General features: G+C 45.1%; 1 protein-coding gene across 1 annotated transcript; it reads right to left on the bottom strand.

The window, feature by feature from the left end:
* Positions 1–40,441: 40,441 nt before the first annotated feature.
* SPCS3 (signal peptidase complex subunit 3) lies at positions 40,442–71,620 on the bottom strand. Its single transcript, XM_069744263.1, has 5 exons — positions 71,378–71,620; positions 67,678–67,751; positions 64,485–64,561; positions 49,245–49,360; positions 40,442–41,047 (listed from the first exon to the last, which is right to left on the bottom strand). The coding sequence occupies exons 1-5, from the start codon at positions 71,518–71,520 to the stop codon at positions 40,915–40,917; spliced, it is 543 nt and encodes a 180-aa protein (XP_069600364.1). The 5' UTR covers positions 71,521–71,620; the 3' UTR covers positions 40,442–40,914.
* Between the last annotated feature and the right edge of the window lie 469 nt (positions 71,621–72,089).

Below are 72,089 nucleotides of genomic sequence, written 5' to 3'. Positions count from 1 at the left end.
TAGTTAAAAGAAGTTGCAAAAGACGGAACGTATGCACAGCAAGTCCATTTGACGTTGTGTATATGTCCATGCTTTCGGCCATTTTTTAAATAACTTTTTCAGGCGGAATCCACCCGAAAAAGATGTTGTTTGCACCTTCCCATAATGTAAACCTTTTTAAGGCATCATTTGGATTTTTGTGCTTTTCACAGGCCGAACGCCTACCCATCATAGTCTATAGTGCAGTTTAGGCCTCTTTCACACATCCGTTTTTTAGAATCAGTCACAATCCGTTGTTTTTTGAAAAAAAAAAAACAGATCCAGCAAACGTTGCTGCTGGATCCGTGTTTTCCCATAGACTTATATTAGCAACGGATTGTGATGGATGGCCTTCCGTTTCATCCGTCGTTTGACGGATCCATCGTAAAGTCGGAGACAATGCACATACTAATGTTTTCTGTGTACGTCGAAAAGACACAGCGACGGATCCTGTGTCGTTTGTCGTTGGCTAAAATGGAAGCCTATCGGCGCAGGATCCGTCGCTGTCCGTCAGAAGACGGAATCCCGTGATGGATTACGTTTTTTGCAACTGAGCAAGCCCGGAACCCATTTTTCCATTCAGGAAAAAAAATCTTTTTTTTTTCTTTGCAATTTTGGCTCTTCTTCCATCCATTCGAATGGTAGTATTCCATTTTCTTCCATGTCTCTCTGGTTTGGCTTTCCACGTTAAAGCACGGGAGATTATTTTAGCTGAACAGCGTATCATTGCACTTCTTTATAGGTTTTACCCTCTCCAATCAACGTTTTAATCTAAGTACGCTGTTGTTCTGAACAATGTCTCCAATGACCCATATTTGCTCAGGCTTTCAAGGAGGAATGCATGTATAACTCGCACACCAGAAGACTTCATACACTTCAAATTTATGTTAAAAACCTATAACTCTGCCCTTCACATCGCCAAACAGACCTACTTTACCACTCTGATTTCCTCACTATCCAACAACCCCAAGAAACTTTTTGACATCTTTCACTCCCTCCTCAGGCCAAAAGCTCAAGCCCCTATCACAGACATTTGTGCTGATGACCTGGCCTCACACTTTATAGAGAAAATAGACAATATCCGTCAGGAAATCCGCTCCCAGACACCAAGTTCAGTGACTCCCATCCCTCCATGCATCTCCCCTGGCTCACTCTCCGCATTTGATCCCATCACAGAAGAAGTCTCCAGGCTCCTCTCTTCTTCTCATCTGACTACATGCTCTACCGACCCCATTCCCTCTCATCTCCTCCAGTCTCTCTCTCTCTCCAGTCATCACTACTCACCTAACTATAATCTTTAATCTCTCACTCTCCTCAGGCATTTTCCCGTCCTTCAAACACTATCATTACTCCGTTACTGGAAATCGCTTGTCTGTCCGTTGAATCTTGGTTTCTTCCGCACAGTCTGCCATATCCAGTCTTCACATGCAAGGGTAGGCAAACCCTTGAAAATCATTGTAGGTCTCAAAGAAAGCCAACAGCTACCCTCACCTGGTTTGGCCCGCCTGCCGAGGCGGTGTTCCGGGGTGTACCCGCTGCCACATGCTAGCAGCTACTTGGAGGTACAGGTGAGAGTTGAGCATCAGATGAGGACCAAAGATGGAAGAGCTGTCCAAAAAAGACACGGCAAGCACTCCACCAGAGGTGCTACCTCTATCTAGATACCCCATATACCCCAGTGTTGTGGAGCACTGAGAAGGCGCAGCGAGGCACATATGGGACACTGGTGGCCATCCACTGCACCTTGACCTATCTCCAGTTGTCTCGTCTAGTTCTTGCCACTGGGGCTTGATAGGTACGGGCGAGAGAGTGAGGTTGACGACTGCGCAACTCCTCCTCAATTTAATCCAAGTCAAGCGCAAGTCATGACTTCAACCACTGCGTATCAAAAGTCCTGTGGCGATGGGAGAGTGGCAAAGCAGCAGGTGTGGAGTCACTGCAAGCTGTAGTCACGAACCTGCACGCAGGAGGCTCAGGCCATATAGTCGCTCTCTACTGGACAGCAGCAGTGGAGTTCGGCAGCCTCCTGGGTGTCTGAGCAGTCCTGTTCAGGATCACTCTGCTCACCTCAATCGAGGAAGGGGCTAGAAAAGGTGCCTCAAACATAGTTTGCTTCATTTCACCTGGCCAGCCTACCGCAGCTGGCGGGTTTCCCATGCAGCGGTCGACACACAATAAAGAAAAAGAAAATGATGGTACTCAACCTTGGCACATGGAATGTGAGAACTCTGCTGGATAATACCAAGGCAGACAGACCAGAGTGAAGAACGGCATTGGTTGCTCGGGAGCTAGCTCGTTACAAGGTTGATATAGCAGCTCTCAGCTAAATACGCCTGGCAGACAAGGGTCAATTGACAGAGCATAGTGGTGGATATACATTCTTCTGGAGTGGTCGAGGCAGCACTGAAAAACAAGAAGCAGGCGTGGGATTTGCTATCAAAACTCATCCTGCTCGTAAACTTACCAGGCTTCCGGAGGGCATCAACGACCGTCTGATGACATTTCAGCTCCCACGTACAAACAAGAAACACGCAACTCTGATCAGTGCCTATGCTCCCACGATGACTAATCCGGATGACATTAAAGATATGTTCTACGATGAACTTGACACACTTATTTCAGCAATCCCACAGGCAGAAAAGCTCATTATACTTGGAGACTTTAATGCCAGAGTGGGAACAGACCATCAAAACTGGGAAGGGGTCATTGGGAGACACGGCACTGGCAAGTGTAACAGTAATGGCCTGCTGCTCCTCAAGATGTGTGCCACACATGACCTTGTCATCACCAACACTTTATTCCGCTTACCCACATGCAAGAAGACATCATGGATGCACCCACGCTCAAAGCATTGGCATCTCATTGATTACATCATTGCCAGGAAAAGGGATGAGATGGACTTTAGAGTGACGAAGGCCATGTGCGGTGCAGACTGTTGGACTGACCATTGCCTCATTGTTTCTAAGTGCAGGCTCCGCATCCTGCCTGCGAGGAGACCCCAAGGGCAGAAAACGACAAAGAGGCTGAATATCTATAAGCTGCAAAATAAAAGAATTGCAAGGGAATTTGCCAATGACCTTGATGGCAGACTGTGAAATATACTACAGGCAGAGAAGATTGGGGTTGAGGAACAGTGGACAATTCTGAGAGATGCTGTTTATAATACTGCTCTGGAGCATCTCGGATCAGCAACCAGAAATAATCAAGACTGGTTCGATGAAAACGACGAGGAAATAAAGACACTCCTAGAAGAGAAACATCAGCGGTATAAGGTGTACCAAAATGACCCCACATCGTTAGCTAAGAAAGGTGCCTTTACCAACATAAAAAGAAAGGTACAAATCAAGCTACGCGAGATGCAGGATATCTGGTTTAGCAAGAAGGCCGACGAAATTCAGGGCTATGCAGATACCTATGACCAGAAACGCTTCTACGATGCGCTCAAAGCTGTATATGGACCCCAGTCATCAAGCTCTTCATCTCTGCTTAACGCAGATGGAACTAAGCTGCTGACAGAAAGGAAACAAATTCTGGAATGGTGGGCTGAGCACTTTAATAATATTATTAATCGCCCTGCCAATATCAATGATGAGGCTATTGCTCGCCTGCCCCAGGTAGAAATCAACAAGGAGCTTGATGTTCTTCCAAGTGGAGATGAAGTCAGGAAAGCAGTAAAACAACTTTCTTGTGGAAAAGCACCCGGAAATGATGCTATACCTGCTGAGGTATATAAAGCTGGCGGCCCTGTTCTGATGCAAATGGTGACCAAACTATTCCAATATATGTGGACAAAGGAACAGGTTCCACAACAGATGAAAGATGCCAGCATAATCCACATATACAAGAGGAAAGGTAATCGCCAATCTTGTGACAACCATCGAGACATCTCCCTTCTGTCCACTGCAGGCAAGATATTGGCTCGTGTCTTGCTCAACCGCCTTTTACATCACCTTGAGCAAGGACTATTACCCGAAAGCCAGTGTGGTTTCCGTGCTAAACGTGGAACAGTAGATATGGTCTTTTCAGCACGTCAACTTCAGGAAAAGTGCCAGGAGCAACACCGTGACCTTTATGTAACTTTTGTTGATTTGACCAAGGCTTTTGACACAGTCAGTAGGGACGGCCTGTGGAAGATCATGGCAAAATTTGGCTGCCCGAGCAAGTTCATCTCAGTCATCCGGCAGTTCCTTGATGGCATGATGGTGAAGGTTCTGAACGATGGAGACGTATCTGAGGCTTTCCCAGTAACAAACGGTGTAAAACAAGGCTGCGTGCTTGCTCCAACCCTGTTCAGTATGCTGTTCTCTGCAATGTTAAGTGATGCCTTTAACAACTGTGAAGATGGAATCCAGGTTAGGTACAGGACTGATGGCAAGCTATTCAACCCAAAACGCCTGAAGGCGGTTACAAAAGTGCATGAGACTGTTATCCGTGAATTAGTATTTGCTGATGACTGTGCATATAACGCTAGCACGGAACAGCAGATGCAGCATGAAATGGACTGTTTTTCGCAAGCCTGCGACAGTTTTGGTCTCGAGATCAACATTAGAAAAACCGAAGTCATGTACCAACCGGTTCCAGGGAAAACTGTACAAGGAGCCAAACCTCAAAGCAGTCGATAACTTCACCTACTTAGGCAGCACACTTTCCCGTGAAGTAACCATAGACGCTGAGGTTAATAACAGAATCGCCAAAGCCAGTGCTGCCTTCGGGAGACTGCGTAAGAACGTCTGGGAACGAAGGGGACTCAGCCTTACCACCAAGCTGAAGGTCTACCGCGCGGTGGTCCTCACCACACTTCTCTATGCTAGCAAGACCTGGACAGTGTACAGCCGGCATGCTAAACAGCTTAATCATTTCCACATGAGTTGTCTCTGCAGACTCCTCCACATCAGGTGGCAAGACAAGGTCCCGGACACAGCAATTCTGGAACAAACTGGGCTCTGCAGCATTTACACTCTCCTGCTGAAAGTCCAAGCCAGGTGGGCTGGACATGTGGTCCGAATGCCTGACAGCCGACTACCAAAACAACTGCTGTACGGAGAGCTGTGCCAAGGCAAGCGAGCAGATGGGGGGCAGAAGAAGCGCTATAAAGACTGCCTTAAGGTGTCTCTCAAAAACCTGGAAGTCAACACCAATGAATGGGAAGAGCTTGCCCTGGATCGTCCAGGTTGGCGGGGCAGGATCACCTCAGGAGCACGTGCAGCTGAAGATAGGAAAATGTGTGACGCAAAAAGAAAGCGTGCTGCACGCAAGGCACAAGTAGAATCTGGTGTACTGACCACATCTGCTTTCGTATGTCAAGTATGTGGGCGAACCTTCAGGGCCCGGATTGGACTCATCAGCCACCTCCGGACCCATAACTATTAATTCTCTTCTAACCCTGAAGTCATGGTCATCTTCGCAAACGAAGGACGAACATCACTCCGTTACTAAAGAAACCCACCCTCGACCCATCCTGCACAAACTACAAACCGGTCTCCAATCTCCCCTTCATCTCTAAAATCTTGGAGCGCCTAGTCTACTCCCGCCTTACCCGTTACCTCTCCATTCACCCCCTTCTAGACCCTTCACAGTCCGGCATCCGCCCCCTACACTCGACAGAAACTGCACTCATCAAAGTGACCAACTACCTTCTGACAGCAAAACGTAACGGTGACCACTCTCTGCTCGTTCTTCTCGATCTTTCTGCAGCTTTCAACACTGTTGACCACCCTCTCTTACTTTCTAGGCTCCAGTCACTTGGCATTAAGGACACTGCTCTCTCCTGGTTCTCCTCCTATCTTTCTGACCGCTCCTTCAGTGTTTTGTTTTCTGGCTCCACTTCAACTCCTCTTCCTCTCACTGTCGGGGTACCCCAGGGCTCAGTCCTTGGCCCCCTTCTCTTCTCTCTCTACACGGCCCCAATTGGACAGACCATCAGCAGATTTGGCTTTCAGTACCATCTTTATGCCGACGACACACAACTATATACGTCATCCCCTGGCCTTACTCCTGCTGTACTACAGAACACCACTGACTGTCTGTCCGCAGTCTCTGACATCATGTCCGCTCTCTATCTGAAACTCAGCCTCTCCAAAACTGAACTTCTTCTGCTCCCACCATCTACTAATCTCCCTAAACATGACGTTTCCCTCTCCAAGGCACCATAATAACACCCCGGAAGCAGGCGCACTGTCTGGGTGTTATGTTTGACTCCGATCTCTCCTTCACCTCACATATACAATCTCTTGCCTGCTCGTGCCGCTTACACCTAAAGAACATCTCTAGAATCCGCCCTTTTCTCACTATAGAAACAACAAAAACCCTCACTGTCGCCCTGATCCACTCCTGCCTGGACTACTGCAATGCTCTATTAATTGGCCTCCCCCTCACTCGACTTTCCCCTCTCCAATCTATCCTTAATGCAGCAGCCAGGGTCGTCTATCTAGCTAATCATTACTCACACGCGTCCGCTCTTCGTCAGTCATTACACTGGCTGCCCATTCATTACAGGATACAATTCAAAGTACTTGTTCTTACCCACAAAGCTCTTCACAGTGCAGCACCCCTTTACATCTCCTCCCTCATTTCTGTTTATCAGCCTAACCGACCTCTGTGCTCTGCAAATGACTTTCGACTAACCTCTGCACTAATCCGTACATCCCACTCCCGACTAAAAGACTTCTCCCGTGCTGCACCAATCCTCTGGAATGCTCTACCCCAAAAAATTAGGACCATCCACAATTTGCATAGTTTTAGGCGCTCCCTCAAAACACATTTGTTCAGAGCGGCCTATCATGTTCCCTAATCAGTTATTTTGTTTGTGTGTAGCCCATTCACTACTTCCATCTATCCCCCACTCCCTGAAGATGGCTGGACCATCATTGTAAATACATCATTGTAAATACACACCTGTACTTTGTATTTCCCCACCTCATTGTAGATTGTAAGCTCTCACGAGCAGGGTCGTCTTGTGTTGCTTTAATTATTGTATTGTTAACATTGTTACTTATGACTGTTGTGTTTGAAGCTGTTAAACTGTAAAGCGCTGCGGAATATGTTGGCGCTATATAAAGATTATTATTATTATTTATAACATGTCCTGGCTTCACCCTTAACCCCTTCCCGACCCATGATGCCACGTAGGCGTCATGAAAGTCGGTGCCAATCCGACCCATGACGCCTATGTGGCGTCATGGAAAGATCGCATCCCTGCAGATCGGGTGAAAGGGTTAACTCCAATTTCACCCGATCTGCAGGGACGGGGGGGTGGTACTTTAGCCCAGGGGCGGTGGCTCCACCCCCCCCCCCCTCCCTGTGGCTACGATCGCTCTGATTGGCTGTTGAAAGTGAAACTGACAATAAGAGCGATTTGTAATATTTCACCTAAAAAACTGGTGAAATAATACAATCCAGCCATGGCCGATGCTGTAATATCATCGGCCATGGCTGCAAACACTGATGTGCCCCCCCCCACCCCACCGATCTCCCCCCAGTCCTCCGATCTGTGGTCCGGTCCCCTCCGTCCTCCTGCCTGCTCCCCTGTGCTCCGATGCCACCACCCCCTGTGCTCCGACGCCCCCCCGTGCCCCGATCTCCCCCCTTTATACTTACCGAGGCTCCCGGTGTCCGTCCGTCTTCTCCATGGGCGCCGCCATCTTCCAAAATGGCGGGAGCATGCGCAGTGCGCTTGCCGAATCTGCCAGCTGGTAGATTCGTTCCATGTACATTTTGATCACTGTGATAAAACCTATCACAGTGATCAAAATAAAAAAAAAAAGTAAATGAACCCCCCCTTTATCACCCCCATAGGTAGGAACAATAATAAAATAAAGAGATTTTTTTTTTCCCACTACAGTTAGAACTAGGGTTAGGGTTAGGGTATGTGCACACATATTCTGGTCCTCTGCGGATTTTTCCGCAGCGGTTTTTATAAATCCGCAGTGCAAAACCTCTGCAGATTTATCGCGGATTTACCGTGGTTTTTCTGGTGATTTCACTGCGGTTTTCTATTGGAGCAGTTGTAAAACCGCTGCGGAATCCGCAGAAAGTGAAATGTGCGGAATGTAAACCGCTGCGTTTCCGCGCAGTTTTTTCCGCAGCATGTGCGCAGCGTTTTTTGTAAACTCATGGGAAACTGCTGCGGACCCGCAGCGGTGGAAACGCTGTGGATCCGCAGCGTTTTCCGCATCATGTGCACATACCCTTTGAATTATGCTGTGTGCACACGGTGCGGATTTGGCTGCGGATCCGCAGCGGATTTGGCTGCGGATCCGCAGCGGATTGGCCGCTGCAGATTTGTAGCAGTTTTCCATCAGCTTTACAGTTTCATGTAAACCTATGGAAAACCAAATCCGCTGTGCCCATGGTGCGGAAAATACCGCGCGGGAATGCTGTGTTGTATTTTCCGCAGCATGTCAATTCTTTGTGCGGATTCCACAGCGTTTTACACCTGTTCCTCAATAGGAATCCGCAGGTGAAATCTGCACAAAAAACACTGGAAATCCACGGTAAATCTGCAGGTAATACGCAGTGCCTTTTACCCGCGGATTTTTCAAAAATGGTGCGGAAAAATCTCACACGAATCCGCAATGTGGGCACATAGCCTTAGGGTTAGGATTGGAATTAGAGTTAGGGTTGGAATTAGGGCTAGGGTTGGAAATAGGGTTAAGATTAGGCTTGTGGTTAGGGTTATGGTTAGGGTTAGGGGTGTGTTGGGGTTAGGGTTGTGGTTAGGGGTGTGTTGGGGATAGGGTTTGGATTAGGGTTAGGATTATGGTTAGGGTTGGGATTAGAGTTAGGGGTGTGTTGGGGTTAGGGCTGTGGTTAGGGGTGTGTTGGGGTTAGGGTTGTGATTAGGGTTATGGCTAGAGTTGGGATTAGGGTTAGGGGTGTGTTGGGGTTAGTGTTGGAGTTAGAATTGAGGGGTTTCCACTGTTTAGGCACATCAGGGGTCTCCAAACGCAACATGGCGCCACCATTGATTCCAGCCAATCTTGCGTTCAAAAAGTCAAATGTTGCTCCCTTCCTTCCGAGCCCCGACGTGCGCCAAAACAGTGGTTTACCCCCACATATGGGGTACCAGCATACTCGGGAAAAACTGGGCAACAACTATTGGGATCCAATTTCTCCTGCTACCCTTGTGAAAATAAAAAAAACTGCTTGCTAAAACATCATTTTTGAGGAAAGAAAAATTATTTTTTTATTTTCACGGCTCTGCGTTATAAACTTCTGTGAAGCACTTGGGGATTCAAAGTGCTCACCACATATCTAGATACAGTTAGGGCCAGAAATATTTGGACAGTGACACAAGTTTTGTTATTTTAGCTGTTTACAAAAACATGTTCAGAAATACAATTATATATATAACTAGATGGCAGCCCGATTCTAAAGAATCGGGAGTCTAGAATCCATATATACTTTATTTATTCAAATGTAAGAATAATACAATTAATAAATAATAGTAAGAAAGAACAAAAATAATAGGCAGTATATGGAGAAAACACCAAACAAAAGTTCAAAATTGGTGTGAAAATGTCACTGAACCACTTCACAACTAAATATATATAGTTTTGGTAAATGGTATTATCACTTTTTTGACGAAATTCGGCAGGAGCTTGAAGAGCAACGTCACTGGGCCCGCCTCCACGCAGTAGAAACTTGCTGTGAGGTAAAAATTCAAAAATCACACCAAAATGGCGGGCGGAGTGTGTCACAGTACGGCACGTTTCTGATTGGTCGCTCGCAGCAGGCGGCAACCAATCAGACACTGGACACTGTTGACGTCACTTATCTCCGGACATTAGCTCCGGACATTAGCTCCGGACATTAGCTCCGGACATTATCTCCGCACATTAGCTCCGGACATTAGCTCCGGACATTAGCTCCGGACAAAGCCACGGAAGTTGGCACAAATTGCAGGAAGTAGTATTCTAGGCAATTAATCTCCGGACATTAGCTCCGGACATTAGCTCCGGACATTAGCTCCGGACATTAGCTCCGGACAAAGCCACGGAAGTTGGCACAAATTGCAGGAAGTAGTATTCTAGGCAATTATATATTAGACTAGATGGCAGCCCGATTCTAAAGAATCGGGAGTCTAGAATCCATATATACTTTATTTATTCAAATGTAAGAATAATACAATTAATAAATAATAGTAAGAAAGAACAAAAATAATAGGCAGTATATGGAGAAAACACCAAACAAAAGTTCAAAATTGGTGTGAAAATGTCACTGAACCACTTCACAACTAAATATATATAGTTTTGGTAAATGGTATTATCATTTTTTTTACGAAATTCGGCTGGAGCTTGAAGAGCAACGTCACTGGGCCCGCCTCCACGCAGTAGAAACTTGCTGTGAGGTAAAAATTCAAAAATCACACCAAAATGGCGGGCGGAGTGTGTCACAGTACGGCACGTTTCTGATTGGTCGCTCGCAGCAGGCGGCAACCAATCAGACACTGGACACTGTTGACGTCACTTATCTCCGGACATTAGCTCCGGACATTAGCTCCGGACATTATCTCCGCACATTAGCTCCGGACATTAGCTCCGGACAAAGCCACGGAAGTTGGCACAAATTGCAGGAAGTAGTATTCTAGGCAATTAATCTCCGGACATTAGCTCCGGACATTAGCTCCGGACATTAGCTCCGGACATTAGCTCCGGACATTAGCTCCGGACAAAGCCACGGAAGTTGGCACAAATTGCAGGAAGTAGTATTCTAGGCAATTATATATTAGATATGGGCTGAAAGTGCACACTCGCAGCTGCAATATGATAGTTTCCACATCCAAATCGGAGAAAGGGTTTAGGAATCATAGCTCTGTAATGCATAGCGTCCTCTTTTTCAAGGGACCAAAAGTAATTGGACAATGGACTCTAAGGGCTGCAATTAACTCTGAAGGCGTCTCCCTCGTTAACCTGTAATCAATGAAGTAGTTAAAAGGTCAGGGGTGGATTCCAGGTGTTTGGTTTTGCATTTGGAAGCTGTTGCTGTGAGCAGACAACATGCGGTCAAAGGAACTCTCAATTGAGGTGAAGCAGAACATCCTGAGGCTGAAAAAAAAGAAAAAATCCATCAGAGAGATAGCAGACATGCTTGGAGTAGCAAAATCAACAGTTGGGTACATTCTGAGAAAAAAGGAATTGACTGGTGAGCTTGGGAACTCAAAAAGGCCTGGGCGTCCACGGATGACAACAGTGGTGGATGATCGCCGCATACTTAATTTGGTGAAGAAGAACCCGTTCACAACATCAACTGAAGTCCAGAACACTCTCAGTGAAGTAGGTGTATCTGTCTCTAAGTCAACAGTAAAGAGAAAACTCCATGACAGTAAATACAAAGGGTTCACATCTAGATGCAAACCATTCATCAATAACAAAAATAGACAGGCCAGAGTTAAATTTGCAGAAAAACACCTCAAGAAGCCAGCTCAGTTCTGGAAAAGTATTCTATGGACAGATGAGACAAAGATCAACCTGTACCAGAATGATGGGAAGAAAAAAGTTTGGAGAAGAAAGGGAACGGCACATGATCCAAGGCACACCACATCCTCTGTAAAACATGGTGGAGGCAACGTGATGGCATGGGCATGCATGGCTTTCAATGGCACTGGGTCACTTGTGTTTATTGATGACATAAGAGCAGACAAGAGTAGCCGGATGAATTCTGAAGTGTACCGGGATATACTTTCAGCCCAGATTCAGCCAAATGCTGCAAAGTTGATTGGACGGCGCTTCATAGTACAGATGGACAATGACCCCAAGCATACAGCCAAAGCTACCCAGGAGTTCATGAGTGCCAAAAAGTGGAACATTCTGCAATGGCCAAGTCAATCTACAGATCTAAACCCAATTGAGCATGCATTTCACGTGCTCAAATCCAGACTTAAGACGGAAAGACCCACAAACAAGCAAGATCTGAAGGCTGTGGCTGTAAAAGCCTGTCAAAGCATTAAGAAGGAGGAAACCCAGCGTTTGGTTATGTCCATGGGTTACAGACTTAAGGCAGTGATTGCCTCCAAAGGATTTGCAACAAAATATTGAAAATAAAAATATTTTGTTTGGGTTATGTTTATTTGTCCAATTACTTTTGACCTCCTAAAATGTGGAGTGTTTGTAAAGAAATGTGTACAATTCCTACATTTTCTATCAGATATTTTTGTTCAACCCTTCAAATTAAACGTTACAATCTGCACTTGAATTCTGTTGTAGAGGTTTCATTTCAAATCCAATGTGGTGGCATGCAGAGCCCAACTCGCGAAAATTGTGTCACTGTCCAAATATTTCTGGCCCTAACTGTAAGTTCCTTTGGGGGTCTAGTTTCCAAAATAGGGTTACTTGTGGGAGGTTTTTACTGTTTAGGCACATCAGTGGCTCTGCAAACGTAACATGATGCCCGCAGACCATTCCATCAAAGTCTGCATTCCAAAACGTCACTACTTCCCTTCTGAGCCCCGACGTGTGCCCAAACAGTGGTTCCACCCCACATATGGGGTATCACTGTACTCAGGAGAAATTGCCCAATAAATTTTAGGATCCATTTTATCCTGTTGCCCATGTGAAAATGAACAAATTGAGGCCAAAATAAATTTTTGTGAAAAAAAAGTACTTTTTCATTGTTACGGATCAATTTGTGAAGCACCTGGGGGTTCAATGTGCTCACTATGCATCTAGATAAGTTCCTTGGGGGGTCTAGTTTCCAAAATGGGGTCACATGTGGGGGAGCTCCAATGTTTAGGCACACAGGGGCTCTCCAAACGCGACATGGTGTCAGCTAACGATTGGAGCTAATTTTTCATTGAAAAAGTCAAATGGCGCTCCTTCCCTTCCGAGCCCTGTCGTGCGCCCAAACAGTAGTTGGGGTATCGGCGTACTCAAGACAAATTGTACAATAACTTTTGGTGTCCAGTTTCTCTTTTTACCCTTGAGAAAATAAAAAAATTGTTGCTAAAAGATCATTTTTGTGACTAAAAAGTTAAATGTTCATTTTTTCCTTCCATGTTGCTTCTGCTGCTGTGAAGCACCTGAAGGGTTAATAAACTTCTTGAATGTGGCTTTGAGCACCTTGAGGGGTGCAGTTTTTAGAATGGTGTCACTTTTGGGTATTTTCAGCCATATAGACCCCTCAAACTGACTTCAAATGTGAGGTGGTCCTTAAAAAAAATGGTTCTGTAAATTTTGCTGTAAAAATGAGAAATCGCTGGTCAACTTTTAACCCTTATATCTTCCTAGCAAAAAAAAATTTTGTTTCCAAAATTGCGCTGATGTAAAGTAGACATGTGGGTAATGTTATTTATTAACTATTTTGTGTCACATAACTCTCTCGTTTAGCAGAATAAAAATTCAAAATTTGAAAATTGCAAAATTTTAGCCAAATTTCCATTTTTTTAACAAATAAACACAAAAATTATCGACTTAAATTTACCACTAACATGAAGCCCAATATGTCACGTAAAAACAATCTCAGAACCGCTAGGATTCGTTGAAGCGTTCCTGAGTTATTACCTCATAAAGGGACACTGGTCAGAATTGCAAAAAACGGCAAGGTCATTAAGGTCAAAATACAATATAAAGTGACTAGCACACTCCAGGGTGTTGTGATGCAAAAGAGTGGGGATTTATTACATACAGTAAATCACAAACGTTTCGGTCGAAACTGGACCTTCATCAGTGTGCTATAATTGTATACTTGTATGGCCCCAAAAACAATAGAATACTCGGATTTGCATCAATCAGACATGCTGGAAAAAAGGCAACAAGCCGGGAAGAAACAGAACCAAGCTGGTCAACTGACGGTGAGTCAGAATAATAGGTGGCGCTGAGGCTTAAAAGAGCTGTCAGTACGCCGGGACACTAGGGATAAATGCAGTATCCACCGCTAATAGAGTGTGACACACACACTGACAGCTCTTTTAAGCCTCAGCGCCACCTATTATTGATGCAAATCCGAGTATTCTATTGTTTTTGGGGCCATACAAGTATACAATTATACCTAGCACACTGATGAAGGTCCAGTTTCGACCGAAACGTTTGTGATTTACTGTATGTAATAAATCCCCACTTCTTTGCATCACAACACCCTGGAGTGTGCTAGTCACTTTATATTGTATACGTTCAGGTTTGGGCACCTATGACTGTGCACCTCCCCTATTTAGGCTGTGCTTAGCATCTTCCATATTAAGGTCAAAATAGGCTGGGTCATGAAGGGGTTAAATAAGGGCCACCTGATTCACCCTTCTTTCTTCACAGAATGATTGACCTCACTAATTGAACTCCACACTGAAATTCTTTTGAACACCCTCCATTTAATTAATTATTCTAATACACAGATTCAAAAACCTGCAGCTCATGAATGCAGAGTCTGTTGGTTTTCTTAGAATCTACTGCACCAGCTGGTAAATTGTTTGACATGTGGTAATATAATTTATACCAAAAACAGTGAACAATCTGGTTAGTCATATTGGTCTATTATTTTGAACACTACTGTATATTCCATGTGCTGGAATGCGCACATTGTGAGTTCCAAAATAACTGACCCGTTTAGTGGAATCAGCCACGGCCTCCTTCATCATTCAACTGCGCAATTGCCCTGATTATTGGGGGCAAAGATACCCCAATATCTGCAATCCAATGTTTTATTCCAGAGAAATTCATGCTTTTCTTTTAGGTAAATGAGCGGTTAAGATCTATGGGACGATCACTGATCTGTATGAGAATCAGCCTCCAGAGATTAGTTTAAATGAAAGGATGTTACCAGTATGAGACATGTAATGGCTTCTCTCTACTCTCCTGATCTACATGTCTTACATTGATAATGCCCTCTTTCTTTAAAATAAGTTCTGGAAGCAGATTCTCGTGCAGAACAGCATCTGGCCCATAGTTTTGAACAGCTTATTTACATATTGAGAAGAACATGGATTACTCTTTAATAAGACATCGGATCACATATCAATGTATCATTTTATTCAGCTTTCTATGACCTACTTGCCCATATAGATTGGTTAGGAAGGTTGACCCTACCGACAGATGTCCGTTAATCCTTTCATCCCCTAAGCCTGTTTTCACCTTCATGATTAGGCCACATTTTACAATTCTGACCAGTGTCACTTTATTGGTAATAACTCTGGAACGCTTCAATGGATCCTACTGATTCTTAGACTGTTTTCTCGTTACATATTGTACTTCATGATTGTAGTAAAATTTGTTCAGTATGACTTGTGTTGATTTGTGAAAATATTGGAAATTTGGAGAAAATGTTAATATTTTTATGCTCTTAAACCAGAGAGTTGTCACACAAAATAGTTAGTAAACATTTACTATATGTCTACTTTACACTTGCATCATTTTTTAAACAATTTTTTATTAGGAAATTAGAAGGGTTAAAAGTTGATCAGCAAGTTCTCATATTTCCAACTAAATTTACAAAACCATTTTTTTAGAGACCATAGCACACCTGAAGTGACATCATCCTAAAAATTGCACCCCTCAAAGTCCTCAAAACCACATTCAAGTAGTTTATTAACCCGTCAGGTGCTTCACAGGAATTTTTGGAATGTGGAAGGAAAAAACAACAACTTTTTTTTCACAAAAAATTACTTTAGCCCCAAACTTTGTATAGGAAAAAATGCACAGTACAATTTGTGGATGAAAAGTACAGTTTAGGAGCATGGCAAGGCTCAGAAGGGAAGGTGCAACTTTTTACTGGAATCATTACTGAACGCCATGTCGTGTTTGGAGAGCCCCCAATGTCCCTAAAGAGTGGAAACCACTGACGAGTGACCCCATTTTGGAAACTAGACCCCTAAAGGAATTTAGACATGTGGTGAGCACCTTGAACCCACAGGTGCTTCACAGAATTTTGCAATTTCAATCTGTGAAAAAGGAAAAAAATAATTTATTTCCCCCAAAAATATTTTTAGCCCCCAATTTTTTCATTTCAGCAAGGACAGAAGGAGAAAATGGACCCCAAACGTGTTATGCAATTTCATATGTTGTCAAAAACTACTTGTGAGGCACAGTGCCAAGCTCAGGATGGAAGGAGTGCCATATTGGAGTTCAGATTTTTCTGGAATGGTATGAGGGTGCCATATTGCACTGGCAGAACCCACCATTAATGAACTCATTTTACAAACTACAACCTACTGCAATTAATTCATCTAGTGGTGCAGTGGTCATATTGACACCACAGGTGTGTCACAGAATTTTATTCCACTGGGCACTGAAGAAAAAATAATTAAATTTTTACCACCAAAATTTTTAGCCACAGATTTTACATTTTCACTAGGGGAAACGGGTAAAGAGACACCATACAGTTAAGTCCATATATATTTGGACAGAGACAAGATTTTTCTAATTTTGGTTATAGACATTACCACAATGAATTTTAAACAAAACACTTCAGATGCAGTTGAAGTTCAGACTTTCAGCTTTCATTTGAGGGTATCCACATTAAAATTGGATGAAGGGTTTAGGAGTTTCAGCTCCTTAACATGTGCCACCCTGTTTTTAAAGGGACCAAAAGTAATTGGACAGATTAAATAATTTTAAATAAAATGTTCATTTCTAGAACTTGGTTGAAAATCCTTTGTTGGTAATGACTGCCTGAAGTCTTGAACTCATGGACATCACCAAACGCTGTGTTTCCTCCTTTTTGATGCTCTGCCAGGCCTTCACTGCGGTGGTTTTCAGTTGCTGTTTGTTTGTGGGCCTTTCTGTCTAAAGTTTAGTCTTTAACAAGTGACATGCATGCTCAATTGGGTTGAGATCAGGTGACTGACTTGGCCATTCAAGAATATTCCACTTCTTTGCTTTAATAAACTCCTGGGTTGCTTTGGCTTTATGTTTTGGGTCATTGTCCATCTGTAGTATGAAACAAGACCAATCAGTTTGGCTGCATTTGGCTGGATCTGAGCACACAGTATGTCTCTGAATACCTCAGAACTCATTTGGCTGCTTCTGTCCTGTGTCACATCATCAATAAATACTAGTGACCTAGTGCCACTGGCAGCCATTCATGCCCAAGCTATCACACTGCCTCCGCTGTGTTTTACAGATGATATGTTATGCTTTGGATCATTCATGAGCTGTACCACGCCTTCGCCATACTTTTCTCTTTCCATCATTCTGCTAGAGGTTGATCTTGGTTTCAACTGTCCAAAGAATGTTCTTCCAGAACTGTGCTGGCTTTTTTAGATGTTTTTTTTAAGCAAAGTCCAGTCTAGCCTTTTTATTCTTGATGCTTATGAGTGGTTTGCACCGTGCAGTGAACCCTCTGTATTTACTTTCATGCAGTCTTCTCTTTATGGTAGATTTGGATATTGATACGTCTACCTCCTGGAGAGTGTTGTTCACTTGGTTGGCTGTTGTGAAGGGGATTCTCTTCACCATGGAGATTATTCTGCGATCATCCACCACTGTTGTCTTCCGTGGGCACCCAGGTCTTTTTGCATTGATGAGTTCACCAGTGCTTTCTTTCTATCTCAGGATGTACCAAACTGTAGATGTTGCCATTAGGGTTGAGCGACCTTGACCTTTTTAGAGTCGAGTCGGGTTTCACGAAACCCGACTATCTCAAAAGTCGAGTCGAGTGGAATCGGCCGATTATCGCGAAAAGTCGGGGATCGACCGAAACACGAAACCCAATGCAAGTCAATGGGGGAGCATAGTCGGCAGTGAGTAGAGGCCAGGAAAACATGTACAGAGCCCATTTTAATGGCAAAAACATCCATTCTTGTTACTGAAGCTTGTCAATCTTAATTTAGCTTATAATAATTGTAAGGCATTTGAAATTGGGGGTCATTTGGCTAAAGTTGTGGGGGGTAGGGCTGGTTCAAGTAATTAGTGGGCCCAGTAAATCTGGACCACGTCACGGCAGTGGAGCAGGGAGAGGTAAGTATTTCAACTTTGCAAGTGCTGTGATCCTGAGCAAGCAGGGGGGGCCCACTCGTTGGCATTGGCACTGGCACAGGGCCCCTCAAATACAGCGGTGTGTTTGCACGGCGGGGGCGCCTCCCACCGGCAGCAACACTTTTGCGTACTATGAGGGGCCCTGTGCCAGTGACGTCGCCAACGAGTATTCCTCCCCCATACCTGATGAAGGAACCTGCACCTTCATCTGCACCTTCCTCTTTGTCCCCGTGTAAGGTGGTATGGTATGCGGGAAGGGGGACCTGACTTTCAGCAGGGTCACAATCTTGCAGTGTAGCGTGCACGGGGAATGTTGCATTATGGGTCAATGTACCAGCAGACTCATCTATCACTGGCTGGGCAATGGGCAGGATGAGGGGGAAACAGATATGGTCCCAAAGAATAAAGTGGGCTAAATGCAGTTCAAAATTGGTAACAGGACTAACCAGGGGGCATTGTTTTGTTCAGTGGAGGACAACTGGAATGAGAGGCTGACACAGAGAGTAGGCCCAAATCAGTAAGTATTCTAAATGCAGTTCAAAATTGGCAACAGTAGTAAACCGGCGGCACAGCTTTGTTCACTGTAGGAGAACAGCAAGGAGCGGCAGACACAGATAGAAGGCCCCAACCCAACTAGTAGGCCTAATGCAGTGTTGTTTTCAACAACTACTAAACGAGAGCCAGAAGATCGAAGCAATGGAGAGGAAACCTGGGGAACACCTTGGAGTGGAAGACACCGTCTCTACACCCCAGACCCAACTTGTAGGCCGAATGCAGTGTTGTTTTCAACAACTACTAAACAAGAGCTTTAAGATTGAAGCAATGGAGAGGCAACCTGGGGAACACCTTGGAGCGGAAGACACCGTCTCTACACCCCAGACCCAACTTGTAGGCCGAATGCAGTGTTGTTTTCAACAACTACTTAAGAAGAGCCAGAAGATCGAAGCAATGGAGAGGCAACCTGGGGAACACCTTGGAGTGGAACACACCGTCTCTAGACCCCAGACCCAACTTGTAGGCCGAATGCAGTGTTGTTTTCAACAACTACTAAACGAGAGCCAGAAGATCGAAGCAATGGAGAGGCAACCTGGGGAACACCTTGGAGTGGAAGACACCGTCTCTACACCCCAGACCCAACTTGTAGGCCAAATGCAGTGTTGTTTTCAACAACTACTAAACGAGAGCTTTAAGATTGAAGCAATGGAGAGGCAACCTGGGGAACACCTTGGAGCGGAAGACACCGTCTCTACACCCCAGACCCAACTTGTAGGCCGAATGCAGTGTTGTTTTCAACAACTACTAAACAAGAGCTTTAAGATTGAAGCAATTGAGAGGCAACCTGGGGAACACCTTGGAGCGGAAAACACCGTTTCTACACCCCAGACCCAACTTGCAGGCTGAATGCAGTGTTGTTTTCAACAACTTCTAAACGAGAGCCAGAAGATCGAAGCAATGGAGAGGCAACCTGGAGAACACCTTGGAGCGGAAGACACCGTCTCTACACCCCAGACCCAACTTGTAGGCCGAATGCAGTGTTGTTTTCAACAACTACTAAACGAGAGCCAGAAGATCGAAGCAATAGAGAGGCAACCTGGGGAACACCTTGGAGTGGAAGACACCGTCTCTACACCCCAGACCCAACTTGTAGGCCGAATGCAGTGTTGTTTTCAACAACTACTAAACAAGAGCTTTAAGATTGAAGCAATGGAGAGGCAACCTGGGGAACTCCTTGGAGCGGAAGACACCGTCTCTACACCCCAGACCCAACTTGTAGGCCGAATGCAGTGTTGTTTTCAACAACTACTAAACGAGAGCTAGAAGCTCAAAGCTATGGAGAGGAAACCTGGGGAACACCTTGGAGCGGCAGACACCGTTAGTAGGCCCTACCGAAGTAGTAGTAGTAGCCCCAATGCAGTTTTCAAATTCCTATAGGCTGAGAACCAGACTATTGACGCTCAGCTTTTTTAAAAGGAGGACAGCTGTATTGAGTGGCGCAGACAGACACAGATAGTAGGTCTTAAACACAACATTTGGCTCAATGCAGTTTAAAAAAGGTTACAGGGGTACACAGGCAGCATTGCTCTGCTCAGTGGAGGACAATTTCAATTATGGACCACAGACAGAGTTTGTATGCCTACTATTAAAAAAAAGGATGCTCTATGCAATTTAAAATAGGTTCCAGGGGTACACGGGCAGCAGTGGACAGGTCAGTGGAGGACTAGTGGAAGGAGGGACCACAGACAGGCGTAGTAGGCCTAACATAACAAAATTTGGCTGTAGGCACTTTAAAATTGGTTCCAGGGGTACACGGGCAGCAGTGGTCTGGTCAGTGGAGGACTAGTGGAAGGAGGGACCGCAGACAGGCGTAGTAGGCCTAACATAACAAAATTTGGCTGTAGGCACTTTTAAATTGGTTCCAGGGGTACACGGGCAGCAGTAGACAGGACACTGGAGGACTAGTGGAAGGAGGGACCGCAGACAGGCGTAGTAGGCCTAACATAACAAAATTTGGCTGTAGGCACTTTTAAATTGGTTCCAGGGGTCACGGGCAGCAGTAGACAGGTCACTGGAGGACTAGTGGAAGGAGGGACCGCAGACAGGCGTAGTAGGCCTAACATAACAAAATTTGGCTGTAGGCACTTTTAAATTGGTTCCAGGGGTACACGGGCAGCAGTAGACAGGACACTGGAGGACTAGTGGAAGGAGGGACCGCAGACAGGCGTAGTAGGCCTAACATAACAAAATTTGGCTGTATTATTATTATTATTATTATTTATTTATATAGCACCATTGATTCCATGGTGCTGTACATGAGAAGGGGTTACATACAAGTTACAAATATCACATACAGTAAACAAACTAACAATGACGGACTGATACAGAGGGGCGAGGACCCTGCCCTTGCGGGCTTACATTTTACAGGCTGTAGGCACTTTTACATTGGTTCCAGGGGTACACGGGCAGCAGTAGACAGGACACTGGAGGACTAGTGGAAGGAGGGACCGCAGACAGGTGTAGTAGGCCTAACATAACAAAATTTGGCTGTAGGCACTTTTACATTGGTTCCAGGGGTACACGGGCAGCAGTGGACAGGTCAGTGGAGGACTAGTGGAAGGAGGGACCGCAGACAGGCGTAGTAGGACTAACATAACAAAATTTGGCTGTAGGCACTTTTACATTGGTTCCAGGGGTACATGGGCAGCAGTGGACAGGTCAGTGGAGGACTAGTGGAAGGAGGGACCACAGACAGGCGTAGTAGGCCTAACATAACAAAATTTGGCTGTAGGCACTTTTACATTGGTTCCAGGGGTACACGGGCAGCAGTGGACAGGTCAGTGGAGGACTAGTGGAAGGAGGGACCGCAGACAGGCGTAGTGGGCCTAACATAACAAAATTTGGCTGTAGGCACTTTAAAATTGGTTCCATGGGTACACGGGCAGCAGTGGTCTGGTCAGTGGAGGACTAGTGGAAGGAGGGACCGCAGACAGACGTAGTAGGCCTAACATAACAAAATTTGGCTGTAGGCACTTGCAATTCTCTTGCAGGGGTACGCAGGCAGCATTGGTGTTGTCAGCGGAGGCCGATTGTAATGATTGTCTGCCAGTTAGTACTCCAAAAAAATAAATAGTTGTTAATGTCTCGCATTACAACAAAACCAAAACACAAAAGGGTGGAATACTTAGGTACAGGGGTGGGCTCCTCTACTGAGTTTTAGACCTAGTAATTTGGCGCTAATTATTTACTGGTGTAAATATAGGACACTGCCCCTGACTATGTTAAGTACCATCATACATGTCAACACAATAGTATTGTCAGTGCCAGGCATTGAATGATGTCAGCGCATAGACTAAACATTGGTGGAACTTTGAGAGATAATTGTGCAAGTGGTAGAGCAATGTTTGAGCTGGGGGGGGAACTCTCTTGTGGCCGGCGGTACAGGCCCAGGGCCCCTCATGTTACAACAGTGTGTCTGACGTTGGGTGCGCACCACCACCGCCAGAGACACTTTATTGTACTATGAGGGACCCAGTGGCAGTTCCGTCGACCAAAAGGGGGCACACCCACCTCTTCAGACAAACGGCACTCTCACGGGTGCTTGCGCCAAGTGGCGAGACCACGGCCCCGTGGGGGAGTTTGGCCATGTTATATGCTGGACATTCAGCTGCTGCAAATTACGCGATTGGAAAAGTCAGTCAGAGTAGTCCACAAGCAAGACCTTTTCATAGGAAAGCTAGGTGTCAGCCGGGCAAGGTGGGGCAAAAGAATTCGAAATCCAGTTGTGGTTCATTTTAATGAAGGTTAGATCATCTACATTTTGGGTAGCCAGACGAGTCCTTTTTTCGGTTAATATTGAACCTGCAGCACTGAATACTCTTTCTGATAGGACACTAGCTGCCGGGCAAGCAAGCTCCTGCAATGCATATTCTGCCAATTCTGGCCAGGTGTCTAATTTGGATGCCCAGTAATCAAATGGGAATGACGGTTGAGGGAGAACATCGATAAGGGATGAAAAATAGTTAGTAACCATACTGGACAAATGTTGTCTCCTGTCACTTTAAATTGATGCTGCAGTACCTGTCCTGTCTGCGGTCATAGCAAAATCACTCCACAACCTGGTCAGAAAACCCCTCTGTCCATCGCCACTTCTGATTTCTGCACCTCTAACACCTCTGGTCTGCTGCCCCCTGCAGCTCGTGTGAGAACGATCACGGGCGCTGTGTGCTGGGAATGCCTGAAGCAAACGGTCAACAAGAGTTGATTGTTTGGTTGCTAATATTAGTTCCAAGTTCTCATGTGGCATAATATTTTGCAATTTGCCTTTATAGCGAGGATCAAGGAGGCAGGCCAACCAGTAATCGTCATCGTTCATCATTTTAGTAATGCGTGTGTCCCTTTTGAGGATACATAAGGCATAATCCGCCATGTGGGCCAAAGTTCCAGTTGTCAAATCTGCGGTTGTGCTGGGTTGAGGGGCTGTTTCAGGCAAATCTACGTCACTTGTGTCCCTCAAAAAACCAGAACCCGGCCTTGCCACGCCACCAATTTCCAGTGGCTCCGGAAAAGCTTCCTCATTAAAAAAATACTCATCCCCATCATCCTCCTCCTCCTGTTCGCCTGCTACCTCGTCCTGTACACTGCCCTGACCAGACAATGGCTGACTGTCATCAAGGCTTTCCTCTTCCTCTGCTGCAGACGCCTGCTCCTTTATGTGCGTCAAACTTTGCATCAGCAGACGCATTAGGGGGATGCTCATGCTTATTATGGCGTTGTCTGCACTAACCAGCCGTGTGCATTCCTCAAAACACTGAAGGACTTGACACATGTCTTGTATCTTCGACCACTGCACACCTGACAACTCCATGTCTGCCATCCTACTGCCTGCCCGTGTATGTGTATCCTCCCACAAATACATAACAGCATGCCTCTGTTCGCACAGTCTCTGAAGCATGTGCAGTGTTGAGTTCCACCTTGTTGCAATGTCTATGATTAGGCGATGCTAGGGAAGGTTCAAAGACCGCTGATAGGTCTGCATACGGCTGGAGTGTACGGGCGAACGGCGGATATGCGAGCAAAGTCCGCGCACTTTGAGGAGCAGGTCGGATAACCCCGGATAACTTTTCAGGAAGCACTGCACCACCAGGTTTAAGGTGTGAGCCAGGCAAGGAATGTGTTTCAGTTGGGAAAGGGAGATGGCAGCCATGAAATTCCTTCCGTTATCACTCACTACCTTGCCTGCCTCAAGATCTACAGTGCCCAGCCACGACCGCGTTTCTTTCTGCAAGAACTCAGACAGAACTTCCGCGGTGTGTCTGTTGTCGCCCAAACACTTCATAGCCAATACAGCCTGCTGACGCTTGCCAGTAGCTGCCCCATTATGGGACAACTGGTGTGCAACAGTGGCAGCTACGGATGGAGTGGTTGGGCGACTGCGGTCTGTGGACGAGCTCTCGCTTCTGCAGGAGGACGAGGAGTAGGAGGAGGGGGTGCGAACGGCTACAGCCAACTGTTTCCTAGACCGTGGGCTAGGCAGAACTGTCCCAAAATTGCTGTCCCCTGTGGACCCTGCATCCACCACATTCACCCAGTGTGCCGTGATGGACACGTAACGTCCCTGGCCATGCCTACTGGTCCATGCATCTGTTGTCAGGTGCACCTTTGTACTCACAGATTGCCTGAGTGCATGGACGATGCGCTCTTTAACATGCTGGTGGAGGGCTGGGATGGCTTTTCTCGAAAAGAAGTGTCGACTGGGTAGCTCATAGCGTACAGCGTAGTCCATCAGGGCTTTGAAAGCTTCGCTTTCAACTAACCGGTAGGGCATCATCTCTAACAAGATTAGTCTAGCTATGTGGGCGTTCAAACCCTGTGTACGCGGATGCGAGGCTAAGTACTTACTTTTTCTAACCAGAGTCTCATGTAGGGTGAGCTGGACTGGAGAGCTGGAGATCGTGGAACTAGCGGGGGTGCCGGTGGACATGGCAGACTGAGAGACGTTTGGAGACGGTATTGTTGCCGCCGGTGCCCTAGATGCAGTGTTTCCTACTACGAAACTGGTGATTCCCTGACCCTGACTGCTTTGACCTGGCAAAGAAACCTGCACAGACACTGCAGGTGGTGTGGAAAATGGTGGCCTTACACTGACGGAAGGGATGTAGCGTTGCTGACTAGCTTCATTGGCCGAGGGTGCTACAACCTTAAGGGACGTTTGGTAGTTAGTCCAGGCTTGCAAATGCATGGTGGTTAAATGTCTATGCATGCAACTTGTATTTAGACTTTTCAGATTCTGACCTCTGCTTAAGGTAGTTGAAAATTTTTGACAGATGACTTTGCGCTGATCAATTGGATGTTGTTTAAAAAAATGCCAGACTGCACTCTTTCTAGCATCGGATCCCTTTTCAGGCATTGCAGACTGAGCTTTAACCGGATGGCCACGCTGTCCTCCAACAGGTTTTGGCTTTGCCACGCGTTTTGGGCCAGATACGGGCCCGGCAGATGGAACCTGTTGCGATGTTGATGCCTGCTGCGGCCCCTCCTCCTCCGCTTCAGAACTACTGCCGCCTGCACCCTGTTCCCCCAATGGCTGCCAATCGGGGTCAACAACTGGGTCATCTATAACCTCCTCTTCTAGCTCGTGTGCAACTTCGTCTGTGTCACCGTGTAAGTCGGTGGTATAGCGTTCATGACGGGGCACCATAGTCTCATCAGGGTCTGATTCTGGATCAGTACCCTGCGAGGGCAATGTTGAGGTCTGAGTCAAAGGACCAGCATAGTAGTCTGTCTGTGGCTGTGCATCAGTGCACTCCATGTCAGATTCAACTTGTAATGGGCATGGCCTGTTAACTGTTTCACTTTCTAAGCCAGGGACGGTATGTGTAAAGAGCTCCATGGAGTAACCCGTTGTGTCGCCTGCTGCATCGTTCTCTGTTGCTGTTTTTGCTGAAGAGGACAAGGAAGCGACTTGTCCCTGACCGTGAACATCCACTAGCGACGTGCTGCTTTTACATTTACCAGTTTCAGAAGAGGAGGCAAAAGAGCTAGAGGCTGAGTCAGCAAGGTAAGCCAAAACTTGCTCTTGCTGCTCCGGCTTTAGAAGCGGTTTTCCTACTCCCAGAAAAGGGAGCGTTCAAGGCCTTGTGTAGCCAGACAACGAACCTGGCTCCACAGCTTGAGACTTAGGTGCTATATTGTTTTTCCCACGACCACCCGATGCTCCACTACCACTACCATCATTACCAGCTGGCAATGAACGCCCACGGCCACGACCTCTTCCACCAGACTTCCTCATTGGAAGGCGATACGCGTGGGGCTCTCACACCCTACCCTGCCTTATGCCGTTCACATTTAGGCACTGGCTTCTATTTGACTTTGTGTAGTCGATATATTTTTGGGTTCAGCCTGTCTTTTTTCTCCCCGCCTCAGATGAGTATGCTGGGCATTATATTGCCCCCCCTCTGTAACTATAGGCTGTATTTCCTTGTTATCTGCTGGGCACTTTACTTCCAAACCAATTTATAGATTTGATACGGACATCCTTTTTACAAGGTTTTTTTTTTTTTTTTTTGCTCTAGCTTTTCCAATAGGGGGCTTATGGTTCTTTGCGCCTATGACCTCTTATGCCCTAAGCATATATGGATGCGTTTCCCTTTCAACTAGGGGGTATTATTTCATCTGTATAAGGTGACATATATTATGCTGACCCATTGTATTATGTTTCATGTCGACTTCATATTTATTTGTAGGGCATTTGAATAGGGGTGTTTTTGTACACTATTGGTACATTTTAAATGTTTTTATATTTTGCTGTGATGTTCAATAAACATTGTGTTATTTTTCTACTTTCTATGGTTGTGCGGGCCTGTTTCATAGTCCATTCTGTTTTCTTTTTTTGGTTATACATTTATATTGGACTAGGCACTGCACCCTATAACATTTATTTGTGTATACAGCTTGAGTGCACCCTTTACAAGTGTTTGTGGTTCCTCATTGTTTTAAAAATGTCACCAAACTAACGGTATTTGTTACTGTCAAACAACTTACAAGGTGAACTCTAACTTCTGTATGATTTAGATATCCCTTTATAGGTGGGTGAGACCGCAAGGAAAATCAGGCACGATGTTACACACTCTGTTTTCTGTGGCACCAAATGAGAGAGATGCCATACACGCAGGACTGTCACTCAAGCACAAAAGCCAATATTAATCTCCCACTGTTTTTTTTTTTCAGGGAGAATTTAGATACCAAATTTAAAAAAAAAACACTAGGCTTTCTATGGCCCACTATTTAAGAGAGATGGCACACTCAGGACTGGCACACAAGCAGAAAGGCCAATATTAATCTCCCACGTTTTTTTATTTTTTCAGGGAGAATTTAGATACCAAATTTAAAAAAAAAAAAAATAGGCTTTCTATGGCCCACTATTTAAGAGAGATGGCACACTCAGGACTGGCAGACAAGCAGAAAGGCAAATATTAATCTCCCACTGTTTTTTTTTTTTTCAGGGAGAATTTAGAAACCAAATTTAAAAAAAAAAACACTAGGCTTTCTATGGCCCACTATTTAAGAGAGATGGCACACTCAGGACTGGCACACAAGCAGAAAGGCCAATATTAATCTCCCACTGTTTTTTTTTTTTCAGGGAGAATTTAGATACCAAATTTAAAAAAAAAACACTAGGCTTTCTATGGCCCACTATTTAAGAGAGATGGCACACTCAGGACTGGCAGACAAGCAGAAAGGCCAATATTAATCTCCCACTGTTTTTTTTTCAGGGAGAATTTAGATACCAAATTTAAAAAAAAAAAACACCTGGCTTTCTATGGCCCACTATTTAAGAGAGATGGCACACTCAGGACTGGCACACAAGTAGAAAGGCCAATATTAATCTCCCACGTTTTTTTTTATTTTTTCAGGGAGAATTTAGATACCAAATTTAAAAAAAAAACACTAGGCTTTCTATGGCCCACTATTTAAGAGAGATGGCACACTCAGGACTGGCACACAAGCAGAAAGGCCAATATTAATCTCCCACGGTTTTTTTTTTCAGGGAGAATTTAGATACCAAATTTAAAAAAAAAAACACTAGGCTTTCTAAGGCCCACTATTTAAGAGAGATGGCACACTCAGGACTGGCACACAAGCAGAAAGGCCAATATTAATCTCCCACTGTTTTTTATTTTTTCAGGGAGAATTTAGATACCAAATTTAAAAAAAAAGGCTTTCTATGGCCCACTATTTAAGAAAGATGGCACACTCAGGACTGGCACACAAGCAGAAAGGCCAATATTTATCTCCCACTGTTTTTTTAATTTTTTCAGGAAGAAGTTAGATACCAAATTAGAAAAAAACACTAGGCTTTATATGGCCCACTAATTAAGAGAGATGGCACACTCAGTACTGGCAGACAAGCAGAAAGGCCAATATTAATCTCCCACTGTTTTTTTTTTTCCAGGGAGAATTTAGATACCAAATTTTAAAAAAAAAACACTAGGCTTTCTATGGCCCACTATTTAAGAGAGATGGCACACTCAGGACTGGCACACAAGCAGAAAGGCCAATATTAATCTCCCACGTTTTTTTTTATTTTTTCATGGAGAATTTAGATACCAAATTTAAAAAAAAAACACTAGGCTTTCTATGGCCCACTATTTAAGAGAGATGGCACCCTCAGGACTGGCACACAAGCAGAAAGGCCAATATTAATCTCCCACGGTTTTTTTTTTCAGGGAGAATTTAGATACCAAATTTAAAAAAAAAAAACACTAGGCTTTCTATGGCCCACTATTTAAGAGAGATGGCACACACAGGGCTGGCACTCTAGCAGAAATGCCAATCTTAATCTCCCACAACTTATTTTTTTAGGGAGAATTTAAAAAAATAAAATAAAAATAAAAAGGGACTGTGCTACAATTACTATCTCCCTGCAGTAATCTCAGCCAGGTATGGCAGGCAGCAATAAGAAGGAGTGGACTGCTGCACAAATTAAATCAGATGTGTGGACAAACAAAAAAGATAGCTGTGCAGAAAGGAAGGAACAACAGGATTTGTGCTTTGAAAAAAAGCAGTTGGTTTGCACAGCGGCGTACACACAGCAATGCAGCTATCAGGGAGCCTTCTAGGGCAGCCCAATGAGCTACAGCGCTGAGGAAAAAAAATGTAGCTTCCACTGTCCCTGCAAATAAAAGGTGGTGTTGGACAGTGGAAATCGCTACAGCACAAGCGGTTTGGTGGTTAATGGACCCTGCCTAACGCTATCCCTGCTTGTGACGAAGCGGCAGCAACCTCTCCCTGTGCTCAGATCAGCAGCAGTAAGATGGCGGTCGGCGGGAACGCTTTATAGCCCCTGTGACGCCACAGACAGCAAGCCAATCACTGCAATGCCCTTCTCTAAGATGGTGGGGACCAGGACCTATGTCATCACGCTGCCCACACTCTGCGTCCACCTTCATTGGCTGAGAAATCGCGCTTTTAGCGTCATTGAAACGCGACTTTGGCGCGAAAGTCGCGTACCGCATGGCCGACCCCACACAGGGGTCGGGTCGGGTTTCGTGAAACCCGACTGTGCCAAAAGTCGGCGACTTTTGAAAATGAACGATCCGTTTCGCTCAACCCTAGTTGCCATTCCTAATATTGTAGCAATTTCTTGGATGGGTTTTTTCTGTTTTCACAGCTTAAGGATGGCTTGTTTCACCTGCATGGAGAGCTCCTTTGACCGCATGTTTACTTCACAGCAAAACCTTCCAAATGCAAGCAACACACCTCAAATCCACTCCAGGCCTTTTATCTGCTTAATTGAGAATGGAGGGAAGGGATTGCCCACACCTGTCCATGACATAGCCTTGGAGTCAATTGTCCAATTACTTTTGGTCCCTTTAAAAACAGGGTGGCACATGTTAAGGAGCGGAAACTCCTAAACCCTTCATCCAATTTTAATGTGGCTACCCTCAAATGAAAGCTGAAAGTCGAAACTTCAACTGCATCTGAATTGTTTTGTTTAAAATTCATTGTGGCAATGTCTATAACCAAAATTAGAAAAATGTTGTCTCTGTCCAAATATATATGGACTTAACTGTATATATCCCACGATTTATGCTAAATGTACCCCATATATGACTGTACAGTGCTGCTTAGCCATATTACTCTGATGGGACAGAGCACAGATTTTCCTAGAATAGCCTGGAGACTCCATACACAGAGCTCCCAAGTGCTAGCAGAGCAGAATCCACCCTTCAAGTGACCCCATTTTGGAAATGATACCCATTTGCGAATTTATCTACAAGTTTAAGTGATAATTTTTACTCCATGGGTGTTTTCCAGAAAAAAAACAGCAGTGGATGTTGCCGAATGAAAGTTGCAAACTGCCATTGTAGTGACCAGTACATTGTAGTGCTCAGTACATGCTTCTGGAGACATGCACTCGTAAATTCGGTGGGCTCTCATCGCTATAGAAATGCCATACGTTTGGACGCTAAAAGGTTTAGATACCCTGTGGCTCAGAACGGAGAGGGGAATTTAGATGTGGGAGCACAGAATTTGCCAAACTTATTTTGCGGTGCAAAGAGCCATTTTGCTACTACCAATGTGGAAGCCCCCTTATATTGCCATTAACAGATAACGGACGTGAGTGGGGACTTGCTTTTTTTTGTAGATTGATGTTAAGCTTTTGTTGGTAACATTTTACATAACATTTTGGATCACAATTATCTTATGTGCTACAACGAGCACTTAAAATCGGACTTTCCATCTAAATCTTATATGTGCATCAGAGAATCCACTCCTCCCTCCCAAGATCTGTTCACTATAATGAGGCAGTAGCCTTAGGCTATGTGCACACGTTGCGGATTAGGCTTAGGAATTTCTGGTGCGGATTCTGCCTCTCCTGGCAGAAAACGCTCCTGCGGGTTTGTCGCGGTTTTTGTGCGGTTCCGCAGCGTTTTTTTGTGCGTCTTTGCTGTGGTTTTCTTGCGGATTTGCTGCGTTTTTTACCCCTGCGGTTTTCTATAATGGAATGGGTACAAAAACGCTGCAGATTCACAAAAAAGAAGTGACATGCTGCTTCTTTTAAACCGCAGCGTTTCCGCAGTGGATTTTCTGCAAAGTGTGCACAGCATTTTTTTTTTCTCATTGATTTACATTGTACTGTAAATCAATTGCGGATCTGCAGCGTTTCCGCACCTCAAAAACCGCTGCGGATCCGCAGAGAAACCGCAACGTGTGCACGTATCCTCACTCTGGACTATGTCTGGCCTCTGTTCAGCTGTGTCCTTCTTTTGAGAAGTGCACAAAAGTGTGCCCGACAGCACATTTATGCACACCTAACAAGACGGACACCACCAGATCACAGGTCAGACACAGGTCCACAGTGTCTCCATCTGCCTCATTACCAGGAATCTTCTGCCTGGGGTTTCATCTGAATCATGAATTTCAGAGAATTACACGGAAACCCCACTATAAGAGCTCAGCTAAGGATAAACGTGAGGCAGAATGATCAAATAAACAGCAGGTGAAGACTTTGTTCTATTTATTTTTTACGCCGTTCGTGCGGTGTAAATGATTAGACAACTTTATTCTTCTGGTCAGTGCGATTACAGCTATACCAGATTTATTTATTTTTTTCATGTCAGGCTGCTGTCACACACTAAAGAACGCTTTTTTGTGCGTTTTTTTCATATCCCATGACAGCACCACGAGAGAAGGAATCCGTCATTCAAGGATAGAAAACCTTCAAAATAAAAAGGTCTGCTCCTCTCTCCGCATCAGTTTGCTTAGAGCACGAGAGGAAACTCCCAGGTTAGTGTACACACACAAATCATATACCCGTATTTTTATTAATTCTTGACCACCAATACCCAAAAGGAGTGCATGAACAAAATCAAGATCCACCGAACCAAAAGAGTGACTAGATAGGGAGGGGGTACCCTCATGGGTTACGAAGAAACACATCACCGGTAAGTAATATCCGTGTTTATCAGTCACCCATGACGGCACCACGAGAGAATTTCAGACTTATTTTCTTAGGGAGGGACCACTGCCTGTTGAACCCTTCTCCCAAATGTGAGGTCAGAAGAGGCAAACAGATCCAGTGTAAAGTGTTTAAAGGGACTCTGTCACCTGAATTTGGAGGGAACAATCTTCAGCCATAGGGGCGGGGTTTTCGGGTGTTTGATTCACCCTTTCCTTACCAACTGGCTGCATGCTGGCTGCAATATTGGATTGAAGTTCATTCTCTGTCCTCCATAGTACACGCCTGAGCAAGGCGGGTAAGGAAAGGGTGAATCAAACACCCGAAAACCCCGCCCCTATGGCTGAAGATTGTTCCCTCCAAATTCAGGTGACAGAGTCCCTTTAAAGAAGGTGGATTGAGAGGACCATGTGGCCGCCTTACAAATCTGGTCGATGGAGATATCAGCTTTCTCTGCCCAGGATGTCGCCATGGCTCTATGGTAGAATGGGCTTCAGGAATGGCTCTATCTGCACTGACGTAGGCTAGTTTGATAGACTCTCTAACCAATCTTGCTATGGTTCTTTTAGATACTTTAAGGCCTTTCCTAGACCACTGAAAGGATAGAAACAGGGCCCTCTGTTTCCTCCAAGGTTAGGTCACCTCTAAACATCGCAGTAAGCATCTCCGAACATCTAGGCTTTTACTCCTTTTGGTTGCTTGGGTTAGAACAAAAAGATGGCAATACTATTCCCTGTGCAATGTGAAATTTTGTAACCACCTTAGGCTGGGTTCATATTGCGTTATGGCTCTACAATTAATGGACGTTACACCGCGGCATAACTAGGGTGTAACGTAGTCCGTTAACGCTGCCATAGACTGCAATGTCGGACGCATCGCTAGCGCACGCCCACAATGGGCGTGCGCTAGCGATGTGCCGTCATTTGAGTGACGGACCCGAGATGCGGGCTGCAGCGTTTCTGGGTCCGTCACTGCTAGCGCAGATGGAGCTAGCAGAAGCTCCATCTGTACTAGCGCTGTGCAAAAGTCGGCACTTGCGTTAGCGCAGTCCGTTCAACGTATGCATTGAACGGACTGCACTAACGCAATGTGAACCTAGCCTATATAGGGAGGAATGCTGGATCTAACCTTAAAACCACCCCATCCTCCTTGACCTGAGTGTTAGGGGGTCTGCTGACAAAGCCTGTATGTCGCTTATTTGCGGGCTGATGTCATTGATACCAGCAGGAATGTCTTTGAGATTACCTTCTACGAGACGGAGAGCAACAGTTCAAAGGGGCTCTCTGTCAACGCGGTTAATACTACATTTAGATCCCATAGAAAGGTTCTACAGGACGGGACCGAACTGGCTCTACCACAAGCCTTAATGAATCTAGAAATCCATCTATTACCTGCCAGGTCAAAATTTTATAGAGCCCCTAGGACCGAGACTTGCACCTTAAGGGTGCTAACAGAAAGCCAAGATCTAGCCCATTCTGGAGGAACTCTAGTATAGATGTTAAAGGGACTTCTCCCCCTCACTCTGTCCCTGAAAAGGATAGGAACTTCTTCCAGGTCCTCCCATAGAACCTAGTGGTCACCGGCTTCCTGCTACTAAGCAGGGTAGAAATTAATTTAGCTGAAAACATTTTTTTCTCTAAAACTGACCTCTCAATTTCCAGGCTGTTAAATGCAGCCCGGACATCTGAGGATGTAGAAAAGGCCCCTGGGATAGAAGATCCTGGTCCTCCGGAAGGATCCATGGATCCGATACGGACATCACCCTTAGCCAGTAAAGCCAAGGCCTCTTCGGCCAAAATAGGGCCATCAGGATAATTCGGTCTCTGTCTTCCCTGATCTTTCTCAAGACTGACGGGATGAAGTACACCGGGGGAAAGGCATAGAGTAGTCCGGAGGTCCATACCATCCTGAAGGCATCCACCATGAGGGGGTTGTCTACTGGATTCAGAGAACAGAATTTCCAGACCTTCCTGTTGTCCCTTGAAGCAAAAAGATCCATCTGGGGCAGACCCCACAAGTCCACAATCTGATTGAACACTGTCCTTTTCAGGGACCATTCTGCCTTGACATCCTCTGCTCCTCTGATATGCAGGCCGATAATGAGAGATGTTTTTCTGCCAGTAAAAATACCCGCTCTGCCAGCATTAGCAAACGGGAAGAGTATCCCTCTGCTGATTTATATAGGCCACAGTATTCAGGTTGTTGGGAGTACCCTCACATGGTGGTCCTACAGAAAAGGAAAAAGTCTGTTTAACGCTCTCTCAAACGTGAGGAGAGTAACCTCTCCTCTTGCAACCAGGCCCCTTGCAGCCAGTGGTCATCCAGGTTGGCTCCCCACCCCCCAAGGAAAGGCATCCATCGTGACTACTCTAGATACCTCATTCACCCAGGGAACGCCCCTGGGTGTTGAGTTCATCCTTAGCCACCATCGGAGGAAATTGATCACGGTCTCCGGCAGGTTTAGCTTGTCTTCCAATCGCCCCTGCAAGATTGCTTCATTCTCCAAGATGCACAACCAAAGGTTTCATGTGTGGAACTGTGCCCATTTGACTGCTGGTATACAGGTGAGAACCCAACTAGGACATCGCTCTTCTGAGAGACTTTCTTGGACTTCCTGCGATTGAGACAAGGCTTTTGATGTTCCTTTCCTTCTCCTCCAGGAGGCGGCATTCCTGTATCACCGAGTCTATCACCAGACCCAGAAAGACCAGTGACGTTACTGGTTCTGGCATGGATTTTTTCAGGTTCAGATGCCACCCCAGCACCTCTAAAGCATCTCTGACCATATTGTCGAGTTCCTGGCACTGGAGAAAGGAATCCCCCACGATCAGAAAATCGTCCAGATACGGTACGACCGATATGTTCTTCTGAGATGTGATGTCAATTTCAAAATTAGCTTAGCAAATTTCCAGGGCTATCGCTAGCCCAAATGGGAAAGCCCTGCACTGGAAGTGTCTGATTTGTGACTGTATTTGTACTGCAACTCTGAGGAACCTTCGATCTTCTTTGTGAATCGGTACATGATATATGGCAGTCCTGGACATCTAGGATGCCTATTAACAGCCTGGAAAGAGAACCTTTACTGCTGTCCTCACAGACTCCATCTTGAATGAAGAGACTCCTAAGAACTTGTTTAATGTCTTTGGATTTATAATGGTCCTTAAAGATGCGTCCGTTTTTTTCAATCAGAAATAGGGGGGAGTAGAACCCCTTTCTTTCCCCCAGGGGAATTTCTTCCAATATGTGCTTCTCTTTGAGAAATAGGACCTCGTTTTCCGGCAATAGTTGTTTGTGCGAAGATGGTTGCACAGGTGTCTCCATATATCGCTTGCAAGGTGGAGTGTGGAATTTTAATTATAGGCCTGATCCTATGATGTGAAAGATTCAGGCACTGGAAGAAATTCTTTCCCAGGCCGGGAGGAAGAGAGAAAGCCCCCCTCGCACCTGGGAAACCGAGTCATGGGGGGGTCTTTTTGGTCTCCTGGGAGGATTTTCTGAAGAAACCTCTCCCCCACTTTAGGCCGCCTCTCTGGTTTGTCCTGGTCCCCGAGCAGTTTCTTGTGGGAATAGCGACCCTTACAAAAGGACTGCTGAAAGGATGGAAAGGGTGCTCTAGGGAAACCTTTCTTCCTATCCCCTGCTTTCTCGAGAATCTCATCGAGGGCTAATCCGAACAGGAGAGAACAAAGGTTAATCTTTGACTGCATGTCCCCTGGCCAAATTTTAGCCAAATCGCCCTGCATTGGACAGCGCAGCCGATCTGGCTCCCAATCTTGCTGTGTCTGCCAAGGCATCTGCTAGGAATGCTGCTGCTCCCTTGATGGTTGGGTTTGACGCCAGGATGGTCTCTCTCGGTACTTGCTGCTCTAACTGGCCTTCCAAGTTGTCCAGACAGACCTTCAAGGATCTGGCCATGCACGTGGCTGTGAAGGCCAGTCTCAGGGCCCCTTCTGAGAACTCCCAAATCTGCCTTAAGGAAGCTGTCAATTTTCCTGCCCAATAGCTCCTTTAACGACCCCAAATTTTCAAAAGGCAAGTAAAATCTCCTTGAAATCTTGGATACTGCCACGTCCAATTTTGGGGCTTTATCCCAAGAGGAGGATGCTTCCTCTTCAAATGGGTACTTCCTTTTAAAGGAAGTCAAAACTTGTCCCTTCCTATCCGGCATTTCCCATTCCCTTTTAATAAGATTCTGTAACTGCTCATTTACCGGGAAGGTTCTAAGTTTTTCTGCCCAAGGCCTCCAAACATGAAATCCTGAGCTGACTTTAGTTTTCTGATCCACCAGACCCGTTGTGGATCATATGGCCTTTACCAGCGTATCCGTTCCCTCTATGCGGAACCAGTGATGATACTCCATGCTGCTGATGAAACGGTCTGGTCAAACTTCCCCGAGTCTTCTGCCTCTGACCCTGTAGATTCCTCAGGCGTTGAAGGGGATAGTCTGGATCTTCTCCCTTAACACCTCTATCTAGTGCACCTATATCAGTTTTGATATTAACGGCGATTGTGAGCATACAGCTCCTGTGCGTACAAAATCAACATGACGTACCCAGTACTTCCAAGGTCAGGAAGTAGTTACCAACCAGGACGAACTGGGTAGGACCATGTAGGGGCTAAAGAGGTTTTCCAGGCTCAGCCCATCAATGACCCATTTCTCAGGGAGGTCATCAATATCAGATTGGTTGGGGTCCAACATCCGGTATCTCCACTGATGAGCCAATATCTCTAATGATGAAAAGGACAGTTCCATAACACTGTGCAGGAGCCACTCTCTGGTACAGCAGATCAGCTCTATTTACTTCAACAAGAGCTTAGGCACGAATGCCATGAGCGGCCGCAGACATTATGGAAACTTTTGTATGAAATATTTTTTCATTCCTAACCCCCCCCCCCCCCCCCCACCAAAAAAAAAAAAATAGGTATTAGACCTACCAGTAATTATGTTTCCAGGAGTCCATCCTGACAGCAACATGGAAGTTGTTTTCCTCTTCCTTACAGGGACAGGAAATACACGAGAGGTTAAAAGGCCCCTCCCCGCTCACCTCCCTCAGTGTTTTAACAAGTACCACACCATGATTGATGCAACTTAAATTTATTTCAACCGACACATTAAGACATCATGAAACAACACAAACAGGGAGGGAACTAACTGTGCTGTCAGGATAGACTCCTGGAAATATAATTACCCGTAGGTCTAATACCTATTTTCCTGGACATCACTCCTGACAGCACCATGGAGAATACCAAAGTACCTCCTCAGGGTGTGTCCACTGCCTGGAGAACCTTTCTCCCGAAGGCAGGCTGTTGGCTAGTTAATACATTCAACTTATGTTTGCAAAATATATCTAGCATGGCCCAGGCTGCGGCCCTACAAATTTGCTTGACTGAAGCCCCTGCCCTCTCAGCCCAGAAAGTAGAGGCTGCGCTCGAGTGGGCTCTTAATCCTTCGGGGGGAATAATCTCTTCCGAATGGTAAGCTAGGGAGATTGCTGAAGTGATCCATCTTGAGATGGTGGTTTTTGAGGCTTTTTTCCTCTTATATTTTCCCCCAAATAAAATAAACAAGTTAGGATCCTGCCTCCAACTACGAGTGGCCTCTAGGTATTCGATGACCGCCTGCCTAACATCCAATGCACGAAAAGCCTGCTCTTTCTGATTTGATGGGTTTTCACAAAAGGAAGGCAAGATAATCTCCTGGTTTAAATTCTGAGAGGACACTACCTTTGGTAAAAAGGTAGGATCCAATTTTAGGATTATGCAATCCTCCCATATAAAAAGATACGTATCTTGAGTGGATAGGGCCTGAATTTCTCCTACCCTCTTTGCAGTAGTAATAGCCACTACAAAATGCCGTTTGATGGTTCAATATGAGATGAACATCTCCCTGGGTACATAGGGATCTTTACAAAAAGGCTTTTATGACGAAATTCAGATCCCAAGGGGAGTGGCCAACGAATAGAAGAATGTACTTAATGCCGATATCTGGACTTTAGGGATGCTTGGTTTGAGACCTTTATTAACACCCAACTGCAGGAAAACTAAAACCCTTGGAATACTGGGCCTGCCAGGAACAACATCGGACCTGCCACCCTCCAAACATAATCTTTCCAGATTTTATTGTATATTGCATGTGAATGGCTTTCTGCTGGCTTGATTCGTGGTATTAACCTGGTCCTGAGCTCTTAGGACGTCCCACTCAGTATCCAGGCTGACAGATGAAGTCTTTCTGGGTTCTGATGGAAGACTGGACCCTGGTGGATATCTTTCCTCTAGGGAAGCATAACAGGATCTTATAAAACCATGGTTCTTAGCAGTGGGAACCAACTTCTCTTTGGCCAATATGGAACGATCAGACGTACCTTTGCCTGATCCTCTTGGATTTTCCTGAGGACACATGGAATAACTGCAATCATAGAAAAGGAATAAGAGAGGGACCTGTCCCACGTCTGACTCAACACGTCGACTGCTTCTGGATTGGCCGTTGGATTTGGGGAGTAAAACCTGGCGACCTTTGAGTTCTTCTGGGTCGCGAACAGGTCTATTTGAGGTGTACACCAATGATGACAAGTACTGGAACACCTCTTCGTTTAGCTTCCACTCCATCGGCCAGACCTTCTGTCTGCTCAGGTAATCCGCCACTACATTTTGGGATCCCTCGAGATGAACCACGGCCACCGATAAGACAGTCTTCTCTGCCAAGGAAAACATTCTGTATGCCAGATACTGGAGCGCTTGGTGTCAGGGGCCCTCTTGGTGTCACAAAAAAGATACCGTTGTTACATTGTCCGATGTAAAAATTCTATGTTGCCCTTTTAGCCATGACGATTTCGCCTTAGGGATTCCCACATGCCGTAGAGCTCCCTGTAGTTGGACGACATGAATTAAATCTCTGAAGGCCATCTACCCTAAAGAATCCTTTCTTCCAAGTGCGCTCTCTAACCCCACTTGCTGGCGTCCGTAGTGATCACTACGCACGGTGAAGAGATCCAAGGAATGCCCAACTGCAGATTTTCTGGCTGAGTCCACCAAAGTAGTGATCTTCTTACCACAGGGGATAAGGAATTCCTCTGTCGAGTGATGACAGGCACCAGTCCCAGACAGGTCTTCCCTCTGCAAGTCTCTCGAGTGGAACTGGGCCCACCGCACACATGGAATGCAAGCTGTCAGGAGGCCTAGAATCTTCATTGCCGACCTGATTGAAGCCAGAATTCCCAGGAACTCTCGGATTCTGTTTCGCACAGGCTCCCGATTCAGCAGAAAAGATGCTCTGCATCCAATAGTACTCCCAGGAAAATCTTCCTGTTTTCCAGCACCAGGTCTGACTTGTCGGTTGAGGATGCATCCAATGTACTCTACTGTGGATATGGTCTTCTCCGTGAAATTGGCGTTCTTGAATTGAACTCACAACTAGGAGGAAATCGTCCAAGCATGGAACTATGATTACCCCTTTGCTCCTCAGGTAGGCTACCATCTCTGACACCAACTTGGTGAATACCCAAGGCGCCGATGCTAGGCCAAATGGAAGGCACTGAAATTGAAAGTGGCAGGATCGATTCTGGATTTTTACCGCATATCAAAAAATGTTTGGGACGCCAGGTATATCAGAACCTGGTAATATGCACTTTTTAGATCCAGCATGCACATAAATGCGTCCCTCTCTATAAGGGGAACTGTAGATTTTATCAACTCCATCCTGAATCTTTTGTACTTTACCCAACAGTTTTAAGTGCTTCAGATTTATTATAGTGCGGGATTCTACTCAGGGCTTTATGATGGTGAATAATACGGAATAGTGACCCCTGCCCTCCTCTGACTGGGGGACTGGAATAATAACAGCAGTGTCAATCAGCTCTCTCAAGTCTGCTAGCATGGGAGAATTTGCTGAAAAGGTATGGGAGAAATAAACCTTTCGGGGGAGGTGCAGTAAACTATTGAATAACCCTCCACTATGGTTGAGAACCCACTGGTCCTGGGTAACGTGGTGCCAACTTCCTGCGAATCGCCTGAGTCACCCCCAACATAGATGGCGTCATTGCCTTCTTGATCTCGAACCTGACCCAAATAGAAACCCCTTACTCTTCCCTCCTTTGTGGTAGGTTCCTCTACTGGACTTCCCCTGGCCCCTGTAATCGGACCGTCTCCGAGACGGCCCTGATTTGCGAAAGGACTGGGTCCTTCTAAATCTATCTTTGGGAAACCTTTTCTTTTTGTCCGAAGCTTTCTCCAAGATGTTGTCAAATGCCGGCCCAAACACCCTTAGCCCTGAGAAGGGAATGGAGCATAGCTTATTTTTAGAGGCGATGTCACCAAACAGGTTTTCATCAAGATAGCCCTACGGGCCGCATTGGACAACAAGCTATTCCTGGCTGAGAACCTTACTGATTTGACAGATGTGTCTGCCAAAAAGGCTGTGGCCAACTTCGTCAGTGGGAGGGAGGCTATAATATCTTCCCTAGGTGTTTCACTATTTAAGTGCTTCTCCAGTTGCCCCATCCATAGAAACAGACCTGGCAACTGAAGTGGCGGCTATATTGGTTTTGATCAAAGCCGTGGATGTCTCCCAAGCCCGTTTCAGGAGTTTATCTGCCTTCCTGCCCATGGGGTCCTTCAGACTTGATGAGTCTTCAAAGGGGATGGTTGTCTTCCTAGCGACAGATCTTAATGTCCTCAGGATCAAAGGGCAGACAATTTTTAAAGTCCCATGGTATTACCAATCGTTTCTCCGCATAATCCTATTCCTACAGAACTATAGCCCGGATATGGCCATTCACTGGGAACACCCATAGTTTCTAGGCTCCGAGACCCCCCCAAACATCTCATCCTGTCTGGACTGCGGTTTTGGGGCATCGTATCTCTGATTGCCTGGACTAGGTAATCTGTATCCTCAGATACATACCTCTCATGTGTTTCCTGTCCCTGTAAAGAGGAGCACAACCTCCATGGTACTGTCAGGAAGGGCGTCCTAGAAATTATAATATTTTTATAATAAATGAATTGTAATTTATGAATGGATTTACCAAATATTGTCCACATATTCTTTTAATAAAAGACATTTACTAATAACTTGTACACCATGTTGGATAGTTTTATTTGAAAACAGTGTCTGGACTGCGGACACTGTATTTTCTTCCAAATTAATCTCCTGATATAAAACAATATACATTCATCACATTTATTCTGTTAATAACAGGCTCAGCCATTATTAAACAAAATGAAAATTAAAAAAGAAAAAGACAAGACATAAATGTTGCATTGCTTCGATCAGATGGATGTAACTGTCTCTTCCCTGCATCTGGGAAGACCAAGACCTGCTCAAAATAAAATTTAAAAAAATTGTGGCTTTTCATTAGTATTTACATGGGTGCTCTCACTACATGGCGAACACATTTCCGAACAAATGGTTTATTGCCAAGTTCCGGTTTTTTTTGGTTTGTAAATAAAACACTTTTTTTTTGAAAATTAGGCAGGATACTTTCAAGATGTACAGGAACATATGGGTGTATAAAAAAAACTCAACGTAGGAAAGATTGCAATAATTTAATAGCTCATTGGGGTTTTGTAGGTTTCAGGGAATGGAATAGAAATGTGGCCCGATCCTGTGACCAGAGGCAGGATGCCAGCATTTGGGACCACGTTCCAAGACAGGGTGAGCGTGATGTTTCTGTTACCCCTGCAAATGGAAAATACAACATATTTAGCACAAAAGCAAAATGGAGTCAAAGAGCAAAGTAACAAAACCCTTTGTGCACGTTACTAGAATACCATAAGTCATTTACAAGAAAAACAGTACTACAAAATATTAGCAATAAATAAACAGATTCAATATTATAAGATTACTTTAAGATCGCACAAGAAGAGCTTATAAATTAAAGAATTATATATCATAAATTTCTTATATAACGCTATCCTATTCCACTGCAGTTTACAGGCATCACTGTCCCCAATGGAGCTCACAATCTAGATCCCTTATTTTGTCTTTGAAGAATGGGAAGAAACAAAAAAAAAAAAAATCGAATGAAACACACCCAAACACAGGAACATACAATTTCCTTGCAAATGTCATCCTTAGTGGAACGCAACAGTGCTAAATACTGAGCCACCGAGCTGCCCCCATATAATTAGTAGCAGAGAGTGGGTGATAGAGATAGTTCTATGACTTTTTTTCTAAAATCATGCAGGGCAGAAGAATAATATAGAATTATAGGTGAGATGGTCTGCAGGACAGAGAATAGCAAAGAGATATAGGTTAAATGCTCTGCAGAACAGGGGGATATTATGCAGGTATACGTGAGATGCTCTGCAGGGCAGAAGAATAATATAGAATTACTAGCTATTGAACCCGTTCTACGCCCGGGTGGCGAGCATTTATATTGGTATATGGTCTCCATCCTATCATGCGCTGCTCCCATCTTGCTCCCCCGTCCTGTCACGCGCTGCTCCCATCCTGCGTCCCTGTCCTGTCACACGCTGCTCCCATCCTGCGTCCCTGTCCTGTCACGCGCTGCTCCCGTCCTGCGTCCCTGTCCTGTCACGCGCTGCTCCCATCCTGCGTCCCCATCCTGTCATGCGCTGCTCCCATCGTGCGCAACCATTCTGTCATGTGCTGCTCCCATCCTGCGTCCCTGTCCTGTCACGTGCTGCTCCCATCCTGCGTCCCTGTCCTGTCACGTGCTGCTCACATCCTGCGTCCGTCCTGTCACGTGCTGCTCACATCCTGCGTCCCTGTCCTGTCACGTGCTGCTCACATCCTGCGTCCCTGTCCTGTCACGTGCTGCTCCCATCCTGCGTCCCTGTCCTGTCACGTGCTGCTCACATCCTGCGTCCGTCCTGTCACGTGCTGCTCCCATCCTGCGTCCCTGTCCTGTCACGTGCTGCTCCCATCGTGCGCAACCATTCTGTCATGTTCTGTTCCCATCCTGCGTCCCCATTCTGTCATGTGCTATTCCCATCCTGCGTCCCCATTTTGTCATGTTCTGCTCCCATCCTGTGCCTTCATTCTGTTGTTAATGTGCTGCACCCATTCTGCCTGTTCCTGTTTCCATTCTGCCATATGTTGCGCCGTGCTGCCTGAGTGCGGCCGAGTGTGGCTGTACTGTGTGAGTGCGGGCGTGTGTGGCTGTACTGTGTGAGTGCGGGCGAGTGTGGCTGCACTGTGTGAGTGCGGGCGAGTGTGGCTGCACTGCGTGAGTGTGGCTGTAATTACTGCCTGAGTGCGGCGCTGGCTATAATGGATACAGCACCCCTGCAGCCAGCACAGCGAGGGCCGACTCCACCCACTCGCATCACTGGTCACATGCTGGTGACATCATTGAAGGTCCTGGAGCTCCGCTGGGCTCTACATCTACCCTGACCGGAGCTGCAGAGCACGGAGTCCGCATGGCCGCTATATTATGGGGAATACACGGGTGTGTGGAGCCCCCATGGCCGGTATATTGGGGGGGAATAAGTAAGTTTGGCTGCGTCACTCTTGTCCAGACTGCGCAGGTGCGGTGCGTCGTGCTTGCGCAGTCTATAAAGGCTTCGGACAGAGTGACGCTCCCACCATTATATTATCGATAGGCGAGTTGCTCTGAAGGATAGAGAATAGCAAAAATCTATATGTTAAATGCTCTGCAGGACAGGGGGATAGTATGCAGGTATACTTGAGATGCTCTGCAGAACAAAATAGTATAGAATTATAGGTGAGAAGCTCTGCAGCACAGAAGAATGTCAGCGAAAATTGCCCACATAAAAAACTAACGACAAGTTTATTAAGAACAGTTTATTAAGGAGTTCTAATAATAACAGTTTATTAACCCCTTCATGACCCAGCCTATTTTGACCTTAACCCCTTCATGACCTTGGGATTTTTCGTTTTTCCGTGTTCGTTTTTCACTCCCCTCCTTCCCAGAGCCATAACTTTTTTATTTTTCCGTCAATTTGGCCATGTGAGGGCTTATTTTTTGCGGGACGAGTTGTACTTTTGAACGACATCATTGGTTTTAGCATGTCGTGTACTAGAAAACAGGAAAAAAATTCGAAGTGCGGTGAAATTGCAAAAAAAGTGCAATCCCACACTTGTTTTTTGTTTGGCTTTTTTGCTAGGTTCACTAAATGCTAAAACTGACCTGATTTTATGATTCTCCAGGTCAGTACGAGTTCATAGACACCCAACATGACTAGGTTATTTTTTTTATCTAAGTGGTGAAAAAAATTCCAAACTTTGCTAAAAAACAAAAATTGCGCCATTTTCCGATACTCGTAGCGTCTCCATTTTTCGTGATCTGGGGTCGGTTGAGGGCTTATTTTTTGCGTGCCGAGATGACGTTTTTAATGATAGCATTTTGCAGCAGATACGTTCTTTTGATCGCCTGTTAATGCATTTTAATGCAATGTCGCGGCGACCTAAAAAACGTAATTCTGGCGTTTCGAATTTTTTTCTCGCTATGCTGTTTAGCGATCAGGTTAATGCTTTTTTTTAAATTGATAGATCAGGCGATTCTGAGCGCGGCGATACCAAATATGTGAAGATTTGATTTTTTTTTTATTGATTTATTTTGATTGGGGCGAAAGGGGGGTGATTTAAACTTATATTTTTTTCACATTTTTTTTAACTTTTTTTTTTACTTTTGCCATGCTTCAATAGCCTCCATGGGAGGCTAGAAGCAGGCACAACTCGATCACCTCTGCTACATAGCAGCGATCTGCTTATCGCTGCTATGTAGCAGAAATGGAGGTGTGCTGTGAGCGCCGACCACAGGGTGGCGCTCACAGCCACCGGTGATCAGTAACCATAGAAGTCTCTAGGACCTCTATGGTTACCATCCTGACGCATCGCCGACCCCCGATCATGTGACGGCGATGTCGTCATTTCTGGCCGCCCGGCCGGAAGCGGTAGTTAAATGCCGCTGTCTGCGTTTGACAGCGGCATTTAACTAGTTAATAGGTGCGGGCAGATCGCGATTCTGCCCGCGCCTATTACGGGCACATGTCAGCTGTTCAAAACAGCTGACATATCCCGGCTTTGATGCGGGCTCACCGCGGAGCCCTGCATCAAAGCAGGGGGATCTGACCTCGGACGTACTATCCCGTCCGAGGTCAGAAAGGGGTTAATGACCTGGCAATTTTTTGCAATTCTGACCAGTGTCCCTTTATTAGGTAATAACTCAGGCACACTTCAATGGATCCTAGCGATTCCGAGACTATTTTTTTCGTGGCATAATGGGCTTCATGTTAGTGGTAAATTTAGGTCGATAATTTTTGTGTTTATTTCTAAAACAAAATTGGAAATTTGGCGACATTTTTGCAAATTTTGCAATTTTCAAATTTTGAATTTTTATTGTTAAACCAGCGTTATGTGACACAAAATAGTTAATAAACAACATTTCCCACATGTCTACTTTACATCAGCACAATTTTTACAACTATTTTTTTTTTTTGCTAGGAAGTTATAAGGGTTAAAATTTGACCAGCGATTTCTCATTTTTACAACAAAATTTACAAAACCTTTTTTTTTTAGGGACCACCTCACATTTGAAGTCACTATGAGGGGTCTATATGAAAGAAAATACCCAAAAGTGACACCATGCTAAAAACTGCACCCCTCAAGGTGCTCGAAACCACATTCAAGTAGTTTATTAACTCCTCAGGTGCTTCACAGCAGCAGAAGCAACATGGAAGGAAAAAAAATGAACATTTAACTTTTTAGTCACAAAAATGATCTTTTAGCAACAATTTTTTTATTTTCCCAAGGGTAAAAGGAGAAACTGGTCCTCAAAAGTTGTTGTCCAATTTGTCCTGAGTACGATGAAACCTCACATGTGTGTGTGTGTGGGGGGGGGGGGGGGGGGGGGGTGGAACCACTGTTTGGGCGCACGGCAGGGCTCGGAAGGGAAGGAGCGCCTTTTGACTTTTTGAATGAAAAATTAGCTTCAATCGTTAGACACCATGTCGCGTTTGGAGAGCCCCTGCGTGACTAATCATTGGAGCTCCCCCACAAGTGACCCCATTTTGGAAACGAGACCCCCCCAAGGAACTTATCTAGATTCATATTGAGCACTTTGAACCCCTGGGTGCTTCACAAATTGATCCGTAAATATGAATTTTTTTTTTTTTTTTTTACAAAAAATTTCTTTTAGCCTCAATTTGTTCATTTCCACATGGGTAACAGGATAAAATGGATCCTAAAATTTATACTGATGCAACTGAGTCTAAGGAGTCTAAGCGCTAAGGGGGTGACAATATGGAAATAAAATAAACTAATAAAACAATATTGCAAGCACAACCCTAATCAAACCGGGCACAATAAAAGAATACGATAAAACCACAAAGGATAAATCGACGTGCTGTGCTAACCTATAATGTACGAAACCACCGCAAGTCAACTACAGCTGACCCCATGCAGGACCTGAAACAAGGGTGATCACAAAACCGGGGGCACCGCTAGTTGCGCACCATGCAGAGACTCACCGAGATGAAGGTGCAGCGCTGTGTGGCGTGGAGGATTCAGCCCGGTCTGCATAGAAAAATCCGGCTTGTTGGAGTGCAGACAGGAGAGTGGTCAGGCAGGAGTAATCGACCACAGCACACAGTGCAGTGCGGAGGCTGCGTAGAGCCAGGGAAAGCCCCGGCCGGTGGCGTCCCTGGATATGAGCAGGAGAAAAACAGGGGGAGGGAGTAGCTGGCACAAGGCTCAGCGTGTGACATCACGGAGGTAGTACGGGGCAGCACAGAGACCAAAAAAACCGACGCGTTTCGAAGGAGTAGAGTCCTTCTTCCTCAGGGTTCCTATATCGGATCCTAAAATTTATTGGGCAATTTCTCCTGAGTACACCGATACCTCACATGTGGGGGTAAACCACTGTTTGGGCACATGGCAGGGCTCGGAAGGAAAGGAGCGCCATTTGACTTTTTCAATGAAAAATTAGCTCCAATCGTTAGAGGACACCATGTCGCGTTTGGAGAGCCCCTGTGTGCCTAAACATTTGAGCTCCCCCACATGTGACCCCATTTTTGAAACTAGACCTCCCATGGAACTAATCTAGATGTGCGGTGACCACTTTAAATCCACAAGTGCTTCACAGAAGTTTATAACACAGAGCCGTGAAAATAAAAAATCATTTTTCTTTTCTCAAAAATTATATTTTAGCCTGCAATTTTTTATTTTCACAAGAGTAACAGGAGAAATTGGACCCCAAAAGATATTGTCCAGTTTGTCCCGAGTACGCTGATACCCCATATGTGGGGGGGAACCACTGTTTTGGCACACGTCGGGGCTCGGAAGGGAAGTAGTGAAGCTTTGGAATGCAGACTTTGATGGAATGGTCTGCGGGCATCATGTTACGTTTACAGAGCCCCTGATGTGCCTAAACAGTAGAAAACCCATACAAGTGACCCCATTTTGGAAACTAGACCCCCCAAGGAACTTATCTAGATGTGTGCTGAGCACTTTGAACCCCCAAGTGCTTCACAGGAGTTTACAACGCAGAGCCGTGAAAATAAAAAATCATTTTTCTTTCCTCAAAAATTATGTTTTAGCAAGCAATTTTTTATTTTCACAAAGGTAACAGGAGAAATTGGACCCCAATAGTTGTTGCCCAGTTTGTCCTGAGTATGCTGGTACCCCACATATGGGGGTAAACCACTGTTTTGGTGCATGTTGGGGCTCGGAAGGGAGGTTGCACCATTTGACTTTTTGAACGCAAGATTAGCTGGAATCAATGGTGGCACCATGTTGCATTTGGAGACCCCTGATGTGCCTAAACATTGGAAACCCCTCAATTCTAACTCCAACCCTAACCCCAACACACCCCTAACCCTAATCCCAACCCTAGCCCCAACCATAACTCTAACCACAAGCCTAATCTTAACCCTATTTCCAACCCTAACTCTTAGGCTATGTGCCCACGTTGCAGAGTCGTGTGAGATTTTTCCGCACCATTTTTGAAAAATCCGCAGGTAAAAGGCACTGCGTTTTACCTGCTGATTTTCCGCGGATTTCCAGTGTTTTTTGTGTGGATTTCACCTGCGGATTCCTATTGAGGAACAGGTGTAAAACACTGTGGAATTCGCACAAAGAATTGACATGCTGCAGAAAATACAACGCAGCGATTCCGCGCGGTATTTCCTGCACCATGGGCACAGCGGATTTGGTTTTCCATAGGTTTACATGGTACTGTAAACCTGATGGAAAACTGCTACGAATCCGCAGCGGCCAATCCGCTGCCAAATCCGCACCGTGTGCACATAGCCTAATTCTAACCCTATCCCTAATTCTAACCCTAACCCTAGTTCTAACCCTAACCCTAGTTCTAACCCTAACCCTAGTTCTAACCCTAACCCTAGTGGAAAAATAAAAGTAAATACATTTTCTTTATTTTATTACTGTCCCTACCTATGAGGGTGATAAAGGGGGGGATTCATTTACTATTTTTTTTATTTTGATCACTGTGATAAAACCTATCACAGTGATCAAAATGTACCTGGAATGAATCTGCCGGCCGATTCGGCGGGCGCACTGCTCATGCGCCTGCCATTTTGGAAGATGGCGGTGCCCATGGACAAGACGGACGGACATCGGGAGGCTCGGTAAGTATGAGGGGGTAGGATCGGAGCATGGGGGGGTGGGAGTGGACAGGAGGAGAGTGGACAGGAGGACTGGGGAGGAGATCGGTGGCAGATCAAGGTTTCCAGCCATGGCCAATGATAATGCAGCATCGGCCATGGCTGGATTGTAATATTTCACCACTTTTCATAGGTGAAATATTACAAATTGCTCTTACTGGCTGTTTCACTTTAAACGATCGTAGCCATGGGGGTGGGGGGAGGGCGAAGCCACCCCCCCTGGGCTGAAGTACAACAAGTACCGCTCCCCCTGTCCCTGTAGGTTGGATGAAATTGGAGTTAACCCTTTCACCCGACCTGCAGGGACGCTATCATTCTGCAACACAACATATGCGTCACAGGTCAGATTGGCACCGACTTTCATGACGCATGTGTCACAGGTCGGGAAGGGGTTAAAAAGTATGCTCCATTTATTGTACAGGAGGCCAGCAGCTTCCTCCACTCTCCCCACAAAGCACAGATACGGATGTCTGTGACCAGCTTAAAGGGTTTGTGCCATGTTTTGTGTTCAGGATCCTGATTGATGGACAGCTCGGAGCAGCAGCATGGTTCTGCTACTGGCCCAAAGTGTGCGCTCTCCAATGCTGCAAGCAGAGGCAGCTTTGCCTTTACAGGATGAGAGGAGTGCAGGGGGACTGAAACTAGCAAGATCTAGTGACCAAGCAGCTTCAGAGCATCGCTCCTTGCCTCGGAGACTAGTCATGACTGATGGGTGGCAGATAACATTAAAACATAAAATTAAAAATCCCTTTATACTGAAGAATGAAGAGTTAACAAAAGGTAAACTGCAAAAAGTTGTTTTTAACTATTTAAGACAAAATAACCCCTTTACAATTCTAATATTCCAAACCCTGCAGAGCAAAGAACAATCTTCTAATTGATCTACGATTATTGAAAACAAGAAAGGACTAATTTGGTCTCTGAAAAGCAAGGACAAAATGAAGGACATTTTAATATCTTTACCCAGATTCTGAGGTTCAGATTTCAACAAGTAACACGGGGATCGTCACTCTCGTCAACTGCACTACAAGTGATATGAGGCAATGATAATCAGAGCTGCGCTTTGAAGTACGTCTGACATCTTGATCTTCTGCAGAACCCTCCCTTCTGTCACCACAAATCCATCCCAAACCATTCTGGCGCCAAGGAGTAAACAGACATCAGCTTTCCGTGTCAGGCTTCACCTTATAAATTTTATCTCTTGCACTCGCTTCTAGAGGAGAGCACTTTTTAATAAAAACAATATATTTCTTCCAGATGCTTACTTCAGGCCGTTTCCATCGTCAAAGAAGAAATACTTTGATTTCATCTCCTTTAAGGACAGCTTCGGGTTGTCTCCTCGGAGGATGATCTTGTCCCATAGCACAACCTGGTTTAAAGCCTAAAAATGAAATCAAAAAAGATATTAGAGGGTAACATTTCACAGATTTCACCACATTCCAGCCCGTCATACACAGGTTTACTCTGGGAGAGTTACGATCTCCACACAAAATACATGAAAATAGTGTGCGTGTGTGTGTGTGTGTATGTGCGTGTTTATGTGCGTGTATGTACAGTTGTGGCCAAAAGTATTGACACCCCTGCAGTTCTGTCAGATAATACTCAGTTTCTTCCTGAAAATGATTGCAAACACATTCTTTGTTATTATTATCTTCATTTAAATTGTCTTAAATGAAAAAACACAAAAAGAATTGTCCTAAAGCCAAATTGGATATAATTCGACACCAAACAAAAAAGGGGGTGGACAAAAGTATTGGCACTGTTCGAAAAATCATGTGATGCTTCTCTAATTTGTGTAATTAACAGCACCTGTAACTTACCTGTGGCACCTAACAGGTGTTGGCAATAACTAAATCACACTTGCAGCCAGTTGACATGGATTCAAGTTGACTCAACCCCTGTCCTGTGTCCTTGTGTGTACCACATTGAGCATGGAGAAAAGAAAGAAGACCAAAAAACTGTCTGAGGACTTGAGAAACCAAATTGTGAGGAAGCATGAGCAATCTCAAGGCTACAAGTCCATCTCCAAAGACCTGAATGTTCCTGTGTCTACCGTGCGCAGTGCCATCAAGAAGTTTAAAGCCCATGGCACTGTGGCTAACCTCCCTAGATGTGGACGGAAAAGAAAAATTGACAAGAGATTTCAACGCAAGATTGTGCGGATGTTGGATAAAGAACCTCGACTAACATCCAAACAAGTTCAAGCTGCCCTGCATTCCGAGGGTACAACAGTGTCAACCCGTACTATCCGTCGGCATCTGAATGAAAAGGGACTGTATGGTAACAGACCCAGGAAGACCCCACCTCTTACCCCGAGACATAAAAAATCCAGGCTGGAATTTGCCAAAACTTACCTGCATTATGCTTATTAATCCAAAATAAGGAGGGGAAAAAAAGCTCTCATTAACCATGAAAAAAATTTTTCACTTTCATCACAGAAAAACTAAGGTTTCTGATTTACTTTAGGACATCAAATGGGGACACAAAAATAAGTTGTCAGTCAGCGACTTCACTGCTGCAGCCGCATGTCATCTCATTGCTTTCACTATGCTCTAACAGCAGAAAGTCCAGGGGTGACCAGAGTCAGCCGAGGAGTGAAGTAAAGCGCAGAATTTCTCATTTTTATATATAAGAAAGCTTTGTATTTAGTTTTAATGATATTTTATCATTTATGTTTCAAAGGGTTTTCCACTATTATGATACTGATGACATAGCATAATATAGGTCTTCAATATTGGATCAGTAGGGGTCCAATACCTGGCACCCACACTGATCACCGGTCATTATCTCCTGCAGTGGCTGGGTGTACAGTGTACACTTTGTAGTGGCAGCTCCCGAGTACTGCAGAACAGCTCCAATTCAAGTGCATACAAGATGATAGCTACTGGGAAGAAAAGGAGTCTACCCATCTTCTAAAATGTGTACATTTGCACAGCGAATGTAAATATCAAGCAACTTTACAACTAAATTCTTATTAATAATCTTTTCCGTTCTCAAGAACTGAGTAATTTTTAACTTTATTGTGTAATGCTCATTGCCTATGTTACCAGCCACCATTGCGGTCTATCAGCGGTGTCCAGTTTCCTAAAGAAGTAGAGCAGCGCAAACAAGCTCAGTGCTTGTAAGAACTGTTCTGAAACGGACCGGATACAGGCAGCTGTAATGTCCCTGTGCTTTACCACTGATGCAGAGGGAAAGAGCGCTCTGCTTGTGGCTCAGTTCAGACTGGTGCAGAAGGTCTACATCAATCTGCAGGACTCTCCCCAGCAAGCAGAAAGCGGAGAGGCAGGTAAGGTAAGCAGTACGCTCCTAAAGGTAGTTACATTTAGCGACGCTGCAGCGATATAGACAACGATGCCGATCGCTGCAGCGTCGCTGTTTAGGTCGTTGTGTGGTCGCTGGAAAGCTGTCACACAGACAGCTCTCCAGCGACCAACGATGCCGAAGTCCCCGGGTAACCAGGGTAAACATCGGGTTACTAAGTGCAGGGCCGCGCTTAGTAACCCGATGTTTACCCTGGTTACCATTGTGAAAGTTAAAAAAAAAACTAAACAGTACATACTGTCATTCCGATGTCTGTCACGTCCCCCGGCGTCAGCTTCCCTGCACTGCGTCAGCGCCGGCCGGCCGTAAAGCAGAGCACAGCGGTGACGCCACCGCTGTGCTCTGCTTTACGGCCAGCTGGCGCTGACAGTCAGTGCGGGAAGCTGACGCCGGGGGACGTGACAGACACCGGAATGACAGTATGTACTGTTTAGTTTTTTTTTTTAACTTTTACAATGGTAACCAGGGTAAACATCTGGTTACTAAGCGCGGCCCTGCGCTTAGTAACCCGATATTTACCCTGGTTACCAGTGAACACATCGCTGGATCGGCGTCACACACGCCGATCCAGCGATGACAGCGGGTGATCAGCGACCAAAAAAAAGGTCCTGATCATTCCCAGCGACCAACGATCTCCCAGCAGGGGCCTGATCGTTGGTCGCTGTCACGCATAACGATTTCGTTAACGATATCGTTGCTACGTCACAAAAAGCAACAAAATCGTTATGTGTGAAGGTACCATAAGGGTAGAAGTAATCCTTAAACAGTGACATATGCCACTTTTAATCCATTTAGTACTACAAAGTGGCCCTCTTTTGATGTGTAATAAGCAGATCAGTTACAAAAGGTTACTTTTAAGAAGACTGGCATTTGGGACGTTGCTCTCTGCAATAAATGCTGTGTGAACCCAAAGAAAAAAGCCCAAACACAAGGTCAAAGAATAAAAAATTATTACGGTTAAAATACCTTTATTAGTAGAGGTATATAGTACTACAAACACAAGACGTGCCCGCATAAATAATAGCACATAATTCATTAAAATTACAGTATATCATATCTAATATATAAAGGTTTGGGTGTGTGTCTCCGGGATTGGCATCTGCACAGTCGCAGCTACAGCCACAAAGTTGTGCACAGTCACACGTCTGGACTGCGAGAGCGTCATAGGCTATGTTGATGCAAAATTTTAACTCCGTGCGTTCCAATTCACCAAACAATTTTGCCCCCATCTACATAATGGGGAAAAAGTGAAACGAAAAGTGTTGGAGGCAAATTGACAGCTGCCAGATGTGAACAAAGGGGACTTAAAGAGTGAGAGCGATGGCGCCAAAGAGTATATACCGTACAGTTGCTAAGGTTTGGCCCCGGACATGGGATACTCAGCACACACGGGGATATGAACACACACAAAATGCGCCACACACTACGTGCTTGAACACATATACCACCCTCAGCACACATTTCACCACACATACACCAACCTCGCCACATAAAAGTCGAAACACAAAAGTCACCACTCAAAACTCGCCACGTGCAAAACTCGCGCCACACAACTTGCACGCGGAAAAATTGCCACATGCACAAAAGTTGCAACACATGCAAAAGTTGCCTCACACAAAACTTGCACATACTCAAAACGCACCACACATAAAACTCGCCACATGCAAAACTTGCTGCACACAACTTGCTACACTAACCTGTCACATGCAACTCAACACACAAAAAGTTGCTACAAGCATGTCGCCACACAAAACTCATCTCAAAAAAGTCGCTACATGCATGTCGCAACACGCGACAACACACAACTTGACACGTGAAACTCGTCCTAAACACACACAAGTCTGGTATTATCCTCCAAAAATAAAAATCTGGTACCTGGCAGCTTTTCAACGCATCCGCTGCCCATTCTAAAGTCCCGGGGAGGAGGGGGCAGAGTTCCAGCCGCGCATGCGCAGTAGGAATTGCAGGACCCAACGTACGAAAAAAACGTTCCCTTGAATGTTTTTTTCGCTACGACGATCCGCCAAATACCGACGCATCCAGTGCACGACATATGGAATGTGTGTCCATACGTCGCGATGCGTCGGTAATACAAGTCTATGTGCAAAAAAAACGCATCCTGCGGGCAACTTTGCAGGATGCGTTTTTTGCACAGAACGACGCATTGCAATGTCTTCGAAAAGACGGAACTGTGAAAGTAGCCTAACGTATGGACGAGGTCTAATACAGGAGATGACACACACATACCGTATATACTCGAGTATAAGCCGACCTGAGTATAAGCCGACCCCCCTAATTTTGCAACAAAAAACTGGGAAAACTTATTGATTCGAGTATAAGCCTAGGGTGGAAAATGCAGCAGCTGCTGGTAAATGTCAAATAAAAATAGGTACCAATAAAAGTAAAATTAGTTGAGACATCAGTAGGTTAAGTGTTTTTGAATATCCATATTGAATCGGGGCCCCATATAATGCTCCATACAGTTCATTATGGCCCCATAAGATGCTCCATACAAAATACGCCCCATATAATGCTATTCTTTATGGCCCCATATAATGCTCCATGCAGTTCATTATGGCCCCATAGATGCCCTATATAATGCTCCATGCAGTTATGGCCCCATAGATGCTCCATGCAGTTTTTTATGGCCCCATGTAATGCTCCATATAATGCTCCATGCAGTTCTTTATGGCCCCATAGATGCTCCATATAATGCTCCATGCAGTTCTTTATGGCCCCATAGATGCCCCATATAATGCTCCATGCAGTTCTTTATGGCTCCATATAATGCTCCATGCAGTTCTTTATGGCCCCATAGATGCCCCATATAATGCTTCATGCAGTTATGGCCCCATAGATGCCCCATATAATGCTCCATGCAGTTCTTTATGGCCCTATAGACGCTCCATATAGCATTGTGCCACATGTAATGCTGCTGCTGCACTAAAAAAAAATAAAAAAAATGACATACTCACCTCTCGTCGCTGCTCCTCAGCGTCCCGTCTCTCCGCACTGACTGTTCAGTTTAGCACGCACACTAATACGTCACCGTGCCCTCTGACCTGAACAGTCACCGCAGAGGACGCGGAAGACGGAGCGTCGGTGGAACGCAGAAAGGTGACATACTCACCTGCTCCCGGCGCTCCTGACGCGGTCCCCGCATGTCCCACGTATCCGGTAGCGACAGCTTCTTCCTGTAGTGAGCGGTCACATGGTACAGCTCATTACAGTAATGAATATGCAGCTCCACCCCTATGGGAGTGGAGTCCATATTCATAACTTTAATGAGCGGTACCAGTGACAGCTGAACAGGGGAAGAAGCTGCAGCGCACGAAGACCATGGGACAGGCAGGGACCACGTCAGGAGCAGGTGAGTATTTGACAGGCGTCGTTCCCCCTCACCCGCCAACCCCCCCGCCTTCCATGACTCGAGTATAAGCTGAGGGGCACTTTCAGCCCATTTTTTTGGGCTGAAAATCTCAGCTTATACTCGAGTATATACGGTATATAATATATACAGGAGGAGAGGACACCGGCATATACTATATATAGAGATGACACAGGTATATACACAGGAGATGACATACAGGTATATACACTATATAAAAGAGGAGATGACACAGGTATATAGAGGAGGAGATGACATACAGCAGGTATATACTATATACAGGGGAGATGACAGGTATATACCATATACAGGAGATGACATACAGGTATATACTATATACAGAAGAGATGACATACAGGTATATTAACCTAACTATCCCTGTGTGGCCTATTTATAAAAAAATAAAAAAACTATCAGGTTCCTCGCATCATGTTCTCATTCACTTTATGCAGTTAATAGCCCACTGTGTCTGTACTGCTACATACTTAGGCAGTTAACTGGTTCATGCAGCTTTACATGAACACCCGAGCCTTACCCTATGGCCGGTCCGAATAACTAAAGCAATTGTTACCATCCACCTCTCGTGTCTCCCCTTTTCCTCAGTCTGCAGGGCCCTCATTCCTCCTGGTATCTGTTTTGAACTGTATTTCTGTTATGCTGTAATGTCTATTGTCTGTACAAGTCCCCTCTATAATTTGTTAAGCGCTGCGGAATATGTTGGCGCTATATAAATAAAAATTATTATTATTATATTATTATTATATACTATATACAGGAGATGACATACAGGTGTATACTATATATAAAGGGAGATGACAAACATGTATATACTGAGAGGAAAATGAGAGGTGAGGTGAAGTGAAAAAGAGGTGTGAGGTGAAAATGAAACTGTGTGAGTGCAAAATGAGAGTGAGGGAAAATAGTGGAGTGATCAGAAAATGACAGATGTGAGGTCGAAATGACAAGTGTTAGGGGGGAATGAGAGGAGTGAGGGAGAAAATAAAAGATGTGAGGGAGAAAACGAAAGATGTGAAGGGGAAAATGAGAGGTGTGATGGGAAAATAAGTGAGGTGCTATAACTAACCACAGATATTTACTATGCCCAGGCAACGCCGGGCTCTTCAGCTAGTATTAGATAAAAGACCACCTCACCAGATATTTTTTATTGTCCTTTTGTTCTTTAACCCCTTACCAACCTCCGCCATACTAGTACTGCAGAGGTCGCATCTCTTCCTTTGATGCGGGCTCCGGTGGTGAGCCCGCATCAAAGCCGGGACATGTCGGCTGTTTTGAACAGCTGACAATCCACCCACCGCTATTAACTAGTTAAATGCCGCTGTCAAAAGCTAACAGTGTCATTTAACTAGCGCATCCGGCCGGAAATGAGCGCATCGCCAACCCTCGTCACGTGATCGGGGGTCAGCGATGCGTCGGCATAACAATCAGAGATCTCCTTGAGACCGCTATGGTTGTTGCTTCGATCTATGCTTCGCTCCTATGTAGCAGAGCCAATTGAGTTGTGCCAGCTTTTAGTCTCCCATGGAGGCTATTGAAGCATCGCAAAAGTAAAAAAAAAAATGTTTTAAAAATATGAAAAAAAATTTAAAAAAAAAAGTTTAACCCCTTTCTGACATGGGACGTACTATCCCGTCGAGGTGGGGTGGGCCCCCATGACCACGGACGGGATAGTACGTCCAGCGCGATTGGCGGCGCTCACGGGGGGAGCGCCGCCGATCGCGGCGGGTGTCAGCTGTTTATCGTAGCTGACATCCGGCACTATGTGCCAGGAGCGGTCACGGACCGCCCCCGGCACATTAACCCCTGGCACACCGCGATCAAAGATGATCGCGATGTGCCGGCGGTATAGGGAAGCTTCCCGCAGGGAGGGGGCTCCCTGCGGGCTTCCCTGAGACCCCCGCAGCAACGCGATGTGATCGCGTTGCTGCGAGGGTCTCACCTCCCTCCCTGCTTCCTCCAGCCCCGGATCCAAGATGGCCGCGGATCCGGGTCCTGCAGGGAGGGAGGTGGCTTCACAGAGCCTGCTCAGAGCAGGCACTGTGAAGGCTGCAACGCTGCATGTCAGATCACTGATCTGTGATGTTCCCCCCTGGGACAATGTAAAATAGTAAAAAAAAAAAAATTTCAAAATGTGTAAGAAAAAATAAAAAAAAAATATTCCTAAATAATGAAAAAAAAATAAAAAAAATATTCCCCTAAATACATTTCTTTATCTAAATAAAAAAAAAATAAATAAAAGTACACATATTTAGTATCGCCGCGTCCGTAACGGCCCGACCTATAAAACTGGCCCACTAGTTAACCCCTTCAGTAAACACCGTAAGAAAAAAAAAACGAGGCAAAAAACAACGCTTTATTATCATACCGCCGAACAAAAAGTGGAATAACACGCGATCAAAAAGACAGAAATAAATAACCATGATACCGCTGAAAGCGTCATCTTGTCCCGCAAAAAACGAGCCGCCATGCAGCATCATCAGCAAAAAAAAAAGTTATAGTCCTGAGAATAAAGCGATGCAAAAATAATTATTTTTTCTATAAAATAGTTTTTATCGTATAAAAGCGCCAAAACATAAAAAAATGATATAAATGAGGTGTTGCTGTAATCGTACTGACCCGAAGAATAAAACTGCTTTATCAATTTTACCAAACGCGGAACGGTATAAACGCCTCCCCCAAAAGAAATTCATGAATAGCTGGTTTTTGGTCATTCTGCCTCGCAAAAATCGGAATAAAAAGCGATCAAAAAATGTAACGTGCCCGAAAATGTTACCAATAAAAACGTCAACTCGTCCCGCAAAAAACAAGACCTCACATGACTCTGTGAACCAAAATATGGAAAAATTATAGCTCTCAAAATGTGGTAACGCAAAAAATATTTTTTGCAATAAAAAGCGTCTTTCAGTGTGTGACGGCTGCCAATCATAAAAATCCACTAAAAAAACCCGCTATAAAAGTAAATCAAACCCCCCTTCATCACCCCCTCAGTTAGGGAAAAATAAAAAAAAAATGTATTTATTTCCATTTTTCCGCTAGGGCTAGGGTTAGGGTTTGGGCTAGGGTTAGGGCTAGGGTTAGGGCTACACTTAGGGTTGGGGCTAAAGTTAGGGTTAGGGCTAGGGTTAGGGCTAGGGTTAGGGCTACAGTTTGGGTTGGGGCTAAAGTTTGGGTTGGGGCTAGGGTTAAGGCTACAGTTAGGGTTGGGGCTAAAGTTACGGTTAGGGTTTAGATTACATTTACAGTTGGGAATAGGGTTGGGATTAGGGTTAGGTGTGTGTCAGGGTTAGAGGTGTGGTTAGGGTTACTTTTGGAATTAGGGTTAGGAGTGTTTGGATTAGGGCTTCAGTTATAATTGGGGGGTTTCCACTGTTTAGGCACATCAGGGGCTCTCCAAACGCGACATGGTGTCCGATCTCAACTCCAGCCAATTCTGCATTGAAAAAGTAAAACAGTGCTCCTTCCCTTCCGAGCTCTCCCGTGTGCCCAAACAGGGGTTTACCCCAACATATGGGGTATCAGCGTACTCAGGACAAATAGGACAACAACTTTTGGGGTCCAATTTCTCCTGTTACCCTTGGGAAAATACAAAACTGGGGGCTAAAAAATAATTTTTGTGGGAAAAAAAAAAGATTTTTTATTTTCACGGCTCTGCGTTATAAACTGTAGTGAAACACTTGGGGGTTCAAAGTTCTCACAACACATCTAGATTAGTTCCCTGGGGTGTCTAGTTTCCAATATGGGGTCACTTGTGGGGGATTTCTACTGTTTAGGTACATTAGGGGTTCTGCAAACGCAATGTGACACCTGCAGACCATTCCATCTAAGCCTGCATTCCAAATGGAGCTCCTTCCCTTCCGAGCCCTCCCATGTGCCCAAACAGTGGTTGCCCCCCACATACGGGGTATCAGCGCACTCAGAACAAATTGGACAACAAATTTTGGGGTCCAATTTCTCCTGTTACCCTCGGGAAAATACAAAACTGGGGGCTAAAAAATAATTTTTGTGGGAAAAATTTTTTGTTTTATTTTTACGGCTCTGCATTATAAACGTCTGTGAAGCACTTGGTGGGTCAAAGTGCTCACCACACATCTAGATAAGTACCTTAAGGGGTCTACTTTCCAAAATGGTGTCACTTGTGGGGGGTTTCAATGTTTAGGCACATCAGGGGCTCTCCAAACGAAACATGGCGTCCCATCTCAATTCCAGTCAATTTTGCATTGAAAAGTCAAATGGCGCTCCTTCGCTTCTGAGCTTTGCCATGCGCCCAAACAGTGGTTTACCCCCACATGTGGGGTATTGTCGTGCTCAGGACAAATTGTACAACAATGTTTGGGGTCTATTTTCTCCTGTTACCCTTGGTAAAATTAAACAAATTGGAGCTGAATTAAATTTTTTGTGAAAAAAAGTTAAATGTTCATTTTTATTTAAACATTCAAAAAATTCCTGTGAAGCACCAGAAGGGTTAATAAACTTCTTGAATATGGTTTTGAGCACCTTGAGGGGTGTAGTTTTTAGAATGGTGTCACACGTGGGTATTTTCTATCATATAGACCCCTCAAAATGACTTCAAATGAGATGTGGGCCCTAAAATAAAATGGTGTTGTAGAAATGAGAAATTGCTGGTCAACTTTTAACCCTTATAACTCCCTAACAAAAAAAAATTTTGGTTCCAAAATTGTGCTGATGTAATGTAGACATGTGGGAAATGTTACTTATTAAGTATTTTGTGTGACATATCTCTATGATTTAATTGCATAAAAATTCAAAGTTGGAAAATTGCGAAATTTTCATAATTTTCGCCAAATTTCCGTTTTTTTCACAAATAAACGCAGGTACTATCAAAGAATTTTTACCATTGTCATGAAGTACAATATGTCACGAGAAAACCATGTCAGAATCACTGGGATCCGTTGAAGCCTTCCAGAGTTATAACCTCACAAAGGGACAGTGGTCAGAATTGTAAAAATTGGCCCGGTCATTAACGTGCAAACCACCCTTGGGGGTAAAGGGGTTAAATCACCCCCCTTTTGCCCCATTCAAAAACAAACAAACAAAAAAAAAATCAAACCTACACATATTTGGTATCGCCGCGTTCAGAATTGCCAAATCTATCAATAAAAAAAGGATTAGCCCCGATTGCTAACGGCATAACGAGTAAAAAATTTGAAACGCCAGAATTACTTTTTTGGTCACCACGACATTGCATTAACCCCTCTGTGACCTTAGACGTACTATCCCGTCAAGGTGCCCTGGGCTTATCTGACCCTGGACGGGATACTACGTCATAGCCGATCGGCCGCGCTCACGGGGGGAGCGCGGCCGATCGCGGCCGGGTGTCAGCTGCTTATCGCAGCTGACATCCGGCACTATGTGCCAGGAGCGGTCACGGACCGCCCCCGGCACATTAACCCCTGGCACACCGCGATCAAAGATGATCGCGATGTGCCGGCGGTGCAGGGAAGCACCGCGCAGGGAGGGGGCTCCCTGCGGGCTTCCCTGAGACCCCTGGAGCAACGCGATGTGATCGCGTTGCTGCGAGGGTCTCACCTCCCTCCCTGCTTCCTCCAGCCCCGGATCCAAGATGGCCGCGGATCCGGGTCCTGCAGGGAGGGAGGTGGCTTCACAGAGCCTGCTTAGAGCAGGCACTGTGAAGCAGCCTGCACTTCTATCAGATCGGTGATCTGACAGAGTGCTGTGCACACTGTCAGATCACTGATCTGTGATGTCCCCCCCTGGGACAAAGTAAAAAAGTAAAAAAAAAAAAAAATTCCAAATGTGTAAAAAAAATTAAAAAAAATATTCCAAAATAATGAAAAAAAAAAAATATATTATTCCCATAAATACATTTCTTCATCTAAATAAAAAAAAAAAAAAACAATAAAAGTACACATATTTAGTATCGCCGCGTCCGTAACGACCCGACCTATAAAACTGTCCCACTAGTTAACCCCTTCAGTAAACACCGTAAGGAAAAAAAAAAAAAAAACGAGGCAAAAAACAACGCTTTATTATCATACCGCCGAACAAAAAGTGGAATAACACGCGATCAAAAGGACAGATATAAATAACCATGGTACCGCTGAAAGCGTCATATTGTCCCGCAAAAAACGAGCCGCCATACAGCATCATCAGCAAAAAAATAAAAAAGTTATAGTCCTGAGAATAAAGCGATGCAAAAATAATTATTTTTTCTATAAAATAGTTTTTATCGTATAAAAGCGCCAAAACATAAAAAAATGATATAAATGAGGTGTCGCTGTAATCGTACTGACCCGAAGAATAAAACTGATTTATCAATTTTACCAAACGCGGAACGGTATAAACGCCTCCCCCAATAGAAATTCATGAATAGCTGGTTTTTGGTCATTCTTCCTCACAAAAATCGGAATAAAAAGCGATCAAAAAATGTCACGTGCCCGAAAATGTTTCAAATAAAAACGTCAACTCGTCCCGCAAAAAACAAGACCTCACATGACTCTGTGGACCAAAATATGGAAAAATTATAGCTCTCAAAATGTGGTATTGCAAAAAATATTTTTTGCAATAAAAAGGGTCTTTCAGTGTGTGACGGCTGCCAATCAAAAATCCGCTAAAAAACTCGCTATAAAAGTAAATCAAACCCCCCTTCATCACCCCCTTAGTTAGGGAAAAATAAAAAAAAAATGTATTTATTTCCATTTTCCCATTAGGGCTAGGGTTAGGGCTAGGGTTAGGATTAGGGCTAGGGTTAGGATTAGGGCTAGGGTTAGGGCTAGGGTTAGGGCTAGGGTTAGGGCTAGGGCTAGGGTTAGGGTTAGGGCTAGGGTTAGGGTTGGGGCTACAGTTAGGGTTGGGGCTACAGTTAGGGTTTAGATTACATTTACAGTTGGGAATAGGGTTGGGATTAGGGTTAGGGGTGTGTCAGGGTTAGAGGTGTGGTTAGGGTTACTGTTGGGATTAGGGGTGTGTTTGGATTAGGGTTTCAGTTATAATTGGGGGGTTTCCACTGTTTAGACACATCAGGGGCTCTCCAAACACGACATGGCGTCCGATCTCAATTCCAGCCAATTCTGCGTTGAAAAAGTAAAACAGTGCTCCTTCCCTTCCAAGCTCTCCTGTGTGCCCAAACAGGGGTTTACCCTCACATATGGGGTATCAGCGTACTCAGGACAAATTGGACAACAACTTTTGTGGACCAATTTCTCCTGTTACCCTTGGGAAAATACAAAACTGGGGGCTAAAAAATAATTTTTGTGGGAAAACAAAAAGATTTTTTATTTTCACGGCTCTGCGTTATAAACTGTAGTGAAATACTTGGGGGTTCAAAGTTCTCACAACACATCTAGATAAGTTCATTGAGGGGTCTAGTTTCCAATATGGGGTCACGTGTGGGGGGTTTCTACTGTTTAGGTACATTAGGGGCTCTGCAAACGCAATGTGACGCCTGCAGACCAATCCATCTAAGTCTGCATTCCAAATGATGCTCCTTCCCTTCCGAGCCCTCCCATGCGCCCAAACGGTGGTTCCCCCCCACATATCGGGTATCAGCGTACTCAGGACAAATTGGACAACAACATTTAGGGTCCAATTTCTCCTGCTAACCTTGGAAAAATACAAAACTGGGGGCTAAAATATAATTTTTGTGGAAAAAAAATATTTTTTATTTGCACGGCTCTGCGTTATAAACTGTAGTGAAATACTTGGGGGTTCAAAGCTCTCACAACACATCAAGATGAGTTCCTTAGGGGGTCTACTTTCCAAAATGGTGTCACTTGTGGGGGGTTTCTACTGTTTAGGTACATTAGGGGCTCTGCAAACGCAATGTGACGCCTGCAGACCATTCCATCTAAGTCTGCATTCCAAATGGCGCTCCTTCCCTTCCGAGCCCTCCCATGCGCCCAAACGGTGGTTCCCCCCCACATATGGGGTATCAGCGTACTCAGGACAAATTGGACAACAACTTTTGGGGTCCAATTTCTCCTGTTACCCTAGGGAAAATACAAAACTGGGGGCTAAAAAATAATTTTTGTGGGAAAAAAATTTTGTTTTATTTTTATGGCTCTGCATTATAAACTTCTGTGAAGCCCTTGGTGGGTCAAAGTGCTCACCACACATCCAGATAAGTTCCTTAGGGGGTCTACTTTCCAAAATGGTGTCACTTGTGGGGGGTTTCAATGTTTAGGCACATCAGTGGCTCTCCAAACGCAACAGTGGCTCTCTCAATTCCTGTCAATTTTGCATTGAAAAGTCAAACGGCGCTCCTTCCCTTCCGAGCTCTCCCATGCGCCCAAACAGTGGTTTACTGCCACATATGGGGTATCAGCGTACTCAGGACAAATTGGACAACAACTTTTGGGGTCCATTTTCTCCTGTTACCCTTGGTAAAATAAAACAAATTGGAGCTGAAGTAAATTTTTTGTGTAAAAAAGTTAAATGTTCATTTTTATTTAAACATTCCAAAAATTCCTATTAAACACCTGAAGGGTTAATAAACTTCTTGAATGTGGTTTTGAGCACCTTGAGGGGTGCAGTTTTTAGAATGGTGTCACACTTGGGCATTTTCTATCATATAGACCCCTCAAAATGACTTCAAATGAGACGTGGTCCCTAAAAAAAAAATGGTGTTGTAAAAATGAGAAATTGCTGGTCAACTTTTAACCCTTATAACTCCCTAACAAAAAAAAAAATTGGTTCCAAAATTATGCTGATGTAAAGGAGACATGTGGGAAATGTTACTTATTAAGTATTTTGTGTGACATCTCTCTGTGATTTAATTGCATAAAAATTCAAAGTTTGAAAATTGCGAAATTTTCAAAATTTTCGCCAAATTTCCGTTTTTTTCACAAATAAACGCAGGTACTATCAAAGAAATTTTACCACTATCATGAAGTACAATATGTCACGAGAAAACAATGTCAGAATCACCAGGATCCGTTGAAGCGTTTCGGAGTTATAACCTCATAAAGGGACAGTGGTCAGAATTGTAAAAATTGGCCTGGTCATTGACGTGCAAACCACCCTTGGGGGTAAAGGGGTTAAAATGTAATAACGGGCGATCAAAGGAACATATGTGCACCAAAATGGTATAATTAAAAACGTCAGCTCGGCCTGTGAAAAATGGAGATGCTACTGTTATCGGAAAATTGCGCAATTTTCTTTTCTTTTTTTTTAAGAAAAGTTTGGAATTTTTTTTTACCACTTAGATAAAAAATAACCTAGACAGGTTTGGTGTCTATGAACTCATAATGACCTGGAGAATCATAAAGGCAGGTCAGTTTTAGCATTTAGTGAACCTAACAAAAAAGTTTAACAAAAAAAACAAGTGTGGGACTGCACTTTTTTTTGCAATTTCACCACACTTGGAAATTGTGTACTGGAAGTCTTCAAGTACACTACATGGTAAAACCAATGGTGTCGTTCATACGTACAACTCATCCCGCAAAAAATAAGCCCTCACGTAGCCATATTGACGAAAAATAAAACAGTTATGGCTCTGGGATGGAAGTGAGTGAAAAACGTAAACGCAAAAATGGAAAAGAGCAAAGTCTTGAAGTGGTTAACCTTGTACTCGGGCTTTTATCTTTGGGTTCATACTAATTTCCGAATATTCTGCCATTCTTTACTATACAACAGATGTTTGTCACTCACTGTATATAAATTTGGCACTTTTTTATTACTAGTGGTAAACATCCATTGTGCTGTTCAGTACGCATGTTAAATAAATGCTGTGTGTATGGTCTGAGTTCTATAAAGACGAAAGGTGCGGTATTCCAGGCAGTGACAACATGATACTTACATTACTCTTAGTGGCGTACTCCGCTGATAGGTAGATAAATAACTGCTTCACGTTCCAGTCAAATATTGGTTGCAAATGTAGGTTCATTAAGGAAAACTTTGCATTACTTTCTTACAGTGCAATGATCAATGACAGTCATTTGCTTCAATGAACAAAATCAATTTAGAGTGACCTCAAAATAGAAAAATAATGTAAGGGTGCCCGTTACACCTTCAACATCAGTTCAGCTAATTTATCTTGACCTCCCTATGCAAATGCTGCCGAGAATCCATGTGTTTTTCATGGGGAGGTGGAGGTTTGTCAACATCTTCGGTGACTATCTCCCTTAATGAAGTCAGCATGCACAATCTTTCTTCACACCAAAATCATCTGTTAGAGGCTGGTGGCCCCTATACACATAGGAAACAGTTGATCCCGACAAAAGTGGCAGGTGTGGCGGACTTTACGCCAATGCTTATGAGGCCTTTATGCACAAAAACACAATATGGAAACTAATGCAAGTTCTTATCTACTGAGCACCATCTTGTGGCTCTCAGGGCAGTGGCCACTGATTTAGATGAAGGCTTGTGTTGTCACCCGTCCCCAACACATGATGAGAGGTGTGTGCGGGACTGACTTAATATTCTGAGGTGGTACAACATATAGGCACTTATATGTTTATTCATAACTAGATGGTGGCCTGATTCTAACGCATCGGGTATTCTAGAATATGCATGTCCACGTAGTATACTGCACAGCCCACGTAGTATACTGCACAGCCCACGTAGTATACTGCACAGCCCACGTAGTATACTGCACAGCCCACGTAGTATACTGCACAGCCCACGTAGTATACTGCACAGCCCACGTAGTATACTGCACAGCCCACGTAGTATACTGCACAGCCCACGTAGTATACTGCACAGCCCACGTAGTATACTGCACAGCCCACGTAGTATACTGCACAGCCCACGTAGTATACTGCACAGCCCACGTAGTATACAGACTTAAAATAAAAAATAAACATATACTCACCCTCCGAAAGCCCGTTGAAGTCCTGGCTCTGGGTGCGGTGCACGCGGCAGCTTCCGGTCACAGGGTTGGTATGGGCGCAAGACCTGTGATGACGTCGTGGTCACATGACCGCGACGTCATGGCAGGTCCTTCTCGCATACCATCCTTGCCACCGGAACCTGCCGCTTGCATGGAGCGGTCACCAGAGCGTCGCGAGGAGCGGGAAAGGCGGCGGAAGGTGAGTATATAATAACTTTTTTTTTGTTATTATTTTTAACATTAGATCTTTTTACTATTGATGCTGCATAGGCAGCATCAATAGTAAAAATTTGGTCACAGGGTTAATAGCAGCGTTAATGGAGTGCGTTACACCGCGGCATAACGCGGTCCGTTAGTGCTGCCATTAACCCTGTGTGAGCGCTGACTGGAAAGGATAATGGAGCGGGCACTGACTGCGGGGAGGAAGGAGCGGCCATTTTGGCGCCGGACTGTGGCCGTCACTGATTGGTCGTGGCTGTTTTGCCACGACGAATCAGCGAGTTGGATCTCCATGACAGACAGAGGCCGCGACCAATGAATATCCGGGACAGACAGAAAGATGGAAGTACCCCTTAGACAATTATATGGTAGATTAGTGATGAGCAAATGTGCTTGGATGAAGTGTATCTTGGGGGTGCTCGAATAACATGTTCAAGTCCCCACGGCTGTTAGCAGCAACACATGCAGGGATTGCTTAAAAGCTGCAAAACTTGCAGCTGCAGGGGCCTGAACACATTATTCAAGCACACCCAAGATACTCCGATAACACGTTATCGAGCATGTTCATTCATCACTAATCCTGATCTAAAAAAAAAAAAACACGGCACAATGTGCTGAAAGCTGCAGTTTATCCATTACAGCCCTTATCAATCCCATAAGGAATAATTATATGCATGCGTTCATTGTACAAGACTGATCTCTCTGCTCCTAGTGGAAGCCACTATGTGGGTCTCACTTGAACACGAATGCCGACAAAACAAGACGTAATGAAGCTCCTCTGCCTCCGTGTATGTATGGGAATCACTGGATCACCTTTTCATTGATACAGGGGGCTGACAATGCTTTTCAACCCAAATAAAAAGCCCTATACAAATATCTACTGTATTACTCAATGTCTCAATGCAGCGCACTGGTACACTGTTTTTTTTACATATGGCAGCCTCCATCTGTTTTGATTGACGGCACTGGTTTGCTCAGAGCAAGCGGTGTCTGCAGAGAATCCTCGTTTATGCGCTCACTGTACATACACATCCCATTTCTCCTGACTCTGCTACAACCACTCCATTACACAGCCACTTGGTGTACCGGAGCGGCCACAACAACTGCACGCTCGCTTCCCTCCTCTGCAATGAGCGTGTAACGGAGAATTCACTTTAGACAACACTTAGGAGCAAACCAGCGCGGGCAGTCACGGGAGAAAGAGGTGGCCCCATGCAAAGAGCGAATGGCGTGGACAACTGGGCTGCACCAAGGGTCCACCAAGCACGCTAAACTGCACATTTGTCAAAGAGCATTTTGTGGAGAATGAAGGTGCGATTGTTATAGGTGTTAAGATGCCTACATGGCTTTTTCGCTAATTAAAAATAAAAAGTGATATCGGGCTGACAGACTCCCATTAAAAGCCATAAATCATCTCTCTGAGATAAAAGACAGCTTCATCTCTGCGGTGTTCTATAAGGAAAAAAAAAAAAAAAAAAAAAATCAAGATTGATGAGTAGCCAAGCATGAGAACAAATGAGTGTTTGGAAAGTCCTTCTAACACTTGCTTTTGCTAATAGTTTTATGCTGCTAGTATGATAGAATAGAACAAAGGTTTCAGCAGTGTCGGGGCCAGCACAGGAGGGAAACCACTGATGCCACTACAGACCCCACTGACTATCACTGGTCTGTCAAGTCCCCGTTATGGCTTCTGGAATCTACGGAACAGAAATCGGCAGCATGCAGCACTTAGGTTATGTGGCCATATTAGTGATCATACATGGCGGATACAACTACATGTTCAGGGACCATTTGTTCTGCAGAGCTCGTTTTGGCAATGATATCGGGAGTAAACATAACCTTGGGATTAGGAGCTGGAGAACTTGTTATCTGTGGGATTAGGTTACTTATAAGTCAGGAATAGCATGAAAGAGAAACCTATAAACTCAGAAAGAAAGGATATCTGCATTTATATCAAATATGAGAAATCCCAGGTCGCTCTTTTCTCTGGGGCCAGTGAAGTCTTCAACATTCTCCCTGCAAGACAACAAAATAACACTTTACAGATCGCTGACAAGAGAGATATTAAGGCCGACGGTCTTATTTATTTTATGACTTTTTTTTGCCAAGAACACTAAAACAAGTCTGATTCATTAAAGTCTGAATATCACGGGTGGACTAAATCCTGCATGACCCATAAAACTCCAGGCGCGTCCAATAATAAGAAAGAACAGAGCCCACAGTCTGTATGCCCACAATTTACCCACACGAGAGATCAATGCATGTGCAGATACCAGCAGCAAAGTCATCTCTGTGGCATCACTGGCATCCAGGATCAGAGGGCACCTTCACACGCAATAAAGGATGGAACAATGAGCTTTAGCCAGGCTTAAAGGGAATCTGTGCATAATGTATCACCAGCAAATCACATCTAAGGGCATGCAGGTCTTTAAAATGTAAATCCATAGACTTTGCAGCTAAATTCCCAAGTAATTAGCATTTTCTTTACTGCAGTATTCTAGGTATGACAGAGCACTTAAGGAGGCGGTCCGGAGGCAAAGGACATTTCATTCTCAATTGATTTCTATTTGATGCCATGACCTTAGCTAATTTCTTATATGCTTGCATTAAGTATTCCCTACTGTTCCCCAACTACACGAACAGCTATTCTATTTTTTTATTTATTTTCCTCTGATGACTGAGAATCCTAGTGCATGCTGGGATAGACAAAACAAGTGTCATCAGGGGGCAGAGGCTGCGGCCACTGACGCAGTGACACTCCTTGCAGAGGCTGGGCTAGTCCCTGTGCGCAGCATTTTGTCACAGTGCACAGCGCGCAGGGACTAGCACTGCAAATCACAGATGAAGAGTTATCAAAGGGGAAATCGGAAAAAAATACAACGGCTTAGTATAGTTAATGCAAGAATATTAGAAATTAATATCAGCAAAAAATACAGCAAATGTGACTGATCATAGTAAAACTTCCCAAAAGGTGGTTGTGTAGCCTCCCAACGCGTTTTCCCCTCCGTTCGGGAAGGGGAGTTCTGCAGGGGGTGGTTTTGGACAAATGAATAATATGGGCTCTTGCACTGGCAAGTAGTACCCAACAAACAAACGGGTTATGTCAGTCCCCCTACAGGGGGAAAAAAAAAAAAAAAGGTTTAAACCTTTTCCTTGCCATGCTGAATCCTCATTATATTAGAAATTACAATAAGCACAAAAGGTGACCAGATAGGTTTAGGGGGCACTTCCAAATGCTATAAGAAACCTATGATGAAAGGAAGTTAAAAGCACAATAAATTAATAACAGGTCTTCTTTATTAGTACAAAATCAGTACATTGTCCTCATGCTCTATATTTTTGGATCGATCTTGCACTTATGTTTTACTGTGAAATCTCTTGAAATTAACCATCATCTTTATTTATATTCTGCGTACAGGAGGAACATGTATAAATCGGGTCTCTTTTGGATGATTTACTCATCACATGTACTTCTATTGTATCTATTCTTTTTTTCCTTTGATTAGGGATTTTAGGATCTTGTGCCTTGCTTTTTTTTGCCCAGACAGCATTTAGTAGCACCATAAGCACCTTATTGACACAGTCAAGCTTATCTTTGAATGGCCACTTGCGGACTTATGGCCCATAGCTCTGGATCTGTATGGCGGACTTATGGCCCATAGCTCTGGATCTGTATGGCGGACTTATGGCCCATAGCTCTGGATCTGTATGGCGGACTTATGGCCCATAGCTCTGGATCTGTATGGCGGACTTATGGCCCATAGCTCTGGATCTGTATGGCGGACTTATGGCCCATAGCTCTGGATCTGTATGGCGGACTTATGGCCCATAGCTCTGGATCTGTATGGCGGACTTATGGCCCATAGCTCTGGATCTGTATGGCGGACTTATGGCCCATAGCTCTGGATCTGTATGGCGGACTTATGGCCCATAGCTCTGGATCTGTATGGCGGACTTATGGCCCATAGCTCTGGATCTGTATGGCGGACTTATGGCCCATAGCTCTGGATCTGTATGGCGGACTTATGGCCCATAGCTCTGGATCTGTATGGCGGACTTATGGCCCATAGCTCTGGATCTGTATGGCGGACTTATGGCCCATAGCTCTGGATCTGTATGGCGGACTTATGGCCCATAGCTCTGGATCTGTATGGCGGACTTATGGCCCATAGCTCTGGATCTGTATGGCGGACTTATGGCCCATAGCTCTGGATCTGTATGGCGGACTTATGGCCCATAGCTCTGGATCTGTATGGCGGACTTATGGCCCATAGCTCTGGATCTGTATGGCGGACTTATGGCCCATAGCTCTGGATCTGTATGGCGGACTTATGGCCCATAGCTCTGGATCTGTATGGCGGACTTATGGCCCATAGCTCTGGATCTGTATGGCGGACTTATGGCCCATAGCTCTGGATCTGTATGGCGGACTTATGGCCCATAGCTCTGGATCTGTATGGCGGACTTATGGCCCATAGCTCTGGATCTGTATGGCGGACTTATGGCCCATAGCTCTGGATCTGTATGGCGGACTTATGGCCCATAGCTCTGGATCTGTATGGCGGACTTATGGCCCATAGCTCTGGATCTGTATGGCGGACTTATGGCCCGTAGCTCTGGATCTGTATGGCGGACTTATGGCCCATAGCTCTGGATCTGTATGGCGGACTTATGGCCCATAGCTCTGGATCTGTATGGCGGACTTACGGCCCATAGCTCTGGATCTGTATGGCGGACTTACGGCCCATAGCTCTGGATCTGTATGGCGGACTTATGGCCCATAGCTCTGGATCTGTATGGCGGACTTATGGCCCATAGCTCTAGATCTGTATGGCGGATTTATGGCCCATAGCTCTGGATCTGTATGGCGGATTTATGGCCCATAGCTCTGGATCTGTATGGCGGATTTATTTCCCATAGCTCTGGATCTCTATGGCGGATTTATTGCCCATAGCCCTGGATCTCTATGGCGGATTTATGGCCCATAGCTCTGGATCTCTATGGCGGATTTATGGCCCATAGCTCTGGATCTGTATGGCGGATTTATTTCCCATAGCTCTGGATCTCTATGGGGGATTTAAACATAAAAGACATCGGGAATATCATAAGCGCATCAGCACAATGAAAGGACTTCTTAGCTCCAACCAGGGTACGTGGCTTCCTCGGTCACAGGGGCACATACATGTAGTGCATGGTTCCTGGGATTAATACCAGACATGGCCTGCACATTACAGTCAGTGGGGTTGGATGAAGCGCCATCAATATTTCTCCAGGAAACCTCCTGGAAGTGTAGAGGGGAGACGACCTCTCGGCTGCAGACCATCAGGAAGGACCCTAGAGGGACATGCACATAAGGAAACGACCCCCTACCGCTCTTGATAAGGCTGGATCTATTAACTGAAATAATGCGACCCCTGCCCATCACTGTGCCCGGCGACATGTCACATCTGGCCCAGCAAAGAAAGAGTCAAATAGCGACAGAAAATAAACATACAAGTCAATTCCTAACCGGCACCAGAGCGAATGATGTGCTGCAGCAGCTGCGGCCCCCACTGCCCAGCAGGGCTCATTAATGGCGCTAGCTATGAGCATATGGCAGCACAGCCGCCTGCCCACCCGCGGAGCCCCGGGGCAATACTCACAGCGTCACCCGGGAGACGTGAATGTTCACCGGCACCACTCGGTCCTTAAATGCGGTAGTAATGAAACAGCCGAACGTGAGAGCGGCCATAACACTCAGAGAGAAGGCGAAGAGAGAATTAGCCCGGGACAGCGCGGTGTTCATGGTGCCGGCGCGGACGGAGCCTGGTCCCTGCTGCTACGGCTAACGCTGAGCTGTCTGAATGAGCCTAGCGACGCTCCGTACAGTCACTTCCGGGTCAGGAAGCCGCCACACAGGAAGAGAGCATGTCGGGAACCAACGTGGAGAAGTATCAGTCACGTGACTGCACCTGGGCGGCCATGCTTGTGGTGGCAGCTCAGTGTTCCATCATTATCACGTACAGTAAGCCGCACGGCCAGCCTCTCTCCCACAGCCGACTAATGTACAGTGCCTGTGACAGCCACATCCATTTATATAAGCCGGGGCCAGGGCTGAGAAATGGCCGCTGAAGGGTAATATACGGTCATGCACGTGGGCAGAGGAAAGAAAATGTACAATTATGTATTAGATGGTAAAACTGTGTGGAAAAGCCTTGGGTGTATGAGTTAAGGCAGGGCCGGACTGGGACCAGAGAGCAGCCCTGGCACAAAAAAATCACCAGCCAAATACATTGACTGTCCTCACCCAAATGTAGAGCACTGGCAGGTTGTGCCAACGTTTGCTTTACTCGTTACACCAATCAGCTCGAAACA

The sequence above is a fragment of the Ranitomeya imitator genome, chromosome 1 (assembly GCF_032444005.1).
Source record: "Ranitomeya imitator isolate aRanImi1 chromosome 1, aRanImi1.pri, whole genome shotgun sequence".
NCBI classification, from domain to species: Eukaryota; Metazoa; Chordata; class Amphibia; order Anura; family Dendrobatidae; genus Ranitomeya; species Ranitomeya imitator.
The sequence above is the reverse complement of the archived record's forward strand: the minus strand, read 5'-3'. Positions and strand labels throughout refer to the sequence as shown.

Coding starts and splice junctions, on each gene's coding strand:
- SPCS3 (XM_069744263.1), bottom strand. CDS start 71,520: ATGAACACCGCGCTGTCCCGGGCTAATTCTCTCTTCGCCTTCTCTCTG. Junction 64,562..67,677: donor CATATTTGATATAAATGCAG/ATATCCTTTCTT, acceptor TAATGAACCTAC/ATTTGCAACCAATATTTGAC. Junction 49,361..64,484: donor AGTACGCCACTAAGAGTAAT/GTAAGTATCATG, acceptor TTTCATTTTTAG/GCTTTAAACCAGGTTGTGCT.